The sequence below is a fragment of the Gastrolobium bilobum genome, unplaced genomic scaffold (assembly GCF_033153095.1).
Source record: "Gastrolobium bilobum isolate Gb01-03AN ecotype WA unplaced genomic scaffold, APGP_CSIRO_Gbil_v1 utg6105, whole genome shotgun sequence".
Lineage (NCBI taxonomy): Eukaryota > Viridiplantae > Streptophyta > Magnoliopsida > Fabales > Fabaceae > Gastrolobium > Gastrolobium bilobum.
The window spans coordinates 799,885-871,973 of NW_026899702.1; the positions used below are offsets into that span (position 1 = coordinate 799,885).

Sequence of the window (72,089 nt, forward strand, 5' to 3'; positions counted from 1 at the left end):
ATTACTCTTCCCCGGGGTTCTCCCGCACCCGCAGTACTCCCAGCCGGGCTGAGGAGAGGTGCTTTATGGGATTCAGGGATCACAGCTGAATTCTGGGGTGTCATCCGTCCTCCGCCCGCATACTACGGAACCGGGATTATTTCTAGAGCCGAGATGGAGGAACTCCAGAAGGCAGAGCTGTACACCCTTAAGACTGCTTCCATGGTAAAGTCATACTCCTTGCTCCTAGAGAAGCATTCCGAGGCCATTACCGAGCTGGACGAGCTTCGGGTGAGGTATGGAAAAGCTGTGCTTGTCAATGAAGAGCTAACAAACAGCTCTGCTGAACTAAAAGCTGTTGTGGAGACTGCCCAGTCTGAGCTGAAGTCTATTGCCGAAGCTGTTGGTGTCACCCCCGGCAAAGATAATATTTTGGAGTTTTTTAAAGATCAATCTGACGTGCTGGCTGAAAGGAATGCGAGTGTATCTGGCCTTACCGCCGAGGTTGAAAAATTAAAGTCAGATCTCCAAAATTTGCAACAAGCCTATGACTTTAGCCAGTCTGCTCTGCAAAAGGCCGCCATTAGTGCTTTTAAAAATGGGGTGAACCATGTGAGGTATTTTAACCCGGAATATTCTCTGCGGCTTGATCAGCTTGATTGCTTTGGCTATGTTCGCGGCGGGGTTTACTATCCTCCTCCTCCATCGATTTCCAGTCTGCCAGAAAGTAGCACAGCTCAAACAGAGGTTGCGCTAGGGGATGCAGAGACCGGAATAGATGCCGCCATGGAGGCCGCTGGTGCCGAGTTTGAGGCAGAGGTGAGGGGGATGATGCAGGTGGATGCTTCAGGGTGAAGAACTGGGATTCCGATTTATTTTGTAACTTCTTTTTTGCTTTCCAATCAATGTTGAGAACTCCGTTTGTCTATCCAAACATGCTTTATATGGCAATTTTGCCTTTATCCTTGTTAATATTTGTAATTTATGCATGCCGGTATTCGCTCAACGCAGCTTCTCCTTTAAGGATGTTAGGGAAGTAAGGGCGTCCCCTTAAGTCCCTCCTCAATTTGGTAGGTCGGCACGAATGTTTAAATCCAATTTCTCGTAGGCAAGTTGGCCAACTATCGCAACATTTTCGGCCGGGCCAGAACCTTCTGCCCATAGGCTAGATGGTTTCAATACCTAGACGTTTTTGGCCGGGCCAAAACCTTCTGCCCGTAGCCGTGAGGGTTCAAATACCTCGACAATTTGTCCGGGCTGGAACCTCTGCCCGTAGGCTAGATGGTTCCAATACCTCGACGTACTTGGCCGAGCTAGACATCTCTGCCCGTAGGCTAGATGGTTCTAATATCTCGACGTACTTGGCCGGGCTAGAACCATCTGCCCGTAGGCTAGATGGTTCCAATACCTCGACCTACTTAGCCGGGCTAGAACCATCTGCCCGTAGGCTAGATGGTTCTAATACCTCGACGTACTTAGCCGGGCTAGAACCCCGCCCGTAAGCCGGAATTCGTTCGCCTCGACGTTACAATCTGCGCCCATGGGCAATATGGTTCCAATACTTCAAATTTCTTCTTGGAAATAAGATTTTGCACAACTATTATGTCTTCAAATACTGCGGATTATTCCATTTATTGAACTCTGAATTGGAAAATTACAATTTATGAGAGAAAATTTTTTTAACTAAAATATTTCTTCAACTTGTCCGCGTTCCAAGTCCTTTTAACTTGCTTCCCCTTTGAAGTTTCCAGAACATAAGCTCCTTTTGAGAGTTTAACTTTGACTTTGTATGGGCCTTCCCATCTTGGGGCCAATTTCCCTTCAGCTGCATTTCGGCCTCCAATGTCTGACCTCCGAAGGACCAGGTCTCCTATATCAAATGATCGCAGCTTGACCTTTTTATTAAAGTGGTTCGTCACTAGTTGCTTTGCCGCGACATTCTTGCAATGTGCTTTAACCCGAGCTTCATCGATCAAATCTAACTCCACAACTAACTTGCTACTATTCTCCTTTTCTGTTTACGATAAAGCTTGAGCCCTTCGCCATGACGGTTCTCCCAGTTCCACCGGGATCATGGCCTCGGTTCCGTAGGTCATTTTGAACGGGGTCTTTCCAGTGGAGGATTGAATCGTGGTTCTGTATCCCCATAGTACGTACCATAGTTCCTCAACCCACTTCCCCTTAGCACACTGCTCCATCCTTTTACGCAACCCAGCTATAATAACCTGGTTTGCTGCTTCAGCTTGGCCATTGGACTGAGGATGTTCCACGGATGCAAAGCGATACCGGATGTGCAGATTCACCATTAGGGGGGAATAAATGCCTTTCCTATACAATTGTCCTTCAATCATTGCATACAACACAACATCCCTAACCAACTTCCGAGCTTCTTCCTTTTGGGATGAGAGCGTTTCGTTTTCTATGTAATTGATAATGGTTCTGCGCCAATCTCTGTTCTCAGATATCTGCATGATACATGTGGATTCCAGGATATTCTTCTCCACCACCGTCCTGTGGTTTCCCAATCCTTTGGTACTTGCTAGCTTCGACAATATGCCGGCCCTGCCATTTTCATTTCGTGGGATGTGGCGAACTTCTACCTCCTCAAACTCCGCCATTAACTGTCTTGCGGAATCTAGGTATTTTGCTAGCAATGGTCCTTTAGCTTGGTAGCTTCCTCTGACTTGCGACGTGACCAATTACGAGTCACTAAAGATTTGCAGCTTCTTCGCTCCAAGCTCTTTGGCCTGCTGCAACCCGGCGATGAATGCTTCATACTCCGCTTGGTTGTTGGACGTTTCAAATTTCATATGCAGAGAGTACTCAACCGAGATTCCATCCGGATTCTCAACAATTACCCCGGCTCCACTTCCTTTAGAGTTTGAGGACCTATCCACATAAATTTTCCATGTGTTCGGCTTTGCCGGGCTCTCCTTTTGGATTGAAGTAAGCTCCCTGACAAAGTCTGCCAATGCTTGAGACTTAATTGCTTTTCGGCTTTCAAAAGATATGTCAAACTCTGACAGCTCCACGGCCCAAGCCATCATTCTCCCTGCTAAGTCAGGTTTATGTAAGATCTGTCGTATTGGCAAGTCTGAACGAACTATAACCTGGTGCCCTTTAAAATACGCTCTAAGCCTTCGAGCCGAGATTAGAAGGGCAAAAGCCACCTTTTCTAACTTCTGATAGCGAAGTTCTGCCCCTTGTAAGAGCCGACTTACAAAGTAGATTGGTTGCTGCCCCTCCTCACTTTCTTGGACCAAAACCGAGCTAACGGTCATATCTCCCACCGAAAGACACATTATCAATGGTTCTCCTTCTCTGGGACTAGATAGGACTGGTGGTGATGCCAGTTGTTTTTTGATTTCTTGGAATGCTACTTCACATTCTGAAGTCCAACCATATTGCACCTCATTTCGTAACAGCTTAAAAAATGGTAACGCGGTTTCTGCAGACCGAGGTAAAAACCTCGTGAGTAAGGCTAACCTCCCAGTCAACTGCTGGATTTCCTTTTTATTCCCCGGGGCCTTCATTTCTAACACGGCTCTGCACTTGTCCGGGTTGGCTTCTATACCTCGGTGGGTCAGCATGAACCCTAGGAACTTCCCTGCAAGGACTCCAAAGGCACATTTAGCCGGGTTTAGCCGAATGTTGTGCTGCCGCAATTTTTCGAAGGTCTGCTCCAGGTCTTGGACATGCGTTGCCGAATCAATTGATTTGGCTATCATGTCATCTATATATACCTCCACGTTTTTGCCAAACTGGTCGGCAAATACCCGATTCATCATCCTTTGGTATGTGGCTCCTGAATTCTTCAACCCAAAGGGCATCACATTATAACAATAGTTTGCCTTTTCTCCAATGAAAACGGTCTTTTCCTGATCTTCTGGGTGCAACGGGATCTGATTGTGTCCCGAATATGCATCCATGAAGGACAGCATCTGGAACTCGGATGAGTTATCCACTAATTGATCAATGTTGGGTATGGGATATGCATCCTTGGGACATACCTTATTCAGGTCAGTATAATCTGTACACACCCTCCATTTCCCATTTGGCTTTTTCACCATGACCACATTTGACAGCCAGGTTGTATATTGTATCTCTCTGATGAATCCTGCTTCCAGTAACTCCTTCACATGATCTTCCAACACTTGACGACGCTCCGTACTGAGCTTCCTTTTCTTCTGGGCTACCGGTTTAGACCCTGGGTACACTGCAAGCTTATGACAGCAGAACTGAGGGTCCACCCCAAGTATCTCTGAGGACTTCCAAGCAAAAACATCTACATTCCTTCTTAAGCATTCAGTAATTCGAGATTTGTCCTCAACAATCAACCCTTTTCCGACCTTGGCTACTTGAGTTTCTCCTCCAATAACTACTTCCTCCAATTCCCCCTCTGGTTCCGGTCTTGGAATCTGAGTTTCATCCCTCATATCCAGCTCCACCATGTTTACCGGAGTAACTACCTTTTTGGAAGTTTCCGGTTTACCGTTGGCGCTCAAACCGGCTGATTCCTTGTGTTTGCTGCTTATTGTTTTGACTAACTTAAAATAACAGTCCTGTGACTCTTTTTGATCCCCCTGAATGATGATAACCGTATTCTGCTTACCTATCATTTTAATCTTCTGATGCTTAGTGGAGACCAGCATATCCCAACCGTGAATTGTTGGTCTTCCCAAAATTACTTTATACTCCGATGGGAAGTCGACGACAATGAATCTTACTCTCTCTGACTTATAAGACTCTTTTGTTCCCAGGGTGAGTCTCAGATCAATATACTGCTTGGGAATGGTGTCGCAGCCATTGAAAGCCATCAGAGCCGTGTTGTAGGGCTTCAGATCCTCCACATCCAAGTTCATTTTCTAGAATGCCTGCCAAAGAATTATATCGGCACAACTGCCGTTATCCACGAACATTTTCTTGACTTTACAATTAACCAGTGTCCCGGTGATGACTAACCCGTCAACGTGTCCTGGCATGACATCTTCCAATTCTGCTCTTGTAAAGAATAGTCGTGGTGTCTTCGGCTATTCTAACTTAAATTTAGGCCGCTCTCGAATCGAAAGCGCCTCTCTTAAGTATTTTCTTATGGCGTTCATCGTATCACCTCCACCACCAAATCCTCCACTAATAACATTGCACTCGAACTCGGGCTCCACAAATTCATCGTCTTCTTTAACCGGTTTCTTACCTCGAAATTCATCCTTAAACTTCTTCTCTCGATTCGGGCTCATCGGCCGTCCTCCTTTCCTCTTCTTATTGTTCTTCCATCCTTGAGTTCGGATGAGATACTGACGCAATTTTCCCTCCCTGATATACCTTTCGATTGCATCTCCGAGATCCCAACACTCCTCGGTTGTGTGACTAGGGCCATCATGAAACGCGCAATACCGTGGTTGATCAAGCCCAGCTTGATTCAGTAGTGGCCGAGGTCTGTCCACCCTTTTCATCTCGGTGGATGATACTTCCCTTCAGATTTGAGATCGAGAGGAATTTAAAGGCGTATACCTGTCAAATCTTTTAGATAAATTTTTTTCTTCGGGTTTTTTACCTCGGAAATCATTTTTCCTTCGGTTTCCAGGTTTTTCTACCTGGCTTTGGTGCGGCCTTGGATCCGCGTTTTCAACTTCCATCTATTCGAGCTCCAAGTATTTTTTGGAACGAGTGGTGAACTCAACTAGAGTTCATACAGGATCTTTGTAGACGGACTTGGCCAACTTGGATGATCCGTGAAGGCCGGCAATCACCAAATGAAGGTGAACATTTTCGGATAGCCCAGGAACCTGTAACGCGGCCATCTTGAAATGATCCAGATATTTCTACAAGGTTTCGCCGGGCTGCTGCTTTATTTTTCCCGACGCAAATTCAGATTTTGGCTGTTTTTTGCTTGTAGCAAAGTTCAGCAAAAACCTGCCTTCGAACTCTTCAAACGACCTGATGGATCCTACTGGCAGGGAGGAGAACCACGCCTGGGCTGCTCCTATCAGGGTGGTTGCAAATAACCGGGTTATCAGCGGTTCTTCGATCCCCTTAATATACATTGCCGTATCAAAGGCATCCAAATGCACCTGAGAGTCTTGCGTTCCGTCATACTTTGGAATTTCAGACAGATTTAGGTTTTTTGGGTATGGTGCATTCACAATTTCGTCCGCAAAGGGGCTGTCATTATATTCCTCCCTATGATACTTTCTCCTGTAGACCCCGGATACATCGTTCGGGTTCGGGTTAACATTGGTGGTGCTTCTTTGGAGCCGACTTCCGACATTTCCAACTCCTCTTCCCTGGTCCTGAGCCCCATTATGGTTCGCCTGGGTGCCTGCAATCCGTAGGTCATTCATAACTCGTGTTATTGCCTGCTCCGGGTTCGGGTTGGTAGCTCGACCTACTCGAGCCTCCAGCTCTCGCATTTGTCTAGCAACTTCCTCCCTTTCCATCTCGTGTCTCCTCTCCATCTCCTGCATTCTCCGAAGCACCGCGGCAACTGCCAGATCTGTTACCCGCGAATCAGCAATTGCACCAATCGGTGCCTGTGCAGTATCTGCTATTTGTTCCTCCATTGGCTGTAAACCCTGCACGTAAGGAGCGTCTTGGTTAACAGCTGGAGTCGATGCCGAATCAGAATGCACATCACTCACGTGCACGGCGTCAGCATCTATCTGCCGTCCATCCAGAGGATTCTCCCTGAGTGGAGAAATAGGCTGGATTCTGGAATTCGATCTTGACGGCTATCGAAATCCACTTCTTGTTGCTCTCACCATCATGGCTCTTGATCACGTGGTCGTGGGTTCTTTTCCCACAGACGGCGCCAATGTTCTGCCTGAAGCAGATATGTCCGACAGAAGGTCGGGTCTTTGATGTTGGATCTAGAGCTTTTTCTCTAGATACCTATGAATTAGGTATCTTGGGGACAGCTGATCACTACACACTATATGATGGCTTTAGCCAGAAAGGGTGTGTGTGTGCACTGTCGTGTCTTCAATCAAATAGGGTTAGAGAGATCAGTCATACCTGTGGTCTTTAGTCATATTTATAGAACTTACCTTTGGGCTGACGTTGGTTGGGCTTCATATTGCTGTGGGTCTTTCTCTGGTCCATAACAATTGGTATTTGTATAAAAGATTTCCAAGATTTGTATAAAACTACCCTAAAATTTTGTTGTCAAAACTTGATTTCCAACCTTTCTATTTTATACTCAAACCACAGACTCAACAATGTGAAATCCTCTTTTGATCACATGTCGGAGGAGCAACAAAAAGAACCATATAAAGGAGCCACACACAAAAAATAAAAGGAAAAATAAATAAATCTGACCTTTTTAAGTGAGTAAACAAACTCAAGATAAAAAATTTCAAATTGAATTGTCATCTCCATCAAACGGCACCAAGAAAAACTCACAAAACAGTGATACAAATAAAATATACCAAAAAAAATAATTTAACAAGAGTAACCTCGAAAAATTCCAACTTGAAAATAACCATTGATTCAACACATACACACAAAAAAAAATACCCAAAATTCAAAATAAGAATTGACCATGAAAAGGATCCAGTTCACTATAAAGGGTGAGTTATCTTGTATGAGAATTGGCGTTTTGAGGGAAAGAATGCAAAAAGGTCGTCAAAAACATAAACACAAAGGACAAAAATCACATAACCACAAGCTTCATATAAAGAGAGATAGATACGCACCCAAATCTACGAAATCCAACACAACAATGGTTACAAATTTTTCTCCTCCTCTTATTTGGATTTGATAAAGAAGAAGGCTACAACGCATAAGATGAAGACAAGCAATGCAAGTCACGACCACGAGACATCAAGGGTTCCTTTACATTATTTTTTCTGTTTTATTTTAATGGTAGCTAAGGTATTTTTAAAAAAAATTAACTCCATTAATTGTGTTTTTGGATGAAAAATTAAGTTAGGGATAAGTGATAAAGAAATTTTAAATAAGAGTGTAAATGATTCAAAATTTTGGGGGAATGGTAAGTGATTATAGAGGAAACTTACATGTAGGGGTTAGAGCATGCGTTTGATCCTCCACAATACCATCTTTGGGAGGATTTAAAGCCTTAATATCTAAAAGCAACAAATCGATTGGAATATCTAAAAAAAGAAAAGAGAGAAAACTTTCATGGATTTTTTAAGCTCTTATAAACTATATTATGTATTACAAATAATATATTCTACTTAAGCATATACTATTTGTCGTTATATATAATGTAATTTATAAGAGTAAATAAACAATTTATAAATGTAACCTATCTCTTTCCTAAAAGTCTAATTTGCTCCATTCAATTTAAAATCATATGTATATTAGTCTTACAAAACATGCTAATCGAGTATTAGATTTCTAAGAGTATATGTTTGGATCCTATCATTTGATTTGCTTTGCATCCATTTTTTAATAAAGAATGGCACACTCCACTAACGTAACAGGGGATTGTAAGTTATCAAATTTCACATGATGATCTCTTTTCCCCATGTATCATCATCTAAAATGATACCCAAGTCATTTTCAAGGAACCCTTACGCAATTGTTAAAGAGGGAGAGTGAGAGAGAGAGATGACTAAACAATGATTTACTAATTGCGAAATGCTTGGTTAGTTTCCGTGATAGTAATAATTCCTCGAACGCTAGTACTCTTTTCATATTCTTCGATTCGAACTTTCACTCACATACCAAAAAATAAAATAAAAAATGGAATGCACTTAGAATTTCGAAGATCGAATCTTCGCTCTGTTCATTCAGAATTTCAGATCTCAATCTCAGCTTGACGCCATCTTCCATCTTGTTGAGGAAAAAAAATTTGATATCGTCTTTTCCACGAACGTATGTTACGCATTCCGTGATCCTTGTCGTATCTTTCATGGCGTCCTCCACCTCCAGCAAGGTTGAATCTGATGCTGACGACGATGTCACAGAAGAAGTGGTTCGTTTCCCTTATATTCTGCATTGATTAATTGATTTTTGTTCCGTGATCTTTTGTTGAAATCGTGTGTGTTCAGGGAACTAGAGCTTAATGCTAACTTACTTCTTATACTTCAATGTTATGCAGCTTGAGCATTTTGATGATTTCACTATTGCTTCTTCATGGGAAAGGTTTGTGCACTCCTAATACAAATTATTTTCTCTTGATATGCATATCATGTAAATCGTGAGAGCAACCGTGTTATGATGATGCCATTAATTTTTTGTAGGTTTATTTCTGAAATAGAGGCCGTTTGTCGGCTATGGATGGCTGATGGTCCAAAGAATTTATTGGTAAGCTTGCTTACTTTCAACACTTTAATTTATCCATCAACACTTTTTTTTTTTTTTCTGTGTAAACTGTGAAGAAAATTTTCAGCGGTAGAAACTCTCTTAATAAAATTAGAAATGCAGGGGACTCATGTGTTATTAAAAAATAAAGAAGTGGATAGAGTAAATGTAGTTAGGTGAGTCTTATGTTTTTAATTTTAATAAGTGTAACACTGAGTCCTTACCACTGCTGGAGTACTGAGAATTTATCCGTGTTTGTGTTGTTGATTTTGTCATTTAGGAATGCACACATGGTAAATGGTTTTTACTTGCTCTTTGTATGAATGTTAATACTACTGGTGACTTTAAATTTAACTCTTTCTCAGTTCCTAGCTATTGTCAGTTTAGTACACTAAATGGGTTCTCCTCTTTTTCCAATTCAATTCAGAAGCTTTAGTTAGATTTGGCAGTAATATACTATGCTCGTCGATTGCCCTTAGTTGACGTGTTCTTGGTTCATTTGTATAAAATGGGAAGCAAAAGTCATCCTCTGCTCAGGTGTTCTTTCATAGATTGAAGAGTTGCTTTATGCTCATTGACGTGTAAAAGTGTAACTATCTTACTTTGGGTACCTTTTGAATTTTATACTTTTACTGACAGCACTTAGTTAAGTCATATTTTTGTAAGCTAATTCTGGGTTTAGATAATTTATAAATTATCTACACTTCTTCTAGCACAAGATCATTTTTTGTTTAAATCATCTTTACACCAAATGTTGGTAAGGTGAGTCTTTGAATTGACAGCTGAAGACAAGAAATTTTATTTATGGTACCTAGATTCATGTTTTCTTTCTCTTCTATTCAGTTCCTTATTTGTTTTCACACCAGATGACCTTATCATTGAAAGTGACTGAATCTGAATCTGTAATAAATGCTGCTGGTGTCAATTTTTACTCTACAAGTCTACATGTTTCTGTTACTTAGTCTAAATTGTGTTGTGCTAATTCCTTTCTGTATGATTTCTTCAGTAAACAATGTTATGTACGTGCCATTTTTCATTACACCTTTCTTGATGCACTTCCTTTTTTGACAAGTAAACGAGAAAAACACATTCCAAAACAAACATTCTTTATCTTTATTTTCCCAGTAAAAAAAGTGTATGCATGGTGTAACAATATTGGTATGCAAATAACAAAGCCCTTTCTTCAAATATGCTTACTACAGTGTCTTAACATACACTGTTGGTGGAAAGAGCGAGGTGTTGTCTTCGAAGTTACATTTTCCCTTTTCAAAATTTTATGCCTTTTTTTTTATCTGAGTAAACTTTCTCTTTTCTTTGGTTCTAGGAAAAAGGTGCAGTTCTCTTGGAGTATTCCAAAAATTCATACAAGGTCAAATCTGAAATGAAATATGCCATGAAAAGTTACTGCATGGAGTACTATTTTGAGACTAAAACTGATGGTAATTTGGAATTTTTTTTGTTTATAAATGTTTTGTCGATTTTGGTTTGGGCTGAGGAACTTGTTATTCAATATATCTTGACTTCTAGGTGATGCAGGCAAACCTGCAGACTGGAATTCTACTCTTCATTATCTGCAGTTATGTTTTGGTGTGAAGGAATTTTTGGTATGGTTTAATGTTGTACCTAGCTTTTTATTGGAAATTTAATACTTTCCACTGAGGAAACACTTCTTGTCTTGCATTGCATATAACTAGGTGATTGCTCCTCAAAGTGCAAGCGGTGTGGTTATTGATGCTCCAGAGGCAAGCAAGCTGTTGAGTGCTGTTGCAATTGCTTTGTCAAATTGTTCAAGGTAACTATTGTTCCTTGTTCTACAATGTTTAGTGAATGTGGAAATTTATAATAACTTATATGCACTGGCACTTTGATATCACATTTCATGTCTGATTGGAAATGGTAACTAAATGCTACTACTTGTTAAATTTAAATCTTTAATATTTGGGTTTTATATCATGTCTCTTTTATTTTTAGTGGAGAGGTTACTGTATTATTGGGTAAAATATATTATGGTTTACTGATGTTTAAATTAAAAGATGTTGAATTATCTGGTTTATTGAAATCTGGGTAATTAAAGCAGAGATGTAATTTCTTATAACATCAGTTTTGTAGTTTATGGCCAGCCTTTGTTCCAGTTCATGATCCTTCACGGAAAGCATATATTGGAATTCAGAACATGGGTACTGTATTTACTAGAAGGTTTGAAGCAGATCGAATTGGTAGTCAGGTTCCAGTAAAACTCATGCATTTGGAGGGCCTGTACGAGTTGTTTGTATCTAAGTTTGTGAGTTCCTGTCCCAAGTTGTATAATTTAATATTTATTTGATTTTTACTCAATTTTTATGATGTTGCAATAAAATGTCAATCAGATATACCCTTCATGCATTGTTATTCTATAATTCGCACTCTCTGAAACTGATGCAGATGTATTTAAACAAGTGGTCGGAGGCCTTTGTGTGTGTGGGGGTGGGGGTGGGGGGGGGGGGGGGGGGGGGTTATGTTGAGATAAAATATAATGAATGGATATATAAATGAATAAAGAATTATTCATTAACCACGAGTTGACATTTATAGGTGGTAATGCTACAATTTTTAAAAATGAATGTTTTATTTACATCTATATTTGCATGAAAGAATTGACAGTTTGATGTTAGTTTTTTAAGAAAGTTATTTGTGTGATATATTCTTTTTTCCTTTCTATTTTCTGGCTTCTTTTACCTCAATATGTTGATTGGACTCGTAGCACACATAATCACTTTCTCCCAGCAATATATGTTTAGAGTCAGAAATTCTGTGCAGAACTGACTCCTAGTCAGCACTGTCCTCTAAACTTTCCGCTATAGTAATTAATTTCCATTTGATACTGAAGGTCTACTCCGCATTGGATCTTTCTACTCATCTATTCAAAGTCCAATTTGCAATGAAGCTAACATACAGAACGCTTCCTTATGATGATGACAATATCAAAGGCATTGATGCTCAAAATACAAAATCTGGTGAAAATCTTACTGGTGAAATCTCCAATGAGACACTGTGGGATGATGATTGTTCTTGGAGTGAGTGGTATTCTGCAGAAGATCCTGTTAAAGGTAAATCCTATGAATTAGGAACTTGTTGATAGATCAAGTTTTAAGGCTGATATGTTTGTGCCACTCAGCATGTAGAAGCCAAGATCGTTAAAGGTGAAAAGTTCCCTTAAGCGTCTTTGATTTTTAACACCTTGAGCTGAGAGGTGTCAAAAAGCGCATGCCTTACTAAAGAAATGCATTAACATTTGAAAAAGAAAAGAGTAAAATGTTTGACATTTATACTATTTTGCATTGATTTTCCATATAAATTAACTACTCAAACATCACATTTGTAGTAAAAATAAAAGATTATGTTGTTTTGAATAAAAAAAATATTATGATGTTTAATTTACAAAGCACTAATCTGCTAGCTGCTGAGTCTCAAAGACTGACAACCATGTATTCTTCCAGCACTCTGACTATTTTACCCCATTCAGCATTAGATTTAGCAAGTTCGATGACTATTCTTTCAGAAATTTTTGTTACCGTTATGCACAAAGGCTCTCCTACAGCGCCAAGACCCCTTCCATCGGCTTGCTTCAGTGCCTTGGGCGCACCTTTTGGTGTATTTGACTAAACTGGTGGAAGCCCAGGTGTGATGGGTTATGATTTGCAAATGATGGGCAATGGCAAATAGGGGGTTATTTGCATGCTTGGTAAAAAAATTTCAGATAGATAAACTGTTTTTAGCTCTTTCCAATATAATAGCCATCCTGACAATGTGCTTTGGCAAGCGTTATATGAAAATAACACCACTGACATAAGCTTGTCATGATTCTTCTTGCCGTTATCACTGATAGTTTGGTGATTTCAAATTTTGGTTTTTAATTAGTAAATGCTCACCAAGCTTCATTTTTTCCATGATGCTCTCTATTATGAGTGCCACTTCCATTTATTTATGCATAGGCTGCATGCAGGTTTTGAATTGATTGCAATATGTTCAGAGAGGATGGTTGAAAGTTCTATGGAAATGGCTGAACTGGAAAATGCTTCTCCTCTTGAAGCTGAGAAGTGGTTGATCTCTCCAAGCTATGCTCCAAATCTGTAAGAATTTTCTTGGAATTTGGACAACAAAAACTCTCATGACTAGTAGTTACTATAGGTACTGCTTATGCTAGTAACACTGATGCCATGAAAAGTATATACTAAACAAAATCAGATTCAGTGTGTTCTTCATACCATTGAACAACCTCAAAGTTAGTTAATTTACAAATACAACTGCCCAGAATTTTCATTTTCCTGCATATCAAACTTGATATTTTTGATACGAACCTTGGGAGAATCTCACCCCAAAAGCTAGCTTAAGAGGTAGGAGAGTCCAAAGTTCATATGAATCCCACATTAGTCACCCATATAACCAATATGGGACTCAAGTCCCATACCTTGCAAGTAGATCGTAACTGTAAAGAACCAATTCAACCCAAAAGCTTAAGCTGTTGGGTGAGGCTACATTATTAGTTTTATATAACTCAACACGCCCCCTCACACGAGAGCCCACTGGGCTTGTAGGGTGGACAATGCACAGGCCCACCTACCTGTGCGAACAAAGAAATTCCACTTGAATGAAAGTGGGGGGCGGCGAGGATCGAACCCGAGACACGAGGCTCTGATACCATGTAAAGAACCAATTCAACCCTAAAGCTTAAGCTGTTGGGTGAGGCTACATTATTAGTTTTATATAACTCAACAGTAACATTCCACCACGCTCCGCAGCCCCGGCGACGCGGGCTGGCTTTGTGCTAGTCTTTTACTAGCCTCGGGCGAATACTGCAATGCCCGCGTCACCACCCGCGCCGTTTGATTGCAACCGGGAGACATAGTGGAAGGCTCTGATATCAATTGATACGAACTTTGAGAGAACCTCACTCCAAAACCTAGCTCAAGAGGTAAGAGAGTCCAAAGTCCATATAAACCCCATATTAGTCACCCATATAACCAACATGGGACTCAAGTCCTATACCTTGGAAGTAGATCGTAACGGTTTCCTACACTTACAATGAGTAGGTAGGTTCTAGTTCATTGTAAGTCATTATGTTTTTGTGATATTTAAGGGTTTATGCAAGTCACCATTATTTGATTATATTTTCCTTTTTTTAGAGTATTTGCTTTGGTTCCTTATATAATTGCATGATTTAACAAAAGCATCCAAAATTTTATGGTAGTGGCAAAACATAAATATCTTTCACTATTGCTTTTTCATGCAATTACTACCGAAATTCATAATTGAAGTTTGAACAGTTTCTCATGCTCCTTAAATAGGTTTTGGAAGTTAATTTTCTATTTATTATTATATTTTGTTTATACATATAGAGTTGAAGGTTCCAAAGGTAATCAGTTTGGATTTGCATCTCAATTGCATCTTCTAGTTGATGCATTGAAAATGTCATTTGAGGCCCAATTTTTGGAAGATTTTGTTTCAGGTTTGGATTTATTTTGGTGTATATTTTAGTTTGTAATGCTATTAAATTTTGGTATAATGGTTCAACATTTTCCCCTCTTCTGGATTGTAACAGACGAAAACTCGGGTTCTGAGAATTTGAAATCCTCAATGGTTATACCTCCCCAGACAGTTAGAGATGGCATGCTGAAAAAACTGTTTCATGAAGGTACTTAGCTCTGCTCCCTCCTCCTATATTTTGTCTTCCATATTGGGCTGGTGAATATTCCAGTACTCCAACATCTTGCTCTGTTGGCTATTTATCAATTCTGCATCTACATCTAATTGATGGTCAAAAAATCTGCCGACGAGGCAAGGTACCAATGCCTTGGGAGCACTGTAAAAGTGGCCTCCATTTTGATGTTTTATATCAAGTTCAAGCTCAAACTATACTTCAAGAATGAATAAATAGTAGGTTGCGTTAGGCATGTGAAATTCTCCAATGATTACTTCAGTTGTTAAGGCTTATGTTATGATTTGTCTTGAACAATAAAGGACTGAATATTTACTGTAATCTCATTTACTAGAGTTAATTACAGTTCACTTCTCTTGTGTTTAGAGTGATGATTGAGAAGGTAAGAGTGTTTTCTCAGAAACAAAAAGGAGACGCGTTGAATAATATTGGATAGGTTTACAAAAAATTCATGTACGGATAGGTAAATGTAGTATGTAGATTGTTAATGTATGAGCTTGAAATTGGCTGTTTTGTTCTGGATCTGGTTTACTAACTTACTTTATTGTTGGATAGGTTTCTGCTTGGTTTGTTTAGTCCAAGTTATAGCCACGTAGACATATAATAAAGGATGATATAAATACACTATCAAGCAATATAGAACAATCACAAGCACTATATTTCAAGTTCTTGAAAAGAAACCTTGCCTTGTCTCACTTGCAAATCACAAGCACTATCTGTTGAACACATTTTTAGGTTCGTTTTTTCCTCATTTTTTATTTTCTTTTTGATTTTCCGCATCTGAAATTTATTGTCTGCATTATAATTTATACCTGATAATTGCATATTCCAAGTATCCTTGGGATGCCTAACAACGAATGCTGGAATATTTACATGTTAAAATTCAAAGTGGTTTCTTTACATTATATTGCTATAATTGCTTTACATAATGTCTACAGGAGTACAGCCCACAGATTTTGATTATTCTGGACATAAGACTTCTCGGGCTATAAAAGGCGCACCTCTTGAATCTCTTTTTGCACAATTTTGTTTACATTCTCTTTGGTTTGGCAACTGCAATATATGTGGTATGTACCTGAGTACAGGAGTTTATTTGCTGCATAGCCTAGCAGAGTTAGTAACATTGATCACCTATGTGGAACTGATTTTCTGTCCTATCTTGTATATACTATATATTTTCAATTGTATGACTCGCTTTTGGTCTGTAAATTAGCTATCGCTGTCCTATGGATAGAGTTTGTTCGAGAAGTTAGGTGGTATTGGGAAAAGTCACAACTATGCCCTCGGATGCCGGCAAATGGTTCAATTGACCTTTCCACTTGTTTGATTAACCAGAAACTTCAAATGGTATTTTTTTTTATAATCTTTAAAAGATAATTATTGAAGTATATTCCACACATTCTTGTTTACATTATGTATTTTATATGAAACTTTATGTTAAACTTTGATTGTTGTTTTCTAGAAAATTCTTAACTTACTGTTTCCTTCAATTTGTAGTGAGTTGTTCTCTTAAATTGTACTGTATTTTTCTTTATCTTAATAGAATATATATTTACTCATTGTGCGCTTGTGGGCTCTTTTTCTTTGACTTTTTCTCTTATTGTCATTGGTTATAGTGTATTATTATCATTTATTACAGTATTAAGTACAGAAAATTTTAGATGTTGACAATTTTGATACTTCCCTGCTTCACACTTCCATCGGATATGGCCAGATTGAAGTCCTAGTTTTGCCATTGATGATGTTCTAAGATGAAAGTAGAAATGTTTCAGTGAGCTTGGATGTTTTGGTGTTTATATGAGACAGAATATATAGTGATATTTCTTAAGATGGTGATCCTGGTTTCCGCTTTGCCATTCAGCTTGCAGTATGCATTGAGAAGAAATGTGAACTGAATGAAGTTTTTCAAGATTGTATTGGAAGTGAAGATCCAATAGACTCTATGACTGAGGTCACAAACTTTTCTTCTTGTCTTGTTTGTAGTTGTTAGATTGAGTATCGTGTTACTTTAGTAACTCTTTTTTTTATTATTTTGCATTGTGAACTTAAATAGATAGCGATTGTAATTGCAGGAGGAAATTGTAGTCGCGGATGACTCATTCAATATGCAGACACCCAGTGGGGACTTTTCTGGGAAAGTTGACAGGTGAACTTACCAAGGAGAGCCTGCTTGGTTATTAGTATCCAAATCTGGCTTGCTAGCTGCTAGCACATGTCTACTTTTATTGTTAAGATTTTTGTCTGTCTTAAGATACTTTTATGCATATTTTTAGTTTTAATAGATTTTAATTTTCCATTTTGTCAAAGATCCGTTCAGGACTCTAATCTGTAACGATGGTATATTTAGTACATGTTAGTATGTTACCACATGAACCAGTATATGAAGAGGTTGGAGAGCTTTACATTTCTGATGTAGATTTTACCTCTCTCTTTTTAATGTGGTCATAGGAGAATACATATACTAGCTCTTCTATCCGTCGCCTTTTTCATGTGGCTTTTGCTTTTCAAACGTCTTAAGACTAATTATGGATTTGTTTGTACCTCGAGTTACAACTTTTACTTATCTATCCTTGCAATAGTTAAAAGTATTTTCTAGCATACATGGTGAATGGACCGAGAGATTAGTTAGAGTAGTTATAGAATTGGTTGGACAGTTAAAGTTGTTCAGAGTAGGGACATAGGTTAAATGGTAGGAGAGAGCCAGAGGAGGGGGATTCATATTTTTTAGTTTTGGAAAACCAAGCGAGCAGTGGATCAGTTATGAAAACGGAAACCCCTTGTTGAAGGGGAAACTCTTGGAAGGAGGATTCTCTCCTTTGGTTTGTGTGATTCAGTAAACCATTGCAGAAGTGTTTTTTCTCTTTCTCTCTTCATTGTCTTTCAGCTCTCTTTCTAAAATCTAATTATTTTTTCTTGGGTCTGTAACACATGGTGTGTAACTTTTTTTTTCGCGCTGCAGCTTTCCAACTACTGGTGATTTACATTATTCTGGTAGAACAGTATCCATAGTTAGTGGAAAGCCTGAAGATGTAGACCTGTTTAGTGATAAAATTCCTTCAGACTGCACGAGGAGAGGTTCAGCTGGTATTGTCGATTCTATGATGCTTCTCAAGTCATACCAAAGCATGCATGCTCCATACACCCAGGTTTCTCTAACATCCATGCACCATTTGGCACTGTCATTTTGTTGTGTGCTACTTCTATAATTTTGAATATAATGCTTCGGATCTTGTTTGCTATCTTACAGGAAGCACCCCTTATGACAGAAGACATGCATGAAGAGCGCCTTCAGGCTGTTGAAGCCTTTGGTGATTCATATGTAATCTTAAACTGTTATGCAATGCCTATAATAATAATTGACTATAATAGCTTTGACCATATAGACCTATCGTTAGTTTCACAGGGGGAACATTGACTGAAATCAAGATACATCCAAAAGTCAAATGAGGCTAAATGTAATGATTTGAACAGTGTTACACGGGAATGGGTTCAGGAATATGTTTACTGATTTGTTTGAACTAGTCTGTTCACACAGGCATTTTGACGTTTAAGAGAAGTAAGAATCATCTATGATTGTGTGACATCAGCCTCAAGATATCCATGGAATAATTGTTTAACTGACTTGATGGGTACTGCCTGACATGAACACAAATTAATATTTTACGGTAGATAAAGCAATAACTACAATGAAAATTGTTGTAAAAGTGGATTGCACATTGCTTGAAGAAGGATGAAGTCTATCATTCGCTATCATTGACCCTGATTTGTTCATTTTTCCCCTTTTATTCAACCAACTTTAGAATGTTCATATACCTACATGTATATTTGATATCTTAATTAACCAGCCTTACCAGTGATGGTTGGAATTGTTAATTGTTATGATTGATGTTTTAGATGTTAACTATAGGCAGATAGTATGCATACATTACCTTGGATTAAAAATTGTGCCATATGCTATGTGACATTAGAATTCTTCGACAACTCAGACCTCTTAAGGAAGTGTAAAATAAAAGGGAAAATGCTCAGAAATTTCTTATGCTGAGTTAAAAATGCTATCACCTCATTTAAAAAAATATTATTATTTCTTTATCAGGTTCCCTTTGTTTCGTTACATATTACTTTTGACTAAAAATATCAATACTATAGGCAATAACCGAGCTTGATGACAGTAGAAGGACTTAACAAGTATGCATAAATTTGAAGTATGAGTTATAGAAATAATGTTGTGAGTTGTAACAGTGAATACCCATCTCCTTCCTTGAACTTTTTGAAGCTTTATTCAAATTCAAATTTGGTTAAATAAATACCATGCTTGCAATTTTAGAGTTCAAAGAAAACACTCTGTAGAATTAAAAGTATATGCCATTTCATATATTACATTGTTAGTAACCTTTGCCTGTTATCTTTTGCAGAATTTCTCTGCCCAGCTGGAAAGGGATATATTAACTTCAGGTAATAGCAACAAGGGTTAGACTTGGGTGTATCCATTAGTGGCTTGAGTTAAATGACTTGTGACGACTTTTATTGTCATGTAAGCCACTTGCATCTAGGAGTTAAGTTACAAGGGCAGGCTTGCTCCATTCCATAATTTTTTTTTTTTTTTTTCTTTCACAAGTTTCTTTTCCTTGAGAAAACTTTGTTAAATCTGGAAGCAGAGGTATGAGATGTCAAAAAAATCTAAATGCACAATAAACTATCAAAATGGGTCATAATGCTTTGACATTTCTGTAAGATTTGATGTACCTTCACCAATAAATAACTTAATGGATTGAGATTTTCATCAATCTAATTGTTGAATCACAAGTATTATGTTGCCATACCCAATCAAATTTTAGAAAAATTAAACATTTAAAAGTATTGAACCCAATAATACTTGTGATTCAACAACTAGATTGATGAAAATCTCAATCCATGAAGTTTTTTATTGGTAGAAGGTACATCAAATCTTACAAAAATGTTATTTTCAAAAGTATGTTGTGTGTTAATTTTTATAAGATAAACTGATGAACTGCAAATTGGTTATCAAATATTATATAGTTTATAGGCATCTACATAATCAAACTTTTAATCCAAACATACCATTTTATGAGAGATTTCTTCAAAAAACTTGTTCAATGGTGTGAAGTTTTGTCTTTGACTTAAATGGTGTGAAGTTATATTAGTGACAGTGGATCCTGATCCACATGAAATATTTGATACTACTCTCTCTCCCCTGTCCCCCCTTTTTGGTTGTAAATGGACTGGAAAATTTTGCTCTATAGTTAATAATGCATGCCAAGATTCTACAATATAAGTATATAAGACACGTGATTTACCAATAATTTGCTTTGATGATATTAGACATGTCAGCATTTAAAGCAGCGAATCCAGATTCTGTTTTTGAAGATTTTATTCGCTGGCATTCACCTGGGGATTGGGTTGATGATGATCTGGAGGTTGAGAAGTCAAAAGATAATTGGCCTCCAAGAGGACGGCTTTCAAAGAGAATGTCTGAGAATGGAAACTTATGGAGAAATATTTGGAGCAGCACACCTGCTCTTCCTACTTCTGAACAGAAGCTTCTTCTCGATCCAGATATAGAGGGAGAAAAAGTAAGTTTATATTTCTAGAAATGTGCATTATGCTTCTTATTTTTGCTGCTGGGAAACAGATTGTTATGGACTAGTGGGAAATCGATACTATAGGGTTCATTTGCTATAAGCTACTGTTGAGATATATAAAACCATTAATGTAGTCTCACCCAATAGCTTAAGCTTTCTTTACATGGTATCAGAGCCTCAGTGTACAGTGTTCGATCCTCGCCGCCCCGCACTTTCTTTTTAGTGTAATTTCTTTCTTCGCACAGGTAGGTGGGCCTGTGCATTGTCCACCTTTCAAGCCCAGTGGGCTCTCGTGTGAGGGAGCGTGTTGAGATATATAAAACCATTAATGTAGCCTCACCCAATAGCTTAAGCTTTTGGGTTGAATTGGTTCTTTACAGCTACTGTGTCTTTATTATAATACTATATCAACTTAGAATAGCATTGGTTTTGGTACTTGGTTCTCATATTGATTGGACGGTCTAACCATTGAAAATTTGTAGCTGTTTCTTCATTTTTATCCAACATGGATTTGAGGATTGGATCTTTAACGATACTGGGAGGCCATGTCCCATTCATCTTTCAGAGTGTCTCTTGGTTTTGCTGAATTCATCTTCTCTTTCTGTGGGTGATATGAGCTTGACTAACGTTAGTAAATAACTAGGAGATTAGGAGAATGATATTAAATAGGACTAAATGCATTCACATGAAGTCAAATTAGATTTGATCAAGAAGTAGTAGATGTGGAATCCAATGGTATTCGGGTTTATGGCATCTTGCTGCTCATGTTGAAAGCAATGTCCTATTAAGGGGAAAAAGGGGTACTATCCACTGTGAATATCACTAGTATCTTGCTACTATATATTGGTGTGAAAAAGAAAAAGGCTACTTGTATAAGGTACTTGGATAGCTTAAGATTTGCTCTTCCAGTCTCTATATAACTCTATTATCTGCTATAGTTTTTATATGGTTAAAATGTTTTTTTGGTACTTACATGTGGCACTCATTTTCAATTTGGTCTTTTTACAAAAAAAAGTTTCCAATTTAGTCCTTATAAACTGTTTTTTAATTTGGTGCTCGTCCTCTATTGTTATAACATCATCTGATGGAGTAATAGTAAAGTGAAGTGTGGAACCGAAATAAAAATGAGTGTTGCATATAGGGATCAACAATACTATATTTTTGGTTCCTATATATCAACATTTGGTCCCAATACTTTACTGTTAACTCCATACCAATCTCACGTATTATAAAGGTAACAAATGGAAGGAATGAATTTGATTGGAAATGATTGCACGTATAGAGACTAAATCGGAACCTCTTTTTATTTTATTTATTTATTTATTTTTTGGGGGGGAGGGGGGCGCGTTAAACCTTGAACAGTAAGAGTGGGATAAGGGTAGTTCTTGTACACAACATTACTCTTTGCATATAACATGGGTGTTACATATATCGACCAAAAATTAAATTTAAACTTTTTTACATTATCCTTAAATTTACAGGTTCTTCATTATCTGGAAAATTTGCAACCGCATCAATTGCTTGAACAAATGGTGTGTACTGCCTTCAGAGCAGCAGCCGACACATTAAATCAAACCAGTTATGGAGAGCTGAAACAGATGGCGACTAAGATGCAGCAACTTTACCTTACCATGGCACCTGCTTTGAAGCCCTTGCAAGGTATCTATTCATTAGTTTGACTCTTCTCTGTAAAAGAATAATATTAACTCAGTTCCATTTTGTTGCAGTAAATCCTTTGTCTGTAGATAGTGAGACTATTGAAGACCTAAGACGATTGTGCGTTGTTTTAGAACATGTTGAGAAATTACTGACTCTCGCAGCTTCTCTTCATCGCAAGCTTTTACGAGCACCACGCCTTGCCAGAGAAATATTCAGTGATTTCTACGACTTCTATGTTCCAAGAATGGGAACAGGCTTGATAGAAGACGCTCCTAAAAAGGTGAAATGTCTTTATGCCCTGAAATACCTTATTGATTTGGGTAATAAAATGCAAAAATGTTCCTTAGCATGGACTGAAATGTATTCCTCTTTCCATTTTGCTTAGGAGTTTGACAAGAAACAAGAAGTAAGGAATCATGAGAGAGAAGTCGTGTCAAATATGTTTGTTCCACCCACTACACACCAGTCTTGGAGAAAGGCCTTGAGTATGGGCAATCTTCTCAATGGTCATGAACCAATCCTCAGGGAGATTATTTTTTCACTGCACGATGGAGTGTACGGTAATCACTATGCAGCTCGTACTGCTAGTGTTTCTCAACAAGAAATTGAAACTTATCGGATGTATATATACGGAACATATAATGACCTCCGGGTAGCACTTTCTGTTGTCTCAGGTGATTAATTTTATGGTGTTCATTGGTTACAATGTTACTTGAAAAAGGGTATTATGATATATTATAAAATTGTGTAAATAATTTGTAAAGGTTCTCTATTTATAGAGAATACAAGACCTAAAATACTTGATCTAATGGGCTAAGTCTAATACAACAAATAATTAAATAAATAATATTAATATTTACAACATTTTCCCTCAAACTGAGGAATATATATTTATCATTTCCAGCTTGCTAGTAAGCTCTTGAAATCTATCTGAAGGAAGTCCCTTTGTCAATGCATCAGCTAATTGACGCCCGGTGGGAATGTAGGGTGTGGTAATCAACCCGCTATCAAGTTTCTCTTTGATGAAATGGCGGTCGACCTCGATATGTTTAGTCCGATCATGTTGAACCGGATTATGAGCTATACAAATAGCTGACTTATTATCACATAGCAGCTTCATTGGTCCCTCACATTTTATTTTGAGATCATCAAGTATAATTTTCAGCCATAGTAACTCACAAATGCCTTGAGTCATGGCTCGAAATTCAGCCTCTGCACTTGATCTGACAATCACATCTTGTTTCTTACTTCTCCATGTCGCCAAGTTACCACAAAGAAACATACAATAACCAGTGGTAGAACGACGGTCCGTCACAGATCCAGCATAATCAGCATCAGTGTAGACTTCTAAAGAGAGATTGCCATCTCGCCGGAATAACAGTCCTTTACCAGGAGTAGCTTTAAGATACTGAAGAATTCTCTCCACTGCCTGCATGTGTTTCTCCTTTGGATCATGCATAAACTGACTGACAACACTAACAACATAAGCTAAGTCTGGTTTAGTATGAGCCAGATATATCAATTTCCTAACTAGCCGTTAATATTGTCCTTTATCAACTGGAGGACTCTCGTCTTCAAAGCCTATCTTGTGATTCTGCTCAATAGGAGTATTAGAGGGTTTACACCCGAGCTTTCCTGCTTCTTTGAGAAGATCCAAAACATATTTCCTCTGACTGATAAAAATTTCTTTGCTTGAATGAGCTACTTATATCCCTAGGAAATATATCAGTTTCCCAAGGTCTTTGACTTCGAACTCAAAGGCAAGCCGTGTCTGCAGAATCTGTCTCTCCACAAAATCATCACCTGTGATAATAATATCATCAACATATACAAGGAGCACAATAAGCTTCCCATTTTGGGAGTGCTTGAAGAAAAGAGTGTGATCTCCTTAACTCTGTCTGTATCCTAAGGTCATCATAACCTTAGTAAACCTTCCAAACCAAACACGAGGTGACTGCTTCAATCCATATAAGGCCTTTTTTAATCTATAAACTTTATTTTCCCCCTTCACAAAATCAAAACCAGGCGGGATTTCCATGTAGACTTCTTCTTCTAACTCACCATTGAGGAAAGCATTTTTCACATCAAATTGATTTATATCCCAATTGTAATGGGCGGCAAGTGATAATAAGATTTTCACCGTATTCATCTTTGCAACTGGAGCAAAGGTTTCTTCATAATCAATGTCATAGGTTTGAGTGTAACCTTTGGCGACTAATCGAGCCTTGTATCTCTCAAAAGTGCCATAAGAATTATATTTCAGGGCATAAACCCATCTGCACCCTACTGCTTTCTTTCCGTTGGGTCTATCAATAACCTCCTATGTTTTATTTTTCTCCAACGCATTCATCTCCTCTTGCATGGCTTGAGCCCAATTCCCATCTTTCAAGGCTTCATGTACTGATTTTGGGATTGCAATAGAATCTAGTGCTGAAACAAAGCTTTTATGCTGCACAGAAAGATTAGCAGAGGAAACAAGTGGGAGATATGGTATTCAGTACAAGAGGGACAGGAGGAACAAGTTTTCTTGTGACAAGATCTTTTTCCTTTTCTAAGAGCAATGGGCAAATCATCAGAATCAACATTAATGGGTAACTCATTAGAAGTATTAACATCATGATCAGAAATATGAGATTCAGGAGAAACAGGAGACTCAGAAGAAACATGAGATTCAGGACTTACCAGTGGTTCAGACGATTGAGGTTGCTGGTGAGACAGTATGGGTTGTTTCCTCCTCTGATATACCAATTTAGGTGTCAAAATTTTTCGTATCTTAGGTGTATTTGAAGGTTCTGACACATCAGGAGCAGATACACTAGGTAGAGAGAAGACTGATCCAGGCTCAAAGAAGAAAGGGGACGAGTCTTCTGAAGAACTGTTCTCCCCCTGACGATGAGGACCCAGGAAATAAGATTCAGATTCTTGAAAGGTGACATCCATAGAAACAAATTTTTTTTGACTTGGTGGATGATAACACTTGTACCCTTTTTTTTATAAGGGGTATAACCAAGGAAGACACACTTAAGAGCCCTAGGATCCAACTTACTCCGATGTTGTTTATGAACATGAACAAAGGCAACACATCCAAACACTCTTGGTGGAAGGCTCTGCAATATGGGAACAGAAGGAAAGAAGGAAGTCATGGAATGAATAAGACTGATGTTGTTAAGGACCCGTGAAGGTAAACGGTTGATCAAAAAAGTTGCAGCTAACACTGCTTCTCCCCAATAAGAACTAGGAACAGATGTCTGGAAAAGTAGTGCTCTAGCAACTTCAAGAAGGTGACGATTTTTCCTTTCAGCAACCCCGTTTTGTTGAGGGGTATCAACACATGTGAGCTCATGAATCATACCTCTGTCTGAAATGAATTGTGACAAGCATTGATTGACGTACTCAGTACCATTATCAGATCTGAGTCTTTTAATACCCTTACCAAACTGAGTCTCAACCATGTGATGAAACCGAATAAATATCTTTGGTACTTCAGACTTGTCTTTCATCAAGTATATCCATGTTACCCGAGTACAATCATCAATAAAAGAAACAAACCACCTTGCACCTGAAACACTGTGCACTTTAGAAGGGCCCCAAACATCAGAATGGATAAGAGAAAAAGGTTCCCTGCTTTTAATAGTGCTAGAAGGAAATGACACTCGATGGTGTTTTGCAAATTCACAAACATCACAATGAAAGTGTCAACCGACTTATTGAGAAATAGAGAGGGGAACATAGAATTCAAAAGACTAAATGGTGAATGCCCCAGACGCTTGTGATGGAGCCAAATCATAGACTCTGCAGTAGAAGGATGACGTGTCATTAATAACTGATTTTTGCTAGCATGGTCTGGAAGGAGATGATACAACCCATCCTGTTCATTAGCAACTCCAATTGTCTTCTTCGTGGTAAGATCCTAATAACACAATAAGAAGGAAAAAATGTGACAGAACAATTCAAATCAGTTGTAAGTTTTTGAGTGGAGATAAGATTAGTAGAAAGCTGAGGAACATAAAGAACATTTTTAAGAAACAAGGAAGGTTGAATTTGAATGTTACCAGAACCAATAACTGATTTATGGGATCCATCAGCTACGGATATAGTATGACTACCAACAGTAGGATGATAAGAACAAAACAACTCAGTACGACAAGCCATATGATCAGTTGCACAAGAATCCAAAATCCATGAGGTTTTAAAATCAGTGCAAGAAGCAAGAAGAGATATAGAACGTGTGCTCTTACCAGATAAGATCAAAGAACTATCATGCTCGGCCATTCTTCAATAAAAAAATTTAACAACCAGCGATAAAATCAACCAAACAAAATATCAAATGACCTCCGATCAGAAAAATAATCACAGATCCAGACAGAAGACAAGGAGACGAGAAGAATGGTGGTGGTCCGGTCCAAAAACACGGCCGTACGCGCCGGAGAAAGGAGATGCGTGTGGGCTTCACTTGCCGGGAAAGGGGTGGCGCGTGAGAGCGCGTGGAGGGGCTTCTCCGGCTGAGATTTTTCTGGCGTAGTCGTGCGGTGAGCGCGCACCTGTCTGTGGGTGGTCGCGGTTGAAAAGTCGCCGGAAAGTGGTCCAAACGGTGAAGACAAATCTGATTGGAGGCGGTCGGAGGTGTTGGGGGTCATTTGTGGCGGAGGAACAGTGCGTAGAATGATAGAACGGAGAAAAATAAGGTCAACAATAGTCTCCTTGGTCCAAAATGTCCTCAGAAAAAATTTCCGGTGGCGGCTGATGACAGCAAGAGGCAAATAAATTAGGGTTTTGTTAAAAAAAAGAGACAATATGCGCGGAAGCAAAGCCCTCAGATCGAGAGCTCTGATACCAACTTGAAAAAGGGTATTCTTATATATTATAGAATTGTGTAAATAATTTGTACAAAAGTTCTCTATTTATAGAGAATACAATACCTAGAATACTTGACCTAATAGGCTAAGCCCAATACAAATAAATAAATAATATTAATATTTACAACAATGTTTATTGGGTTTCACCCTTATTGTAAAGCATCTTTCATCTGGTCTTCCAATTGAAGTGCACCTCCTTCACCCCCAAAAAAGCGAACCCAACCCAAAATAGGGTTTGTATGATTTTGAAAAAGAGGGATCAAAATATAATATTTATAGTAGCTGTCTTTTAATACTTAAGATTGCCTTGGATAACCAACAAAGATTAGGCCTAGTGGTGAGTGAGCTACCTTTTCATGATTTGGACCAAAGTCTAAGTGAATAAGAAATGGTTGGAAGGTTTGGTTTTATTTTATTTTCTTACTAACAAATTGTGACTATGCTTGCAAGATTAGTTTTACATGCCTGTGAAAATTTTCTTATTAAAGATCGAAGAAAGATTGCCTTGGGTTTTTTGAGATCTCCATCGAATTATAAAAACATCATTAATGATATCTATATAATATTTATTAGTAACTTAGTGCCTTGTAATCATTTCACAACTTGATTAATATTTATATTAACTTCAAATATTGAAAAGAAGAGGACAGCTTTGTTGCCCATTGCCCACGGTGTTCATACCTAATTCGAATGCTAAAGTTTCTTATACACTCAATAAGAAATCAACAATCCATTATTTGTGCAGCATTAATGTAGGTATTCGCTTGTCTCGTTAGGGTATGGTAGTTATAATCTCAATTTATCACTACCATATTATGTTTTTATGATTTTTTTTAATCAAAATAATTTTACCAATGTTCCAAATGCTTTTAAGTTTTTATAATATTTTTGATTTTTTTACCTTACGATTTTATGTTTTACGATTTTTTTATTTTTCTTTTAATTTTACGTAAAATCTCGAATTGGGCAAGCGCTGTCTGATTGTCATATACGCCAGATTAATGAAGGAAAGGCGAGCAAAGCACAGCAAGTCAGCAACAAAGCTTATATTCAGGAACCAGGAAGCTATGGAGTTATGGAAAAACTGGATGAGTATATATATATATAATTTTCTTAAAACTCTGTGGAATCTCAATTCTATATTTACGGCAAGGATATCCTCGGCCTATATAGGCTTAGGTATCATTTTCTTATCCTTATATTGGTTGCTTTCCATTTTGAATGATTAGAAGGAATCTGTCTGCTGTGGTGGGGACATCGTACATGTGAAAGTTCATGGGTTTTGAAAATAAAATATAGAGCAAATGGTGGTAGCTCAGTTGCCTTATGGGAGCTAAGCAGGTGGGGATGAGAGCATATATTTGAATCTCTCTAATATCATCTTTGGGAGGGGTTTAAAGCCTTAATCATGTACCCGTTCTGAATCGGATTAGTTGTGAAGCAATGAACCGATTGTAATATTTTCAAAAAAATAAATATATAAAAATTAAAAGAGGGGAAAATTTTGTTTTTGTGGGTTTGAAATTTACATCAACTTTATCTTAAATTTGTACGCTATATAAGAAGTGGGTATTTTTATTGGGGAAGGATATTGTAACAACCAATTTGTGTTACTACCATGTTACTACTAATCAATCTCACCGTTAAATCGATTATGTTAATCTAACGGTTATATTTATTTTCATCTTTGTATGGTTATGATTCTCCATATTTGAAGTGAAAGCAATAAATATAGGAAATCATAACCATACAAAGGTGTAAATAAATATAAAGTATTAAATTTGAAAAATCATGACCATACAAAGATGAAAATAAATATAATCGTTGGATCAACATAATCGATCTAACGGTGAGATTAATTGATAGTAACTTGGTAGTGACTCAACTTGGTTGTTACAATATCCTTCCTCATTTTTATTAGAGTTTTTAAAATTAATTTTGAATGAATTTGATTTTACAAATTCAACTTTTTTAAACATGAACTTTGAATAAAACAATTTATGTTTAATTTTTTTTTATCTTAAAAGGTAGATTTTTAGTTGAATTTGTAATGAAATTTTTAACAGAACAAAAAAGTTACATTTTTTTTCATTTCTAGTCTAACAGAAATTTAGGGATAAAAGCAATTTTGATAAAAAAAAACAACTAATATAAATTTTTTCTTTAATAGCTCTAGGATAGATATAAGTGGTGATGGATGTCATATTTTGATATAAGAACAACATGAGATAGTTATCTCATGTAAAATGAGATAATGATTTCCCTTTAACAATACAATAACTTAGAAAAAATAGAAGCCGTATATTTCCAAACTTTTTTAGTTATAAAATTACAAATTACACTATATATTACGGGTAATATATAGTGTATAGTTTGTAAACAAAAAACTTGTAAATATAACTTATCTTACAAAAATTTGTAGAAATTATAGGTTTGTAAAAAGTAGACATAAAGCTCACACACTTATATTTACATGTGTCTAAAAAATTAAATTAGAGAAAACTTATGATGAGAAAGAAAAATTGGAATGTTTGATTTGTATGCATTGATGTGCGTGTTTTAGGGTATTAATTGAAATTTTATAGTTTCCCAAATTAACAATTTAAGAGGAAAGAAAAAAAGGAATAAATTAAAATGAGGAGTATAGAAAATTATAATATTTAAAATATGGTCTAAATTAAGGATTATTAAATAATTTTAAAACAAGTTCACATGATATGGAAATGGATTATCTTATATTTTATTTAACATGACATGATCTTGTGGAGGAATTATAACCTTAAAAGGTAAATCAAGGATGATAATTTTGTAACTATCTATTCCAATATTTTCTCTCTCTTCCCTTTATTATTATTATTATTCACTTTTCTAATTGTGAGTAAACTAACATGCCATTTAGCAATGATAATTTTTTTTCCAATTTGCATAGTAAATTTAATTTCTTATATGTCTTTTGTCTTTATATATACATATATATATATATATATATATATATATATATATATATATATGGCATATCGTTTCTCAAGTTATTTGAGATAACTTTATCTCCGGCTATTAAATCATAACCGTACAAAGATGGATCAATGGTGATAAGGGAAGAGAGAGAAAAAGAAAATCACAATCATTCAAATGTGAATCAATTAATATAAATAAATAAATAAAATTAAACAACGTAATTTTGGGTGGACAAAGATAAATATATCTCAAGCTGCTTGAGAAATATTTTTCTTATATATATATGAGTTCGGTTTTTTTGCAGTCAATATAGATAAGTTATCTACATTGAGTCTAAAACGACATCGTTAAGGATGAAAATCAATGAATTTTTGTAATTATAATTTATTTCAGGGTTATAATAATCTTTTTTATTATAATTTTTTAATTTTTCAACTCAAAATGACAACGTTTTGGAAGTGAATGTAGATAACTTATCTACATTTATTGTAGAAACATTAAAACATATATATATATATATATATATATATATATATATATATATATATATATATATTTGAGGGATATTTTGATCCACTCATTATCTCAATCGTTGATTTTCATCCATATAATACTTATAATTTATTTCAAATTAATAATTAAATAATTTATATAACTTAATAAACTATAACCATTATATACATTGGAGTCAAAAAATCCCTTCCTATATATATACATCGACGGACCTGTTTACGTGCAAGTGTGTGCAAGTGCACACACAAATATTTTGAAAATAAATAAATAAATATATTTTAGGTCATCAACAAAAATTATGGGACCCAGATTAATCTCTTAAAAAAGTCATCTCGTGATTTCTCTAAATTTCAAAATAGACCCATGTTAGTCCTTTTGAGGGACTCATGTGGGTCTTTTTGAATTTCAAAGGGACCATGATTTTGATTATCTGGATCTATTTTTGAATTCTGATGGGCCACGAGTCGATTTTTTTCTAAGAGATTAAATTAGAGCTCATAATTTTTGTTGAGAATCCAAAATGTTCTATTGTAATAGTTTGATTGACTATTGATTATTTTTGTGTGTGTTAAGTTAAAGTTTTCTTTTCTTTTTTTGTTTATATTCTTTTGTATTTTAATATATATATAAAAAAATCCCTTTATTCTTTTATTCTAAGTGTGCAGACATAAATAAAATTTTCTAAGTTCGCTATTATATATATACATATATATTATTGAATTCTATAGAACTTTCTTTGCCAAACAAGATACAACTTATTTATATTACTAATATATGTAGTTGTGGTTATAATCTGTAATGTAAAAAAATGTATATTTTTGGCGCAATCCGAAGTGGGATTATGCTTATGCATGTAAGAATTTGAGAATGCAACAGGACACACCTCTAAAATGTATTCCCAATATTCCCGTTTGGCAGAAAGCTACCTGTAATTTGCTTCGCTTCTCACGTAATGATATTCTTCAGTTTTAGCTTCATTCTCTCTTTGACCCCTAAATTAGGAGGCGTTTAGTAGAGCTAAAAAAAAAATTATTCGGAAATTACAACTTTTATAAATACGGTGGGAAATTGACTTTTTCGTGTATATTATTTAAAAATTGTTTGATATGCCAAAATATCTTCGAAAATATTGGATCAATTTTCTTGATATTATGTTTGATTGATTGAAAATATTATTAGAAATGTTTTAAATTTTTCATTTTCCTGGGAATCTAATAATATCACTCAGAGGATTGTATTGTTGGATGATATTCATGGTTAAATTTTGCTCATAAAACAAAATCTGGAAAAAATTATATTGTCCGAAAAATTTACAGAAATCTTTTATCAAACATGAGTAACTTAAATTACAACCTTCAATTTCCCATAAATCTAAACAAAAACCCTCTACCAATTCCTAATATTCCCGTTTGGGAGAAAACTATTTGTAATTTGCTTCGCTTCTCACCTAATGATATTTTTTAGTTTTAGCTTCATTCTCTCTTTGACTCCCCTCCTTTTTTTAATATTTTTTTTCTCTACATCTCTCTTACATTTCCTTCAATTTAGGGTAGATTTGCTCTGACTTTTGGGTTGGAAATATTTTTTATAGACCATAGCATCCAAAACTTGGCACTTTCTCTTATAAGACCAATCTTTTCTTTCTCTTTTTATTTATGCTATTTTCTCTTTTTTTTTTTTTTTTTTACCCTTCCGTTTGCACAAAGAACCACCCTACTATTGATGGTCACGGAGCATAAAAAATGCACTCGACTTTTGGAACCTCGCTGTCAAAATCCCATTCATAATTGGTTCATTGTCACTCGAAGATTTCGATATCAAAGGAAGACTCTCTGATATGTCAGCGCATGAGCAAGATTCAGATGGTTTTTTTTTTTTTTGTGTGTCCTCCCTCTTTCCTTTTGTTTTCTTTTGGGCCGCCAATTATTCTTATAATTTTTTTGGAAAACATTCTTATAAAATTGTTATATATATAAAAATCATTTCATACTTCAAACATAGATGGGTTATGGATAGTAACAACGCTGGCCATATTTCAAGTTTTTATCTTTGTTGAGGACGATAAAAATGGCGTTTAAAGAGTCACATCATGGTATTTTCCTTTATTTTAAAAACCCAAAAGTAGTTATGCCATGAAGAAAAACTATTAGATCTGATATTATATAAAAAGGACGTACAAATTATATATAGATATAATGTATAAAATCTTGTTCATTAAAAATATGGTAAGGACCAAAGGCAATGAAAATGTAAAGAACCGTGGGATACACCACACTAAAAGCTAGCTCAAAGGGTAAGAGTGCCCAAGACCTTATAAATTCCACATTAGTTGTTCGTACAACCAATGTGGGACTATATATCTCAACGCGCCCCCTCACACGAGAGCCCATTGAGCTTTAAGAGTAGATGATGCAACAGGCCCAGCCTACCTGTGCTAAGATATTCCACAAGAGAAAGTGGGGGGCGACAAGGTTTGAACCCGGGACACGAGGCTCTGATACCATGTTGAATATCAAGAACAAAGATTTATAAGTAATCCGTGTGTCTCAACTACACAACAGAGAGTCTATTATATAACTTAAAAGAAAGAAACCGCTATGAGTTGTTCTCCATATTTCAGAAGTTTTATGATGAAATTCTTACTCAATTTGGTATTCTTATCCGCACTTTTCGTAGTGATAATGCTCGTGAGTATCTGTCTCAACCATTTCAATTATTCATGGCTTCTCACGGCATTCTTCACCACACATCATGTGCTCACACCCCCCAACAAAACGGGGTTGCTGAAAGAAAAATCGTCATCTTATTGAAACAGCTCAGACACTCTTACTTCATAGGAATGTTCCTACCAGTTTTTGGGGTGATGTTGTTCTCACCGCATGCTATCTCATTAATCGCATGCCTTCCTTTGTCCTGGGTAACTAGGTATCGTACTCTATTTTGTTTCCTCATCAGCCTTTACATTCCTTACCCTTTCGTATTTTTTGTTCTACTTGTTTTGTCCATGAACTCGGTCCCAATCCTGACAAGTTGTATGCCAAATCCCACAAATGTGTGTTCCTCGGTTACACTCGGACACAAAAAGGTTATCGGTGTTACTCTCCGAGTCTCCGTCGCTCTTTTGTTTCGATGGATGTTACTTTCTTTGAGTCTGTGCCATTTTTTGGCTCCACCTTTGTTCCTGATGAGTCTGTTGATACTAAGTTACCTTTACTCTCCGTTCCAATTCAATATGTTCCGGCACCAGATTTCACACCACCACCGCCTACTGTCACTTCTCCATATGTCCCAGCACCAGATCTTCCTCTCCAAGTTTATCACCGTCGGTCTCATCCACCCATACCCCAAGACATTGACGAGGTTCCTATGGACTCAGATCTGCCGTCATCAACTCCTGCGGCTTCGGTCCCGCCCTCCGACATTGACCTACCCATTGCTCTCTGAAAAGGTACTCGTAATATCCGTCCTCCACGCAGGTATTCAGTAAATATGAGTTATCATCGCCTTTCTCCATCACATTTTTCTTGTCTTTCTTCTTTGTCTTCTGTATATGTTCCTAAGACTACAGGTGAGGCATTATCCCATCCCAGATGGCTACAGGCTATGATTGACGAGATGTGTGCACTTCATGGCAGTGGTACTTGGAATCTGGTTCCTCTTCCCTCTGAAAAATCTGTTGTGGGATGTAGATGGATATTTACTGTCAAGGTTGGTCCTAACGGACACGTGGATCGTCTCAAAGCACGTTTGGTGGCTAAGGGATACACACAGGTGTTTGGTGAAAATTATGGGGATACATTTTCCCCTGTTGCAAAAATGGCGTATGTTCGCCTCTTTATTACTATGGCTGCTATCTGTCACTGGCCCCTTTATCAATTGGATGTCAAAATGTTTTCCTTAATGGTGATCTTGCTGAAGAAGTTTATATGGAGCAACCTCTTGGATTTGTTGCTCATGGGGAGTCCAGTCTAGTTTGTCGACTCCGCAAATCTTTGTATGGTCTCAAACAGTCTCCACGAGCTTGGTTTGAGAGGTTTAGCACCATTTGTCCAGCAGTTTGGTATGACTCGGAGTGCGGCTGATCACTCAGTCTTTTATCGCCACTCAGACTCTAGATCCATTTATTTGGTGGTATATGTTGATGACATTGTCATTACAGGTGATGACCATCAAGGCATTACTCAGTTAAAACAACATCTCAGTCATCATTTTCAAACAAAGGATCTCGGAAGACTACGATATTTCTTGGGAATTGAAGTGGCTCAATCCAAGGAAGGTATTGTGATATCCCAGAGGAAATATGCTATGGACATTCTAGAGGAGACAACTTTGTTGAATGCTAAGCTCGTCGATACCCCCATGGATCCAAATGTCAAGCTTATGCCAAATCAGGGGGAGCTATTTTTAGATCCAGAAAGGTATACAAGATTGGTTGGGAAGCTGAACTATCTTACAATTACTCGACCAGACATCTCATTTGCAGTCAGTGTAGTAAGTCAGTTCTTGAATTCTCCTTGTGAAGATCATTGGAATACAGTGATCCACATCCTCAAGTACATCAAGAATGCTCCAGGTAAAGGTCTCTTCTATAAAAACAAAGGTCATACCAGAGTTGAGGGAAACTCAGATGCTGATTGGGCAGGTTTCCCCAGTGATAGAAGATCCACATCTAGATATTGTGTATTCCTTGGAGGTAACTTGATTTCTTGGAAAAGCAAGAAGCAAAGTGTAGTTGTCAGATCAAGTGCTGAAGCAGAATATCGCTCCATGGCCACAACCACCTGTGAACTTATCTGGTTAAAACAACTATTGAAGTAACTCAAATTTGGAGACATTGGCACAACATCTCTCATTTGCAATAATCAAGCTGCTTTACATATTGCTTCCAATCCAGTGTTTCATGAAAGGACCAAGCACGTTGAGATAGACTGTCATTTTGTTAGGGAAAAAGTCCTCTCTGGAGATATAGTCACTAATTTTGTTAACTCAACTAATCAATTAGCTGATGTTTTCACTAAGTCTTTGAGAGGGCCTAGGATAGATCACTTATGTAACATGCTTGGTGCATATGATCTATATGCTCCAGCTTGAGGGGGAATGTTGTAAATGATAGTTTAGAATAGTAGTATAGAAGTCTCACATCATGTATATCTCTTTATATTTTCTTTCTTTTAAGTTATATAATAGACTCTCCGCTGTGTAGTTGAGACACACAAATTATTTATAAATCTCTTTGTTCTTGATATTCAACAGAAAACACTGCAAGGACAGTTAGAGTTCACAACTTCATGGTCATATCACGAAGCTTCTCGAGAAAAATTGAAATGTTAATGTTGTACGTATCCACACCTATTAGGGGCAAACTTGGCTGTAGATGGGATTGCAAATACGATCGACCACCCAACAAAATGAAGAGTCATCCTCCTTGTAACACAATGTTGAAAATAGATTCTCTCATGTTTAAAGATATTATGATATGGTCATGTGAGATAATTATAATTATTCAAAGGTAAATTAACGGTTATGATTTAGTAAATATTTATTTTAATATTTTTTATCTTTTCTCCTTTAAAATCATTGATTCACCTTTGCATAGTCATGAATCATAAGTGTCCACATAACTATGTCATGTCTTTTTCAACATGAGAGGATTCACCCCACCCCCATCCCACAATGTTAGGTTAGGCTTTAAAGGTGAAAAAATTTATGTAATAATGGGTGTTATGTAGAAATCACTTGGGCGAGAAGTATGGGTACCAGGATTCGAGTGAATTTATTAAAGGTTGAAGTTTATATTTTTGTTAAAATGAAAATAAGTGTCGATGAATGTATGTTGTTTCAAATAGATTAATCTCTTGTAACTTAATTGCGTTATCTTTTTATACAGTTGAAAAAACTAACGTGCCAAGTCCATCACAATTCCGTTGCAGGCAAGCAACTTTTTTTTTTTTTGGACACAGGCAACTTTCTTATTATGGAAAGACGTAGGTAATTAAAATGTTTGTTTTTAAAAGACTTAATGGTTGACCTTTCAAAATTACAAAGTAAAAAAAAGGAGAAAATGCATTCCATAACGGCATTATCCATTACGTATAAAATCCTAATATTTGGTAGCGTTTCATATTCCACCAAATTAATCCACCCTATATCCGCCCGTTTCCTCTCATTAAATGATGTATTAATATGTGAGAAGCAAAGAAGAGGTGGCGAGAACGAGAGTAAGATTGAATTTTTTACTTCCTCAAAAGCAAATAACAATAAATTAAAATGCTCATTTATATATAAATTGATTTTTGTTTTGAAACTATATCAATATAAATAGAAATGAAAAAATAAAATAAAGGAATGGAATGGTGGAAGAAATTGAATTCGTCCGGATTAGTCTCATAGCCGGCTCAAAGAGTCGAAGCTCGTAGGGATACCGAAGGGAGCCAACTCGTCTCAAAGAGATAATTAGGGTTGAGTAACTCCAAAAAGAAATTGAATTCGTGATATCAAACATATCATGATAGCTACTACAGCGCTACGTGAACTATTCTCTATCAACTCATCCAAAAAAAATGTTTTAAAGGTTAAGATAACAATATAATTATTTGAGAGATCTTATATTTACAACCTTTTTTTACTTACAATTTTTTATAACTAAACTTTAACCGTTGATATATCTGTCAATCTGTCGGTTATAATTTATTAGAAATTAATAATTAATTAATCAGTAAGTCCCAATAAATTATAACTGTTATATTGACGAAAATCAACGGTTAAGATTTTATCGTAAAAGTTTGTAAGCGAAAAGAGGTTGTAAATATAACTTCACCCTAATTATTTAGCATAATATATAATTGCTTAATGTAACAAATCCATCTATATTTTTTGAAAATCTCAAATAATGTTGATATTTTTCTGAGTAAAAAAGGAAAGAAGGGATTTTCAATTAGTTATGTTGTGAACTTGTGATTATATATCCGCTTTCTATTATTTCTTTTTCATGTCTTTTGCAATGTGTCTTGAAAGAAAATCCAGATGCATGTATACGCTTCTTTGAATAATTACTTTTTTTAGATAAAGTTTTTTTTTTTTTGAGATATGAGATAAAGCTTTTGACTTTGTGCAACAGGATCAAGTTACTTGTGAATTTGGTCAGAAATTTTCTTTTTTTAAAGTACCCAACTAATTGGCTAGGCAAACACGAAGTCGAGATGGATATATATATCATGTTTGGCGTGGAATCTTTCGGGGTTTTCTTTACTCGTTTTTTTTTTTTTTTTTTTGGATACATAGTTTTCTTTACTCGTTAGTCTACATTGATTCCAAAAAAGATTTTTATATATCTCTGATTTGGAGATATGATAAACTGGTAAAATGTACCATTGATTTTATTCTTGACAGTGCATCACGGGAATGAGGCATCGATCAAAGGTCCACTACCGTGGATAAATATTAATATAATAATTGGAATAGAATAACAGCTCGATTTATGAAGTTATTGCGAGTAATACAGGCTGCGAAATTAGATTTGAAGAATAATGCTTCCTAAGCAAGTAGGCGCTAACCAATTAATTGACTAAACCTTAGTTATATTCCTATTATTTGGTTAATGTAGAAGATTTAGAATATGATCTAATAACCATAACCATACAAACCCAAGATGCTATAAGAATCCTTTAACGCATCATTAGATGGGTGTTAAGACGCTCAAATTTAGATAAAATGCAGTCTGATGATTTATATAGATTCGGATTTGCCAAATCTTAGACTGTATTCTGATTAAGTTATTCTGAATTCATTTGGCATGTTGTATTTCATGCCAATGGAAGATAAGTAAAAGATAGCATTCGAGATATGTTTTGTGACTTTTCTAAATCGATTATTATCGGCCCAGACCATAAATCATAAAAAATAATTACTAATAATTAATTAACTATCTAAAAAAATGAGTTTGAAATTTTGCCAATGAGTTAGTTCTCTGATATATGTTTTATGTCATGGGTTAGACTAAAATCGAATAAAGAATTTGTAACTCTTTTCGACCATTTTTTTGTGCCTCGTCAATTGGTGTGTTCTCACGTCTCATAGCCCAAGCAAAATGAATCATATGATGGAAAAGAATTCAGAAAAAAAAAATGATGAATTGAATCGACTTGTCAGAATTATCGTCCTAATATATATATATATATATATATATATATATCAGTTGCTCAAGTTAGGACTTTGTAAGCCACCAAGTAGCAGCTATGCCAACCGTCCCAAATGTGAGATATTAACACTGAATTTAAATTGTGTAACAAAAGCTCAAATGAAATTGAACAAAGAGAAAAAAAAACTGATGTTTATATTCATGCATGGGTCTTACTTGAAAAATAGTTGTCTTATGTTGTACATTTATGAAATTTTGTGTCCATATTTTTTTTTTAAATTATGGGTCACACAACTCTGTTTCACCCACATAATATATTTATTTTATCTGACATAAGATTAATAACTCATTATTTTGAATCTTTCACCGCAAGTGAGGAATTCTTTTTTTTGGAAATAAAAATGATGACAAAGTGTGCAATTACTCCGGGGCTGATGTTGTTAACGGTATTTATCCCTCCCCAAATGGATAACTCCAGATATCAAACATTTTCCACTTCATTGGCAGGAGTTCGTCCTAGGACCTAGCCAACCCCCGCTAAGCCAACCCATGTTGGATACAGGTGAGGAATTGAAGCTGAATTGATAAACACAAATATATGCAAACCAAAATAGGTGCAATAGATTCATCAAGTATATCTTGAGCAATTGTTGTAAATAATATTGATTTAATTATTATTTAGTTTATTGTTGTATTGGGCCAAGCCCTTTGTTGTATTGGGCCAAGGCCTTTAGGTTAAAAGTAGGTCACATATTCTCTATAAATAGAGAATCCCTTGTACACATTATTTACAATTCTAAGATATATCAGAATACCCTTTTTCAAGTTGGTATCAGAGCTCTCGATCTTGAGGGCTCTGCTTCCGCGCCTACGAAACCCTTGCTGCCATCAGCCGCCACCGGAAAAATTTTCCGGGGACCTCTTGGACCGAGAGATCACTGCTTCTCTTTGTTTTTCTCCCATATTCCTCAATAACAAGACCCCAAACTGAACCGTTCAACGTCACCTCCAAACAGAAGCGTTTTTCACTAACCAAGAACACTGTTCATCGCGATTGACCTTCTTTTTGGCGGCCATTCAACTCCGATCAGCCCCAGATAGGTTCGCAATCCTTGGACGACCTTCGCCTGAAAAGCCCAGCCCGATCGGACGTCAGACGCGCCTCCACGCGCCGCTTCTTTCCCTGCGCGTGAATCTCACGCGCCGCCAGCTTCACCGGCGCATGACAGCGCGTGACGGTTGCTTTTGGCTGCGGACCGGTGCAGTCTTGACCGACTCTCCAAGCTCGTTCTGGATCTGTGCTCACCTCTTTGATCGGACCTCGTTTGGTAATTTTTCGTGATTTTTTGGCTTCTTGGTACTATTCCTTGAGTTGTTTTGCAGTATGGCCGCTTCCGACGGTGATTCAACTCTAAACTTATCTGAAAAAAATTCTACCTCATCTATGGTGACCCCTCTTGGTCACAATGATCTTCCAAATCTACATCAGAGTTATCGATTTGACGGATCAAATTATTTGTCATGGTCTCAGTTCATTCGTACTACCATCAAGAGTCGCAATAAGATTGCTCATCTTGATGGCCCTGCTCCTGCTGCCACGGATCCCGATTTTGCTGTTTGGGATAATGAGGATTCTCTTATCATGACTTGGTTGTGGAATTCGATGACTCCTGAAGTGGGTCGTCATTGTATGTTCTTGTCTTCTGCTATGGAGATTTGGGAAACTGTCCGCTCCACTTATTCCTTGAAACAGGATATGGCTGCGCGCTATGAATTGCGCAATAAAATATTCACTACAAAACAAGATTCTTTATCCGTGACTGAGTACTATGGCACCTTGAAGGAATTATGGACTGAACTTGATCAATTTAAGAGTTTGAAGATGAAATGTACTGCAGATGCTACTGCTTTAGCCAAGGAGGTAGAAAATGAGCGTATTTTTGATTTTCTTGCTGGTTTGAATTCCGAGTATGATCCTATTCGGGTTCAGATACTTGGCAAAGAAACTTTTCCATCCCTTTCTGCTGTTTTCAATACTGTTCGGGGAGAGGAGAATCGTCGGGGTGTTATGATGAACCCTGATAAATCTGTCATGTTATCATCAAAAGATGGTGCTGCTTCTAAACCCACTGATGGGTCTGCTATGATTTCAACAAAAAAAGATGGTTCTACTTACAGGAGTTCCTTTCCAAAATATTCTGATGGAGCATCTTCTAGACCTAAGAAAGATGATCGCTGGTGTTCTTATTGTAAAAGAACAGGTCATATCAAGGATCTATGCTATCGCCTCCATGGAAAACAAACTGTCTTAGAAAAGATGGCAAGGATGCGTGGTCAAGCGCATTTTACTTCTTCTGATATAGCTCCTACACCTAATGAGACCCAATTTCGTCCAGATGAGTTGGAACGACTTCGAACCATACTTGATTCTCTGAGTAAGCCATCTGGTACTAGTGATTTGGCTATGACTGGTATGAGCTCCAAAATTTCTTCTTTTCTTACTTCATGTATTGATTTTAAACATTCTTGGGTTGTTGATTCTGGTGCCACTGATCATATGGCTTGTTGTGCTGACCCCTTTGTCTCTTATAACCCTACCATTGGCACTCATACGATAGCCGTAGCTGATGGCTCCCATACATCAGTTGCGGGTTCTGGTAACATAAAATTACAGCCTTCCTTACATCTCAAAGATGCTCTTCATGTCCCTAAACTTTCTACTAATCTTCTTTCTATTCATAAAATTACAAAAGATTTAAATTGCACTGTAACCTTCTTTCCTACTCACTGTGTTTTTCAGGATCTCGCCACAGGGAAGACGATTGGGGGTGCTAAAGAGCAAGGTGGGCTGTATTATCTGGTGTCACAATCTCCTGCAACTCATGTTAAGGATCACATCTTACTGTCACATGGCCAGTCAACTGCTGATTCTCTGATTTGGCTTCATCATAAGCGCTTGGGACATCCTCCATTTAGTTTACTCAAGTCTTTATTTCCGTCTTTGTTTTTGTCTAAGTCTGTTGAGTCTTATCATTGTGATGTTTGTGAGTTTGCTAAGCATCATCGTGTGTCTTTCCCTTCTAGTATTACTAAAAGTGTTGAACCTTTTGATCTTATTCATTCTGATGTTTGGGGTCCTTCTAAGGTCCCTCATTCTTCTGGAAATAAATGGTTTGTTTCTTTTATTGATGATTGCACTCGTGTAACTTGGGTTTACTTAATGCATGAAAAGTCTGAGGTACCAAAACTGTTCTTTCAATTTTATAAAATGATTGAGACTCAATTTTGTAAAAAAATCAAAAGAATAAGGACAGATAATGGTACTGAATATGTCAATCACTCTTTTTCTCAATTTATACAAAATCAAGGTATGATTCATGAACTTACATGTGTAGACACCCCCCAACAAAATGGGGTTGCTGAAAGGAAAAATCGTCACCTTCTTGAAGTTGCTCGTGCCTTATTGTTTCAAACACATGTACCCAAATGCTATTGGGGAGATGCCATTCTTACTGCAGCATTCTTGATCAATCGTCTACCCACTCGGGTTCTCGATCATGTAAGTCCTATTCATTCCATGACTTCCTTTTTTTCTTCTATTCCAACTTTGCAAAGTCTTCCTCCTCGAGTGTTTGGATGTGTTGTCTTTGTTCATATTCATAAACAGCATCGCAGTAAGTTGGATCCTAGGGCTCTTAAATGTGTCTTCCTTGGATATGCTCCTGATAAGAAGGGCTACAAGTGTTATCACCCTGGAAGTCGGAAATTTTTTGTTTCTATGGATGTTACATTTCAGGAATCTGAGTCCTTTTTCCAAGGTCCTCATCTTCAGGGGGAGAATGATTCACCAGAAGACTCATCACCTTCCTTCTTTGAAACTTCAGTGTCTACTCCTTCACATGTGTCAGTGTCTCTTCCTCTTGTTCCTGTTCCTAATGTGTCTGTGACTGATCCTCCTATGACTGATACATCAAGAACACAAGAGATACGGAAGATTGTAACACCTGAATTGGTATATCAAAGAAGGAAACAGCCCACATTGCCTCAACAGCAACCTCAATCGTCTGAACCACTGGTAAGTCCTGAATCTCATATTTCTGATCATGATACTTCTGATGACTTACCCATTACTACTGCTTCTGATGATTTACCCATTGCTTTAAGAAAAGGAAAAAGATCTTGTTCCAAGAAATCTTGTTCTTCCTGTCCCTCTTGTACTCAATACCCTATCTCCCATTTTGTTTCCTCTGCTAATCTTTCTGTGCAGCACAAAAGCTTTGTTTCAGCACTAGATTCTACTTCAATCCCAAAATCAGTACATGAAGCTTTGAGAGATGGGAATTGGGCTCAAGCCATGCAAGAGGAGATGAATGCATTAGAGAAAAATAAAACATGGGAGGTTATTGATAGACCCAACGGAAAGAAGGCAGTAGGGTGCAGATGGGTTTATACCCTAAAATATAATTCTGATGGCACTCTTGAGAGATACAAGGCTCGATTAGTCGCCAAAGGTTACACTCAAACCTATGGCATTGATTATGAAGAAACCTTTGCTCCAGTTGCAAAAATGAATACAGTGAGAATCTTGTTGTCCCTTGCTGCCCATTACAATTGGGATATAAATCAATTTGATGTGAAAAATGCTTTCCTCAATGGTGAGTTAGAAGAAGAAGTCTACATGGAAATCCCGCCTGGTTTTGATTCTGTGAAGGGGGAAAATAAAATTTGTCGATTAAAAAAGGCCTTGTATGGATTGAAGCAATCACCTCGTGCTTGGTTTGGGAGGTTTACTAAGGTTATGATGACCTTAGGATATAGACAGAGTCAAGGAGATCACACTCTTTTCTTCAAGCACTCCCAAAACGGGAAGCTTACTGTGCTCCTTGTATATGTTGATGATATTATTATCACAGGTAATGATTTTGTGGAGAGACAGATTCTGCAGACACGGCTTGCCTCTGAGTTCGAAGTCAAAGACCTTGGAAAACTGAGATATTTCCTAGGGATAGAAGTAGCTCATTCAAGCAAAGGAATTTTTATCAGCCAAAGGAAATATGTTCTTGATCTTCTCAAAGAAGCAGGAAAGCTCGGGTGTAAACCCTCTAATACTCCTATTGAGCAGAATCACAAGATGGGCTATGAAGAAGAGAGTCCTCCAGTTGATAAAGGACAATATCAACGGCTAGTTGGGAAATTGATATATCTGGCCCATACTAGACCAGACCTAGCTTATGCTGTTAGTGTTGTCAGTCAGTTTATGCACAATCCAAAGGAAAAACACATGCAGGCTGTAGAGAGAATTCTTCAGTATCTTAAAGGTACTCCTGGTAAAGGATTGTTATTCCGACGTGATGGCAATCTATCTTTAGAAGTCTACACAGATGCTGATTATGCTGGATCCATGACTGACCGTCGTTCTACCACTGGTTATTGCATGTTTCTTTGCGGTAACTTGGTGACATGGAGAAGTAAGAAACAAGATGTGGTTGCCAGATCAAGTGCAGAAGCTGAATTTCGAGCTATGGCTCAAGGCATTTGTGAGTTACTGTGGCTGAAAATTGTACTTGATGATCTCAAAATAAAATGTGAGGGACCTATGAAGCTGCTATGTGATAATAAGTCCGCTATTTGTATAGCTCATAATCCAGTTCAACATGATCGGACTAAACATATTGAGGTCGACCGCCATTTCATCAAAGAGAAACTTGATAGCGGGTTGATTACCACTCCATACATTCCCACTGGGCGTCAATTAGCTGATCTATTAACAAAGGGGCTTCCTACAGACAGATTTCAAGAACTTACTAGCAAGCTGGGAATGATAAATATCTATTCCTCAACTTGAGGGGGAGTGTTGTAAATAATATTGATTTAATTATAATTTAGTTTATTGTTGTATTGGGCCAAGCCCTTTGTTGTATTGGGCCAAGGCCTTTAGGTTAAAAGTAGGTCACATATTTTCTATAAATAGAGAATCCCTTGTACACATTATTTACAATTCTAAGATATATCAGAATACCCTTTTTCAAGTGCAATTCACTTACCATTCACACTTATTCATCTCATAATTCACCTCTTCCCTTATACGTCCAGAAATTAATCACAATTCCTCTCACATTGCAAGTGACCACACATTCATTATCGATACTGAATTATATATTGGCCTAGGATTTTAATAATCTCCATATTAAAATATCATCTGCATTATAAAGTTGATAAATATGATAAGCGTAAAAAAGAAATTATAGGAAAAAAACTTAAAATTTTATCAAATGATACAAAATTGATTTGTAATATACTTAAGTTTTATATATAAAAAATATATTCAATTAATAATTAGTCACTGACTTAGCAAGTAATTATTGACTAGGACTCACCAAAGTAACTATTACAAAAGATAAAAACAAAATCTGAATCTGAATAATTCTTTCATTGATTCTGTACTACTGGAAACGTCATGTACAGTGTGTCATATATAAGGCAATGCCAAAAATCAGCAAAGCAAAGGAAAGGCAAAAACAGAATGCCGTTACAACAAACTTGATGAGCTGGCAAAACAGAAAAGAATCTATTATTACTTAAACTAAAAAACTATTATTTATAAAAGAAATAAATGTATATTGTAATACTCCCCCTCAAGATGGAGAGTGTATATTGAGAATTCCCATCTTGGACAAAAGCTGATGAAAAGGAGCAGGATGCAGAGGTTTAGTGAGCAAGTCTGCAAGCTGTTGAGAACTTGGGATTGGAAAAGTGAGGAGACGACCTTGAGTGAGCTGATCACGAACTATATGGCAATCAATATCAATATGCTTCGTTCTTTCGTGAAAGACAGGATTGGCTGCAATATGGAGAGCAGCATGGTTGTCACAAAATAGATGAGCTGGAGATGAGGTAGGAACCTGAAAGGCAGTCAGCAAAGAAAAAAGCCATAAAAGTTCACATGTAGCATTAGCCATCGATCTATATTCAGCCTCAGCGGAGGAGCGAGCGACAGTGGTTTGCTTCTTAGACTTCCAAGAGATCAAGGATTGACCAAGAAAGACACAAAGACCAGATACTGAACGACGGCTATCAGGACATGAAGCCCAATCCGAATCACAAAAAACATGCAATTGAAGAGAAGATTTAGCAGAAAAGAATATGCCTTGGCCAATTGTAGACTTAAGATAACCAAGAATGCGATATACTGCCTGAAGATGAGGCTGCCGAGGAGCTGAAAGAAATTGACTCAAATGATTCACAGCAAAACAAATATCCGGGCGTGTGATGGTGAGATAAAGTAAACGACCGATTAGCCTACGATAAACAGTAGGATCTTCCAGTAGAGAACCATCATTAGCAGACAAATGGATGTTCGGTTCCATGGGAGTGGAACGAGGCTTGCATCCAATGTACCCAGAATCCTGAAGCAGAGAGAGTGCATACTGCCTTTGACAAAGAGCGATACCAGTAGGGGATCGAGCAACTTCAAGTCCTAGAAAATACTTCAAAGAACCCAAGTTTTTGAGCTTAAAAATACTGTCCAAAGTAACAGTCAGTTGCTGAACCTGATTCATGTTATTAGAAGCAACCAAAATATCATCCACATAGACCAAAATAGCTATAAAAAAATCAGAAGAGCCACGGGTAAATAGAGAATGATCCGCATGAGATTGGGAAAAACCAAGATCAAGAAGAGTAGAAGAAAATTTAGAAAACCACTGACGAGAAGCCTGTTTTAAACCATAAAGGGATTTGGTCAATCGACACACTGCATCAGAAGGTAGAGATTCTCCTTTTGGTGTATATCCGAGTGGAAGACGCATGTACACTTCCTCATTCAGTTCTCCGTGAAGGAAAGCGTTGTTGACATCCAATTGGATCAAATGCCAATTATAGATGGCGGCAAGAGCAAGCAATAAACGAACAGTCGTGATTTTTGCCACAGGAGAAAAAGTTTCAGTGAAATCAATGCCCTCTTGTTGGTTATACCCTTGAGCAACCAGCCTTGCTTTGTAACGTTCAAGGGATCCATCAGAGCGAAGTTTAACACGGTACACCCACTTACAACCAATTGGACGCTTACCTGCCGGCAAGGAAACAATAACCCATGTGTGATTCTGCTCCAGCGCAAGGAGTTCAGCAGCCATGGCATCACGCCATTCAGGTAGTTGAGAGGCCTCACTGTATGAAGGAGGTTCATAATGTGTAGAGATGGCATTTATAAAAGCTTTGTGAGAATGGGAAAGCCGAGCAGAAGAAATGTGAGAAGATAATGGGTGTTGAGTAGAAGTAAGGCAGACGTAGTCTTGCAGGTGAGGAGGTGGTTTACGGGTACGATGGGAAGGCTGTGGTTGTGATGCCGAAGGAGTTGTAGTGGTGAGAGAAGGACTAGGAATGGAAGTAAGAGGAGAAGTAGAAGAAGAGGAAGTAGCAAAAGGGAATACAGTCTCATGGAATGTTACATCACGAGAAATAAAAATTTGATTGGAATCAATAGCAAGAAGCTTGTAAGCTTTGTGACCAGGAGGGTAACCGAGGAAGACACAAGGGGTAGCACGAGAAGAAAATTTGTGACGAGACTTGGGAAGTGTAGAGCTGAAACAGAGACAACCAAAGACACGAAGATGAGAGTAATTAGGAGCTCTGTGTGAAAGAAGCTCAAATGGAGTCTTACCCTGTAAAAGTGGAGAGGGTGTTCTGTTAATTAAATAGACAGCAGTGAGCACACACTCGGACCAGTATGCAAGGGGAAGATGAGACTGAAAATGAAGAGCACGAGCAACGTTCAAAATATGTTGATGCTTTCGCTCAACGACTGAATTTTGTTGTGGACGATCCACACAAGAGTGGAAAACTTGGACTCCCTTTTCTGAAAAATAAGAACTCAAATGCAGTTCCGGTGCATTATCACAACGGAGTGCCTTGATTGAAAATTGGTATTGATTGAGCATCAGATTAAAAAAATGAGGGAAAACAGTTGCAAAATCAGATTTCTGAGTGAGGAAATAAACCCAGGTGAAGCGTGTAGCATCATCCACAAGGGTTAAAAAATATTTGGACCCAGAAACATCAGTGGGGTTAAAAGGACCCCATATATCACAATGAATGAGGTCAAATGCATGAGAAGACATATGAGGATGCAAAATGAAAGGTAAACGTTTTTGTTTAGCCAAAGGACAAATCATACAAGGAGAATAAGAAAGAGAGGAATCAGTAAAATGCAAAGCAGGTTGCATTGATTTCAAAACAGAAAAAGATAAATGTCCTAAACGTGAGTGCCATAAAGTAAAATCACCAACAGAAGCGGTGAAACAGGGGGGTGGGGGAACAAGTTCAGGGGGAAAGGGAACAACAGAATTAAAGACATAAAGATTTCCCAAGCGATTAGCAATCCCAATCAGCTTGCCCGTGAGACGATCTTGTAGATGACAAGAAAATTGTGAGAAGTGAGCAACAATTGGAGAATCACGGGTCATGGCACCAATAGAAAGGAGATTAAAAGAAAAAGTAGGAACATGCAGGACATTGATCAAAGTAATAGAAGAAAGAAGAGGTACAGAACCCATAAAAGAAACAGAAATAGAAACACCATTAGGAAGACAAATCGAAGGAGAAGTGGATTTGGAAGTAGAAGAAAAAATTGAAGAAAAACAAGAAATATGGTGCGTAGCACCTGTATCAAGAACCCAGCAAGAAGATGGAAGAGAAGAAGGAGAAGCCTCACCACTAAAACTCGCGACGGAAGGCGGTGTAAATGTTGAAGATGAAGCTGATGGTGACGGTGGTGTCGGTGAAGGAGAAAAATTAGGTGGGTTGGTGTGTAGAAGGCTGATGAGCTGGGAATATTGAGTGTGGGTCAAAGGGGGTGGGTTGGACTGATCTGGGAGTGGGGAAAAGGAAAGGGCCGCATGGGATTGGGCCTGGTGCATAGAAGGGTTGGGCCTAGGGGATCTGGGCTTATATCCAGGTGGAAAGCCATGGAGCTTAAAACAGCGCTCCTTAATATGGCCATGGATCTGGCAATGGGTGCAAAATGGGCGTGATCGTCGAGGAGCAACGGCGGCGACCATGGAGGCTGAAGACGGCGGCGCTGAAACAGAATCAACAAAAGTCGTGACCGAGCCCAACAAGGGAGTGTCAGGTGTAGCAGGAAAACCATGAGAAATCTGACGTTGGCGTTCCTCCTGGAGAACCAAGGAAAAGACGCGCGATAGTGCCGGAAGAGGAGCCATCAACAAGATCTGAGCTCTGATGGAAGCAAAGGATTCATTGAGACCCATGAGAAATTGCATGGTTTGATCTTGTTGCACAGTGTCAAGTACAGTGCGAAGAGCACCACACGTACAGGCTGCCGGCGGGGAAAAATCAGTCAGTTCATCCCATAGGATCTTCATTTTCGTATAGTAAGAATTCACATCCATGGATCCCTGATGAAGAGAGGAGATCTGAAGCTTCAATTGGAAGAGACGAGGGCCATTAGCCTGGAGAAACCGATTGCGTAAATCAGACCAAATTTCATATGCATTAGAGAAATACATAAGACTATCTGCAATTTCCTTGGAAATGGAGTTGAGGATCCATGAGATAACCATTGAATTACAACGGTTCCAGGAACAAAAAAGAAGAGCAGTAGAGATGGGTCGAAGGATCGATGAATCCACGAAGCAAAGCTTGTTTTTGGCTGTGAGAGCAATAGTCATGGCACGACTCCAGGAATTGAAGTTCGCGCCGGTGAGAGGGTGGGCAACAAGAATGAGACCGGGATGATCACCGGTGGTGAGGAAATAGGGAGAGGAAGAATCCTCCATGGGAGAAGGAGTGACATTAGTAGAAGAGCCTGAGGTATTAGTAGAACCTCTAGCCATTAAAAATCATCTGATACCATATTACAAAAGATAAAAACAAAATCTGAATCTGAATAATTCTTTCATTGATTCTGTACTACTGGAAACGTCATGTACAGTGTGTCATATATAAGGCAATGCCAAAAATCAGCAAAGCAAAGGAAAGGCAAAAACAGAATGCCGTTACAACAAACTTGATGAGCTGGCAAAACAGAAAAGAATCTATTATTACTTAAACTAAAAAACTATTATTTATAAAAGAAATAAATGTATATTGTAATAGTAACAACGTAACAACGTAAATATCAACGGTTAGAGAAGGTTATCTGTCTAATTCATATGGAGGAAATGTTTGGCACGCTAGAAAAAAAGGGCAACCTAAAAGGAGGAATCTCATTCAATCATTATGGAACGTCCACGAAAGAATGTGTAGAGTTAAATATATCTTTGTTAGGGTTCCCATAATTGGATAGACAAATACAATCAGTAATTAGATTGCTGATGCAATTCCCTCTCTCTCATAACTTATATAATTTGTTTGTTTTATACAATGTAATTGCATTTTCTGTTTCTTTAGTCTTTGCGTCATTTTCAAATTTGAGCAGGCTACAGGATCATGACTCATTTCGTATGGCCCTATCTGTCAATCACACTATTGGAGCTGTAAGGAATATTAAATCCCAAGCAAGGCCTACCTGATTTAGTACCCTGCAGAATGTTACTTTTATAGGGCATTTCGCTGCAGTAAAGGGTTATTGTAGGTTTTCCTTAGACAATGATGTTATTTATATATTTTTTGTAAATGACAAAAAAATATATACATTTTAACTTTTTCAAACAATGAAAGTATAATAACAGTTGTGATATCCAAATAACAAAATTATTTTATCAATTGGTTGAGTACAGAGAGTTCAAGCCAAGCAAAAAATAAATAAATAATAATAATTGATTTTTGTTTCTTCTAGAAATTATTTTCAGTTCATTATGAAATTGTTGATATAAAGATATATTCCATTTATATATATATATGGCAAAAATAATTTGTAAAGCGACTATATATAAGTAGGGGTAAAACTGGGCCGGGCTGGCCTACAGGGGCCCACGGCTCGGCCTATATCAGGCCATACTTGACCTAGTATAATTTGTATAATAGGCCGGGCTTGAGCCATAGAAAAGCCTGTTTAATAAAAGATCGTAGGCCCACTTTCAAAAGGTCGGGCCTATAAGCCTATAGGTCGGCCTATATTGTACTATTTATTTTAAATAAAACAAAATAGAATAAGTATGTCTTGAAGAAAAAACAAAAGATATAAATTTAATCAATTGCAATTATTTATAACTTAATTATATTCGATTATATTTTAATAGAAATCTTACTTTATTTCTTATATAAGAGGAATCAACATCTCAACATGTTTGATTGTGTATATGAATATATTAAAAGATTTTTGGGAAATGTTATACTTACTACAAGCATCATGATGTGTTTATTGAATTCATGTAGTTATTTTAATTTACATAGTATGGATTTATTTTTTGGATCTGATGAAATATATATTATTTAGTTTGAGCATTTTGTTTTTGAAAATGAATTAAATGCATATTGTATGAGTTTTGTTATGATTCATGATTCTGTTTGGACGTTGAAATTATTATTTTTGGTGTAGCAACAGAATTTGAGTACTTTGTAAAGTTGATTCACGGATCTGCATGGAAGTTAAAAATTAACAGGCTAACGGGCCAAGCCAGACCATTTATTTTTTTATATACGGACCAAGCCAGGCTAACAGTTAGACTCATACTAGGCTTGGGCCAGGCCAAATTGAAATTTTTTTGACGTAGGCTTGGGCTTTTCGGGACAAAGCTTGGCCCAGCCCAGCCCACTTTCACCCCTATATATAAGGTTGGTGCGGTAAAAAATGTATAACTATATATTCCAAAAAATACATAATTATAAAATTTTAACCGTACCAAACCTTGTATACAATAACTATACATCTGACAAACTCATATATATACGGAAAAATATTTTTCATGTTGCATGATAAGTGTTTTCTCATGTTGTGATCATTTGATTTTTGTGTAAAACAATTCTCATTCTCATGTAACACAAGAAAATCAAAGCAATATATATATATAGGATCCGTTTTTTCTGCCGTTACTGCATATAAGTTATCTGCAGAAAGCCCAATACGACGTCGTTTTGAGACGAAAATCATGGTGTTTTTATAATTTAAATTTATTTCAGGGTTATAATAGTCTTTATATTTATAATTTTTTAAGATTTCAATACCAAAACGACGTCGTTTTAGGAATAAATGCAGATAACTTATCTGCATTAACTACAGAAATATTTTTCCCATATATATATATATATATATAAAGGCTTTAATGTTTATACAATGAATGTAGATTAGTTATTTACATTCATTCCCAAAATGACGTCGTTTTGAGTTGAAAAACTAAAAAATTATAATAAAAAAGACTATTATAACCCTGAAATAAATTATAATTATAAAAATACCTTAATTTTTGCTTCAAAATAATATCATTTTGAATTCAATATAAATAACTTATTTACATTGAACCCCAGAAAAAACAAAGGTTGAGTGTAGTGATAAAGTGATTCATAGTCTTAAGGATCAAAACTAAAGTATAAATTTTTGAAAAAGTAAGGATGCATTTGGTTTGCAATTTTTTATTTTATTTTTACAAACAACTAAAAAAATAATAACTTGTTGTCCCTTTATTTTTTATTTTGATCAAATATTTATACAGGTTTCCTTATTATTTCTTGTACAAATATTTAAAAAATAAAATTAAAAATAAGGTGGTATTTTTGTATTTATTTGTAAAAATAAATATATTTTTTGCAAACTAAACATACTTCTAATTAGTGGGAGGACGTCTTAATTATGATAATGCTCAATTTTACAACAATGTGTGTGCACATATATAATCTATTTCGTTGCATGCTTTTAATAGCTTGTTGGTGTTCCCTAAAGATGAGTTTAATTAAAAAGAAAAAAAATTAAGCCGGTCGAATTCTACAATAGGTATAGCGTTATTCATTCAACTATACAAAAGTAGCATTATTTTTGTTAGTAAGCTACACACACACATGAGAGAATTTTCCTTACTCAAGTTTCAGGGTTTAAATATTGTTAGCCCTCAAGAGGAATTATTGTGGCAAATGCACTAAATTAATGCGGAGTTGCATGCCATTAACATCATGAGAGAAGGACTTAGTCTTAATTAAATTAAAGCTAACCTGATTATATACTCTAACATTGTAACCAAAATAAAATAAAATAAAGCTAACCTGATTATATACTCTTACCATATAATAACAAATGTACACACTTTTTTGAAATGTGTATGATATTATAAATTTAAGTTTTACCCTTTTTTTGATGTCTCAATTTTTAGTTTAATAAATCTCCGTTACAAAAAAATATCATTACTTTTGTCAAAAACTTATTTCAGTATCCCCAACGCTTTGAAAACAATTTTTTGAGTCTATTGTAAATAACTAGACAAGTAATTAGTTACACCTGATTTTTTTTTAAAAAAAAAAACCGGCAAACCTAGTTAGATTCATATATATAGAGATAATCAGGAATGTACATGTGTATTGTATACAATTGCTCGCTAAAATTCATGCAATGTTATCAACTCGATCAATAGTTTTTTCTTTCTTTCTTTTTTAGTGTAAAGGAGCAGTTTATTACCCTCTATAACTAAATTTTCTCCAGCCAAAACTAAATATGATTTGGATACAACTTTATTAGAGAAAGTATGGTTCCCTGAATTTTAAGCCTTTTCTTTGGAAAAAAGAGAGGCTATTTTAATACCTTAAATTTAAGGTTGATCTCGTTAATTAGGGCTCAAAATTAGTTTAGCTTGAGACACAAAAGGTGCGTGGATGACATCCCTTTAACTGAATTACTGAGATTAATTAATCAATAAATTATTTAAATATAATTAAATTGGCTGGGATACTACCTGTTTTTTATTTCCCCCTTTTTTTCTTGAAGTTGACTTGAGCTGAGGTTAGCTCAAAACTTGATCATACTTAATTCAATTTATAATTTGTCATTTTTAAAAATTTATGATCAGTTCGAATCAGACTCACAAACTACTTTAACCAACGCTATACACTCATTTGAAATAAATGGACCAGTATATAACCTATACAGTGATCCATCAATGAAACATTATTTTTTAAGAAAATTTAAATTCAACACGTTATCATTTATTTCGTAACAAGTAATGTTGCACTATAGTAAATAAAAGTGTTAGAGAATAAGAAATTTTGTTATCAGAATTTTCGACCAAATGATTTGACACATATACTGTTTGAGTTTTTAATAGGTGAGTAATTCTTTCTATTTTATCTCATCCACTAATTATCCTTAAATTATTTTTAAAATCTTTATTTCTAATTACATAACGTTACTCTATCTAGTTACTTTGTACCACTCGGTCTAAATTATTGTATTTAATTACACGAAAAGAATACTGTATTTCATGATATATTAATTTAACTTTCTAAAAAAAAAAAGAATACTATCGGCAGGATTGCCTATTGGCACGAGCAATTGGAAATGTGGAAGAGAATCTTTTCTGTCTCTTTTTTTTTTTTAATTATATGGGGTATACTTTTCTCTTGTTTCATAATCATTTAAAAACAACAATCAATGTGTTAATAAAAAATAAATCAATAAGAACAAATAAACTACAACCAAAGGGCATGATTGGAGACAAAAGCAGGGCAAACAACAATTAATGAATATTCCATATGCCATTTAAGAAAAGAAGAAAGCATTTGTAACAATAATTAAAAACTATTTAACTCGCCCAGTTTGGCGCTCCGCCAACAGTATTGTATTATGGTAAGAGCTTTGAGAAATAAATAAATAAATAAAAGAGGGAAGGAGAGGGCGCGTAATTTTGTTTTTTTCTTTCTTACGAGGGAGAAGTCACGGACCCAAACCAAAACAACATGAATTCATTTCTTCATAAGTTAAAAAAAATTTACCAAAAGAGAAAAATGAGGGTGCTCTTATTAACTCTTAAGACTCCATTATTAATGGCTGATCCCATCCCATCCACAAAACAGACCGAACCCACACGCAAGAAACACCCGCGTTCACAACACCAAAATACTTGCAAGTTGAAATAAATCGAAAAGATTTATGATAGCAGAGATTTTCTCTTATTATACAATAACAAATGCATATAAGGCAAAGTATTATAATATCAATAACTATTTTATAGGTACGATATTTGTGATTTTAAATGACATAAGTTATGTCATTTTAAGATAAAGATAAATATAAAAAAATAGAAATCATGAGAGAAAGAAAGTGGATGATTTTTTTTAATTTAAAATTTAAATAAAAAAAAATTATGTGTCTGTCTCTTTCTTTTAATGACATAACCTTATATCATTTAAAATGAGAAACACTTCTCCCTTATTTTATATATATATAATTGTAACAAAAGGGGTGACGTGTGGTTTTTATAAATAAGTGATAAAAGAAAAGGAAGAAGGCGAATAAGCACAAGGAATGAATGAGAATGCGTAGTGAATAGTAAAGAAGTCACGTCAAGAGGGGCCACCATGTGAAAATGTGAATACTGTACAATAATACTCTCTTCCTCTTAAGTTGCCCCCACCAACATAACACTAATAACCCCTCTTTTCTCATTTCTCCCTCTCCTTCCATTCAATTCATTCATCTATGCTTTTTACGTCCCATCACCCCCAATATCTCTCTCTCTCATCTTTTCTCTTTCTTCCTCTTCCTCTCTCTCTCTCTCTCCAAAAAATAAATAAAAACTAACTTAAAATAAACCCTCTTCTCTCCTTCTCAACAAAAAGGATAAAAAAGAAAAGAAAAAAAAGACCATTTTCATTTTTCCCAATCCAACAGCAAGAGATATTAGTGAAAAACTGAACTCGGTTACTTCTGTTGATCATGGACGCTGCATCGGGTGGAGCGGCACCGGCACCCGCACCGGCGAGTGCATCGGAGGCGGAGGGATCTTCAGCTGCGGCGGCGGCTGCTGCAGCTTCGACGGCGCCGCCTAGCCGTTACGAGTCGCAGAAGCGGCGTGACTGGAACACGTTCTTGCAGTACCTTAGGAACCACAAGCCGCCATTGACGTTGGCGCGGTGCAGTGGCGCGCACGTGATCGAGTTCTTGAAGTACCTCGACCAGTTCGGGAAGACTAAGGTTCACATAACAGGGTGCCCTTACTTCGGGCACCCGAACCCGCCATCTCCGTGCGCGTGTCCGCTGAAGCAGGCGTGGGGCAGCCTCGACGCGCTCATCGGAAGGCTGAGAGCGGCGTTCGAGGAAAACGGCGGAAGACCCGACTCGAACCCGTTTGGTGCTCGGGCGGTTAGGATTTACCTGAGAGAAGTTAGGGAAGGACAAGCCAAGGCTCGAGGGATTCCTTATGAGAAGAAGAAGCGGAAGAGAACCGCCGTTACCTCCGCCATGGTGTCAGCTGGGAGTGGTAGTAGTAGTGGAGCTGCTGCTGCTGCTGCCGCCGCTGGCGGTAGTGGTGGCGGTAATAACAGCGGAACTGGTGTTAGTGTAGCTTCTGCCGCTCCTGCTGCACCTGGTGTTACTGTTACTGCTACTACTACTACCGTATAGTATAATTTTAATATTTTGATTTTATTTTATTTTTTTCTTTTTAATGTTATTAACTATCTTTATTTTTAAGGAAATTAATTGTGATTACATATTTATGGCGATTTTTCTTAGATTAAATCGAAACCCTTATTAACCTATAGTCTGACTAGTGTTATGTGTCATTATTCCTGACTAACAGTGAACTCGTAATTCTATTCCTCGATGTGGTGTTTCATTAATTACTAGGTTTCTCTTCTGACATGAAATGCTTGCTTCTCTTTTGTTTTGTGTTTTTTTTTTGGATTATTTTATGCTAAGAACTCGATGCAGCTAGTACTGGTAGAGGCATAAATTATAATCCCTTGTTTAATTTGCTTAACTTCCAGGAACTAACTTGAAGAACAGAAGACTCCAAACAAAGCCTTTCGTTTTCATGTTAATTTCATATATCTGTTTTCTTTATGGGGGTTTGCTTTTGGAGGGAGAGTGAGAGCTCAAACCCTCCTCTCTCTTTTTTTGTTAGATTATATATTCTCACTAGCTAGCTAGCTATAGGTAGCATATTTGTATGATGCCACTAAGGAAACTAGCAAGCACATCGTTCATTTGCTTTCATTATGACATTTCGTTTTTGTCTTGACCTGGTAAAGCTCCAATCACTGGTGGGTGTAGTTGGAAAACAATTCGGTGAAAGTTAGAAAGATAGGAAAATATAAATCACAACTATATCATAATATTATCCTCTCTCTCTCTCTCTGTTGTTTGTCACCCTGCAAAACAGTGTAATTTAAGGAAGGAAATCAAGGAATTGACCTTTCCATTATATTTACAATCATTTTAGTGTGGTGGATAAATCAAATATAATTAAATTGTTTTCTTACTTTTTTAACTTCTCATCCTTGTCTTGTTTTGGATCTGCTGTTTGTAAGAAGGGCAACAACAACACAGAAGGAGTCAATATATAAGGTCTAATCCTTCTTTATATAAAGACTACTACTCTCAGCAACACTGTTCATCTGGTCCCCGGGGCTCAATCTATATATACAAAATATGGTGCACACGTGCGCTTATCATTTACAGCATGTTTTGCGCTTCTGTTTCAGGTGCTCCCTCTTTGCAAGTCCATCTAAGATTTTGTTCTGAAGTTTCAGGACTTTGGCTTAATTTTCTCTTCGTGTTTTGTTTGCTGAGGTAGGTTTTCAGCTTTTTACTCTTTTTTCATCGGCTTCTTCCCTCTTTCTATGCCTTTGCCCTTTTTTTTCTCTCTCTCTCCTAACATACCTATAATTGACATTTCTTTCTGTGATGACAACACCTACAAAAAGATATAGGCTGCAAGCATCAATGAAAAGAAAACTGATCCCTTGTGATTGCTGCTTGTATTTTATTTGGGTAACCACCACCTATGTGCGAAAACGACGGCTAGCCAACCCTTCCTCACATTCGATATATTAATTTATAATTATTCATTTGTACTATCATATATATAACCAAGCTACAATTTAATATGTTTTATTTGTTAATTATTATAGCATAGACCCACCAGCCACTCCTAAACAAAACCACATTTCTGAATTTTAATTTGAAACTTTGGACCCATATCTACTTAAATCATGATTCATCTATAGTACTCATGATAATGTACTGAGAATATTTCTTTGTATTGCTTTTTTGTTTGTTTCTTTTTCTTGCATTAATTTTTTTTCCTTCTCTCCTTGAAGTAAATGTTCATACTTTTGCATAGAAGAGGAACTTTCGCTTTCTGGCCTTTTGTAGAACCACGTAATTTCGTATAGGGCACTTTATTTCTCACTTTCTTTTGTTTTTTTTCTTTATTTTGTACGGTGACCAGCGACCACTTTAACCATTTCGATTTCTAAAAAGTCATAAAGAAAAAAAAAATCATTTATCCCAGCTTTTATTAAAAATAAAAATTAAGATCCGTTTTCTTTCTTACCTCTTTATTCTGCGCTTTTTCTTTCTTCATCTGGAATACTATTTTACTTCTACCGTGTGTGTGTGTGTTTATATGCATTGTCCTTTTTACATAGTTTCTTCTCACATGCTACAGAACGTGGGTCAGGGAGTTCTGAGCACAGTTAAGTGCGAAAGGAGTAAACTCACAAGGTAGATGAGGATGAAGAGTATCCCACTTAGCTTTTGAATTTCTTCCATCTTTTGTCGCCACATAGAATGGCATTCATATCTCCTGTAGTATTTATTCTTTGTCTATCGTATACTTCGTTTATATTAAGATAGTGAGTTAACGGGGTTTTCTGATGAGTGGGAACGGTTTTAGGGTGGGGCTAGTTTTTAACTTTTTATAATTTTCTCAAGGCACCTGCACCTATATCAGTCTTGTTCTTGTCAGAGACAGAGAGTATCTGACACCATATATATATATACATTTATGAGAGAAAGAGAGAGGGTTGGGAGAAGGGCGTTTTCTGGTGTGGGGGGGAACGGTTTTAGTCTTTTTTCACTTGCATCTATATTAATGTTACTCTTGTTTTTGCGTGAGACAATGACCATTTGAACAGCGTATTGACGTATGATTATATATAAATATTGTGTGAGACAATGACCACTTGCATCTGTATATATAATGTTACTTAGGGCGATTATTGACGTATGATTATATATATAAAGTTTATATTTCTCCGGCCGCTTGATATCCATCAATTAATTATTTATCATATATATAGGTGACGACATTAAACGTGAAGAATCATAACCATACAAAAGGTAAAAGTATTAAATGTGGAGAATCATAAGGTTTATATTTCTCCAGCCGCTTGACATCCATCAATCAATTATTTACCATATATATAGGTGACGACATTAAATGTGAAGAATTATAACCATACAAAAGGTAAAAGTATTAAATGTGGATAATCATAATCAGGTAAAAGCAATATTGCTGGACATCATGCAGCTGGAGAAATGATTTTACCTATATATATATATATATATATATATATATATATATATATATATATATATATATATATATATATATATCATGATATGGGTCATGATACAAGTGGATCAATAGTCAAGATTGTGTGTAAGACTTCTAACTCTTACATCGGTGTAAGAATATCCTGCCCCTATACGGGTCAGGATCATTTTACACCAGTGTAAGTTACACTCTTAATCTTGTCCGTTGATCCCACTTATATCTAAGGGCTCTAATTTTTTAGTAATGTGAGTCATTAGATACAAGTGGATCAGTGGTCAAGATTGGGTGTAAGACTTCTAACTCTTACACCAGTGTAAGAATACCCTGCCCCTATATGGGTCAGGATCATTTTACGTCAATGTAAGTTACACTCTTAATCTTGTCTGTTGATCCCATTTATATCTACGGGCTCTAATTTTTTAGTAGTGTAAGTCATTAGATACAAATGGATCAATGGTCAAGATTGAGTGTAAGACTTCTAACTGTTACACCGGTGTAAGAATATCATGCCCATATATGGGTCAGGATCATTTTACACCAGTGTAAGTTACACTATTAATCTTGTCCGTTGATCCTACTTATATCTAAGGGCTCTAATTTTTTAGTAATGTGAGCCATTGGATACAAGTGGATCAATGATCAAAATTGGGTGTAAGACTTCTAACTCTTACATCAGTGTAAGAATATCATGCCCCTATATATATATATATAAAGCAGATGAACAGTGACTGCACCTAAGGATTGATGCAATCACACACTTTAACTATGTCTTACCGGTAAGACATAGTTATAATATTAAAGTTACTTTTTTTTTCTCGTCATAAATTTAATTATGTCTTACCGGTAAGACATAGTTATAATATTAAAGTTATTTTTTTTCTCTTTTCTTAGTAACTTTTCAAAGACTTATCAGCTAATGTATAAGAGAAAAAAAACTACTTTAATATTATAATTGTGTCTTATTGGTAAGACATAGTTAAACTTATGAAGAGAGAAAAAAAATAACTTTAATAATATAACTATGTCTTACCGATAAGACATAATTAAAGTGTGTGACTGTACCAATCCTTAGGTGAAGTCACATTAAAAATCATGCCTATATATATAGAAAGAGAGAGAAATATTTCTCAAGCAGCTTGAGATATATCTTAAATTACGTCATTTTGTTTATTTATTTTCTTATATTAATTGATTCACCTTTGAATGATTATGATTCCATTTTTCTCTCTTTTTTATCACCATTGATCCATCTTTATACGGTTATGATTTAGTAGTCGGAGATAAAGTTATCTCAGACAGCTTGAGAAACGATAAGTCTATATATATATATATATAATATATATATATATATATATATAATTTCAAAACTATAAGTCCAAAGAAATGTATTTTTTTGCCGTAAAAATAAAGTTATCTAATATAATTTCAAAACTATTTTATTTTGAAAGTTAGGAGAATTAATGAAGGGTACTTTGATAATTTTATTTATTTTTTATTATATAAAATTTTTTTACCCTCAAAACAATATAATTTTAGAATTGTAGAAAATAATTTTATGTTGAGAAATGATAAATCCAATATATATATATGGTCCCTCTTTTCTCATGTTGTAGGAGAATATTTTCTCCTACTATAGACACAAGATGTGATGGGTCTCACCTCCCATTAAAAACAAAAATAAAAAATATTGTTACACATATTTCAATGTATCACTAGTAGGAGAAAAAAACTCCTATAACATAAAAATTCTTTACCTATATATATATACCTAAAATTTATTAAGCTTTATTTAACCCTCTCAATATGGAGCCCATGGAGGTCACCCACATGACCTTGGTTATAGGCACATAAATAAACGGACGATATAGTAACACGTGGAAAAATGTCCCCCATAATGATTCATTCTGAACCGCATATGTACGTGCATATTTTGCGAACAATTTGGACCATTGCTCCATTTATTGACAATTCACTGCGGTACCAAAATTAAAGGAGGGACATTTTTTAGCTTTTAATGATTTAATACATAATTTGTTAAATATTTAAATTACTACTTAACATATATAAATTTTTTAATATTATATATTAATTTATCTTGATTTATATATATATATGCATTGAATAATAATTAAAAACTTATAATGGATAATATTTGAATAAAAATTACTTATAAGATAGGTGCTAGCTCATTGCTAAGAAATTTCATTTAAATTCGCCTAGGGGTCCTAATTACAGCAAGCGTACCTCGTTGTCAACTTGTTGCCAATTGCATTAATTTGATTTTTGTGATGATTTGTAGTATATTTTTGGCAGAGTGGTGGCAGATCTTATGCGCCTGTTTAAATATGGGGAATGAATTTCTTTATGATCAAATTTTACATGATTTGATAATGTAAAAATTTGTATTTTTTTTATTAATGATAATTAAATAAACCCCACTTATTTAATATATATAAAAATAAAAATAAAAATTTTATATCATCAAATCATGTAAAAATTTTATATTAAAGGATTTACTCCTATATATTCGAGCCTGCTGAGCTAATAGATTTTTTCAGGTCAAATTTTGGTGCTTCACTTCGAAATTTGCATGGTGCAGTATAGTGGAATGCTTTGATGTGAGTGTCAGCAGCAAAAAATAGACTTTAGGGTGTAAAGAGGCTAAAACAATGGGCGACAAATGAGGGGAACGCTTGTAACAGCTCAATAATGGAACAGATCCAATAATTGAGTTGTTGGAAAAAGTGCCGCATTTGGGGGCGGTGTTAATAATTTAAATTGAATTTCTTACTATTTGATCATAAAATTACCACGATTTAAATGCATATTCAGCCGGGATTAAATTTAAGGAAAATCACCTTTTTATTGAAAAGTTTCAATGAAATTTAAATTTTAAATTATATGTTATTTAGAAGGAAAAATTATTTAATTAAAGCATTCATTTAATATTAGAACATATACTTTGTTAAATAAGGAACCGATCAACTTAGGTGTTATATTATTGAGTTTTATGTTTATCATATAACATGATATAACATCATTTTTTTACACACATTAAAGAGGTAGGGTCCATATGTTTTTCTTTCTCTTTCTTTATTTCACTTTCTCTCTTCATTTTTTTGTGTGAGTTGAAAACAACACTTAAATCATGTAACATAACACTAATAAAACCCTATATTATTTATTACTTGTTGATCTCATTTGTGTTTAATAATTTATTTATTGATTGCATGTACTACTAAATGCAAGAGATATCAATTATGATTGAATGTATTTTTCTTACATCCATATAAATTTTTTTTACTATTAAATAATGTTTAACTTGAATATGAATTGCATTTTATTATTTTAAAAATTGGCACGTGTTGCTAATAAAATGCAATGTAATTACTGTTTTTTTCATCGAAAATGATAAAAATTATTATGTAACTAACTGTTCTAAAAATTTAAACGGTTAGATTAATGTACACGAATTTTTTTATGGTTTATGTTATATTTCTAGCAAAATTAATTGTATATTTTTGGTTCTATTAGATCTACTGATATGTTATTGCATGTGCACAAGTATTATAATAGGGGTAAATTCTCTTATCCTCATGCGTAGCTTAGAGGTCAGATTTATCACTTGTAAAAGTGACTTTAACGTCTGGCTGCTTTTGCCTTAGAACAAATTAAAACCATCAACCTAATTTCGTTAAGCGTGTACCCGTGACTGAATTATTTTTGTTTAGTATATGTTAAATTCCTACTCAAAGTAATTAAAAGCTACATTACTAACTTTTCTATTGTAAAATAGATATCTAAAATTATAAACAATGGTTTTGTTTTTTGTTTTAAACAATATTATATTCCTCTGTCTTAACGCTTATATAGAAGTAAATTTTTAGCAATAAATATATTTCCTGAACAGCCTATATCACGATTCAATATGCACGAGTTGCCATTTTTATTCATTAAAACAAATTTCCCGGTGTAAGTTGTGGCTTATTTTCCTCATTTTTTGATATAAGATAATCCTAGCTAATAATACCGTAAATTATTTATAAAAAAAAAAATCCATAATGAACGTTTCTATATTTTGAAAAATCTTAAGAAAGTCTCCAACCTTTAAGTCGCTGGTTCATTTAATCCTTGTAACCGAATTTGTATTCAAATATCAATTTATTTATTTTTTGTATAGTACGATAATATTATATTTGTGGATCGTTTAACTATGAGTAAAACATGAATTTTACATATTGTTAAGAACCTTGGGATACATCACTCCAAAAGTTAATTCAATACATCACCTGAAAAGCTAGCTCAAAGGGTGGGAGTGTCCAAGGCCTTATAAAGGCCACATTAGTTGCCCACACAATCAATGTGAGACTATATATCTCAACACGCCCCCTCACACGAGAGCCCTTTGGGCTTGAAGCGTGGATTATGCACAGTCCCAATTTTGATTTACCTTTTGTGCTTTTTTATTTTAATTCCACTTTAAAGTGGGAGCGGTAAGAATCGAACTTGTGACCTTATAGTCACTCAAGCTCTGATACCATGTTAAGAACCCTGAGATACACCACCCCAAAAGCTAGCTCAAAAGTTAGGAGTGTCCAAGGCCTTATAAAGGCCACATTAGTTGCCCACACAATCAATGTGGGACTATATATCTTAATAGATATTAGGCTTTAATTTAAGACAAAGAAAATTACATATTAGTTTATTGGAGAATGTAGAATTAATTCAATCTTTAACAATTTGACTGAATTGATCGGTATGAACGGTTCAATTGTAGCGTTTTTTTTTTCCAGGAGCAATCGTTCATTAGTTTAAATTTTATTAATTATTTCATAAAAAAATTTAGTGATTCGTGACTCCCAAAACTTACATTGAGTCAAAACATGGTCAATAATATAGGGTTAAATAGGAAATACAAAATAAAACAATTTTTAAAGATAAACTGTAGACATCAATTTGCAATTATACATAAATAAGTTTTGTTAAGGTGTACGAGGTTAATTAATTAAAATTAAAATTATTAAATAAAAGTATAATAATTTAATATTAAAAAAAATCAATCTTTTTTGTTTAAGTAACAATTAGGATAAATTAATAAAAAGTAATAAATGTTGTTAACATGTTCTTTTAAAGGTACACCTTATTACTATGCTAAAATACACATTAAGGAAACTACCAAAAAAATTAAAAATTAAACATTAAATATAAAATACACGTTAAGGCTGTTCAAATTATGTGCATCGGATAAAATGTGTTAAGTTTACAAAAAAACAAAAAGTGTTAAAAATGAAATTATTAATTCGATTTTGACAAGAAAGAAAATTATTATTTTTTTTTTAGATTAATAATTAAAAAAAAATAGATCAGTAATTCGCGATCCTATCAGTATATAGGCTATTTTATACCAATTGAATTGTTAGAAATAATCAAGTAGCAATGAAATTTCATATTGATTAGAAATGTTCCATGTGAATATCATATAAGTACAAAAAAGACCCGTACAACTTAGTCTTAAAGTTTTGGATTGAGATGTGGTATCGTGACTCCAACACTTGAAAAAAAAAAGACTTTTGCAAAAGTTACCCACAAAAAAAAAATGATGTTGAACCTTACACTTGAGGGGAGGATGTTAGAAATAATTAAGTGTGTCATTTGACTCATTGATAAATAAATCATTTGCAAAAGATTTTGAGTTCCCTAATACCATTCTCAACATGAATAGGCTGCTACAAGAAATACTAATTAAAAAATTATATGAAGCATTCCCTAATGATTCCAATTTCTTACCCGTCTGTCTGGTAGTTTAATATTAGACACTCGTTGGAAGAAATTAATCACTGCAGAATGCAGAATAATAGATATATAACGTGCATTTCCTTAATGTGGATTTTTTGGAGATACAGTAATATTAGAAATATTTAAGTGTAATTAGTAATGTAAAATCTCATATTGATTAGATATAAATCAAGTGCGGATCAAATATATATGAAAAGATCCATTAACATATAATTTTAAAATTTTGGATTGAAATGTGATATTAATCTACTTATTGTGATTTGTTATGTACTCTATTGGTAGAGGTATCTTTATGTTACGAGCTCCCCCTCCTATTTTAACAATTGCACTAAAGTGGAAAGAGTCAAATGTGAATAGTGAGTGATAAAGTCTTATTAGATATAAATCAAATGAGGACTATATAAATGTAAAAATTTATTGTGATCAGTCCAACTATTGCGCAAAACAATGAAGATTGGACATTTATAGTTTCGTGACTGATTGATACACAACATGCATGTTCTCAGAATCAATAATTCTCATATGACCTAATTTAAACTAACATCAAGTTAGTTTTTCGTACACGTGAACTAGAAGAAATATGCGGTGCAAATTTTTACTTAGGTAACAGTTGTTCTTTACCAACAATCCTTTGTTCAAATAACGATAAATTTATTTTCCTTAACAAAAAGTCTTGAGTCCAAATTCTTTAAAAGAAAAAAAAATAATATTGTGAGAGTCGTTCCCTATATAGTTTGAGACTGGTTGAATCAGATTATTTAAATTTTAAATAAATGGATTGAAAAAAGAAAAAAAACTTAGGGAAGGGAATGTCTTTATATCGAAAGAAGAAACAACAGGGGAGGGTAGGGATTTTTTACTTTAACAGCAATATTACATAGAGCAGGGGTCGGCCCTATTTGCGGGCAGGAAGCAAAGTTAATTGGTGTTGAAACAATTTTTGCTCCAAAGGAAGGCAATATAAATTCAAAGACATTAATAGATAGGTAAATGGATATGACGTGTGGTAGTGAAATGGGTCCAAACTCCTTTGACTAACTGCTGCTTGAGTCACCGACACGGATATCTAATATGTAGATTTTTTTGCTGACACACCTTTGTGTATGTTCCTAGCGCTTTTTTGGTGCTAACGTGCGTTGTATTTCTGTCAAAAAAATAAAAATAAAAAGTAAAAATTCAAAGGAAAATTAAAAAAAAAATTGAATTCGGAATAAAAATTAGCTTATATAAAAAAAATAATACTTTTTTTTGTTACATAAAAAAAATACTATCTCATGTATAAAAAAAATATTACCCCTAAAAAAAAAGGAAAAGTATTTCAATTTGTGTCATTTTACTCTTACAAAGAGGTGAAATCCACATCTTTCTCTCACTTAACAGTTAACATGACACAACTTTAAAATGATACACATTTTCCAAAAAAAAAATATCGAGTTGTATATGATGGTAGCACCTAAGAAAAATCCCTCTGCCCCATATTCACACATAGAGCCGGCAAAACGGGCTCGGGTCGGCGGGCCAACTCGCCAAACGGGGCAGGGCGGGCTGAGTTTTTCAACCTATCTCAAAAGCCGGGCGGGGCGGGCTCATTTTTTGGCGGGTTGATGGCGGGCATAGGCGGGCCGAGGCAGGTCAGTGTAAAATAGATTCGGGCTGGTGAGCCAACCCGCCCAACCCGCCAAACGGGGCGGGGCGGGCTGAGTTTTTCAGCCCACTTTCAAAAGCGGGACGAGGCAGGCTGATTCATTTTTTGACGGGTTGGGACGAGCCGCTTACTTTGCCACCTCTACTCACACAGTTGTGGTTAACAAAAATATTTTCAGTATTAATCGGTATATATTTTATTAAATATATTTTAATAAAAAAATAATATATTTATATTTATATTTCATTTATTTTTATAGTTATTTTCTTTTATATTTCTATTTTTTTTTAATAAGAGAGTATCTATCTCCATTATACCAAAAATACACTCCTGATTAAGGTACTCACAGTTAAAGTATAGAGTAACCCCAACACCATCTTCGTCTTAATTTCACAGTATGATCTATTCATGCAACTGTAACTCTGTAATGTTATATAGCTAAAAGGGACATGGAGTTAAAGTGAACTGCTTTTTTGGGATAATTTTTTTGATATTATTATAGTACCTACATCTATTTTAAAAGGGAAAAATTATTGAGACTTAAAAGAGAAATATAAATAAAATTGGGATTCAAATGTAAGAAAAATGTTCCTATTTAGAAAAAAAAAAAAAGGAATACTGTGTTCAGTACTCCTGATATATTGAAAAAAAAATCCGGATCATAATTTCCTCTTTTGTTTATGATTTTTTGTTTTTTTAATTCTTTTAACTCGAAGTCTACCACATTCGACTATCGGTGGCTTCGTCGAGCAAAACATGGTTGTATACAAGCTCTTAAATTGCAATCATGGCCGGATTTAGTTGCGAAGACCCTGCAACTTAAGATGTTGGGACCGCATCACGATAGCGTGATACACTCTACAATTTAAAACCTCTTGATTTATATGACTTAAGTTTAAATTTAGAATTTTTTAGTATATAATTTGTAATTTCTTAGTTCGCTCGTTTGATCTTGAAATGGGAGATCGCCTTTTCTTAATTATGAAATTAAGAAAAACTAGTCCTCGTAAACATTGTATTTATTGCTGACAATTTGCTTAAAATTTTGAAATTGATCTATATAAAATCATGGTCATTTACAAGAATTGACTCTTACCTCACCAGCGGCAACAAAGCGCCCATCTCGTGGAGCTCATCTTTAGTATAACAATTGTATGTACTACTGTCATTGAAAATTAAGCACTTATCTTTAATATATTGTTTTTTCTTTTCTATGTCATCAATCAATATAGGTATTTAATTTTTATTGAAAAGATATATAGAAAAATAGATAAGACAGTAGTAATACTGTAGAAATTTCCCATCTCGTGACAAAGCTACACAGCTCCAAAGGCTTTGGCAATTTATTAGACACCATGAGGTGCAATTCTGTACCCAAATTCACATTATAAATCACCACTACAGAACCCGCCAAATAAGCACATTTGAAACTCGAGGTATGCACACAAGAAAATTTTTGTGTATGTGGCAGACACTTTTTCTTTGCCTCTGTAGAAATGTAAAGCTCTTATTTTTAAATTTTTATGACAATATTTAACACAAAAAGTATATATATTATATAGTTTGTAACCAATAAACAAAGGGTTTATAATTCTCATTTTACATGAAAATGGAAATCTCATGTCATATAGATAAAAAGCACGTGAGATTCATATGTTAGAAAAAATTATATGTGAAATTCATATCAGCACGAAAATCAAAAGATGTATAGAAAAATTCCAACTCTAATGTTACGTGAGAATTATAAAACCCATAAACAAAAACACAAAATATCTCACCACGGTATAGTAAAATGGAAACAAAATAAGTTAAAACAAGTAATAATAAGAACTTTAAAAAGCTAGATTCAGTTCGATGGTTGGGCAAAAAATTCTATTTAAGTTCAGTTTCTATAACTCGAGGGGCCACTAAATGCGAGTTAATTTAATGGTTTTGTCTAACATATACCCTGTTAAGTTAAGATGCATCGGTACACGTACACCTTATATTTTAACCATTGACTAGTTTGATATTAAAACAAAGGAGGGATCAATGGATATCAAACATGACAACCAACGTGCTCAACGTTTAAAATGTGTTAAAGTTGTTATCAAAAAAAAAAAAAAAAAAAAATGTGTTAAAGTTTAAAATGAAAAAAATCAACTATCAAATACGTAAATTAAGTGATAATGGAGTTGTTTCATATTGATCAGTAATTTCGAATTCAAGCTTTTGAGATTGCAACTATACTTTGTCGTTCACGTGATCTTATCCAGCTCAAATCGCAATAGTCAAGTAATTAATGTACTAATGAATAATATATAAAAAAATTATAAAAAAATCACCCATTTTACCTTAAAATAATAGAAATTGAAATTATTGGTATGCAAACAAAAATGCTACCATTTCTTTGTTACCCATCCTTTCTTATACGTACTCCCAATCTTTCTTTCTTTTTTTATGTTTTTTGATATGCTCCAATCTTTTTTTATTGGGATTTACATTTATCATTTCACATGACACAAGAAAGTTTCTTATACATACAATATTTTGCGGGCCCCACACTTTTTGAAGCAAAAAAACAAAAACAAAAACTTCGGCACGTAAAACGAATTTCTATAACATTACACAATCACTTTTTTTACAACATAACTCTTATAAAACCTTTTTTTAATTATTATATGTTCTGTCCGGCTTCATAGCTTATTATTTGGTTTATTTTTTGATTATAAGTTTCTGTTTTTTTTTTTCATTGTCTTATTCATCATTCCGTTGGGTTGTGATTTTTTTTAAATAATATTTACAAGTTTGTAATTATTGAATGAGAAAATTTCAAAAATTCCCATATGATTTTGCCATGAATCACTTACAATATTCTTATATATATTTTTTAATCATTTACCCCCTATAGTTTCTTTCATCCAAACTCATCTTTAACACCATTAGAAATTAAGTTAATTTGTCTATTTTATCCTTCTTAGAATAAGAAAATATATTGAGAATAAAAAATAAAAAGAAAAAGAAAAATAAGACCAAATATGTTGAAAAATTATAACACTTATAGAAAATACTAAAAAAAGATCAAATATATCTAAATAAAAAAGAAAAAAATAGATTGGGAAAAAAAGACCAAATATATTAAAAACATACAACATTAATTGTTTAAAAAATAAAAATAATCTAAATAAAAAAGTTGAAGAAAAAATAAGATCAAATATGTTAAAAATTCGTAACACTGAATTCTTTTTCTTTTATTTATTTTTTCTTTCATTTCTTTTAACAGTAATAGAAAAGACTAAAATGCAGATAAACTAAGATGGAATATCAAAGGTTCTAATGGAATTTCGGTTAAGCACTTATATAGTGCTTTAACTAATCAGGTGGATGATGTTTGTTCTGAAAATGATAATTGGCAGATCATTTGGAAGTTAAATATCCCTAAACGGATCTGTGTTTTTCTTTGGAAGTTGGCTCACCAACGGCTGCCTATTAGAAGCATGCTGGCAAAATTTAATATGTCAGATCCTAGTTGTCCTCTTTGTCAAATTGAGGAAGAGACTATTATCCATATGGTTAGGGATTGTAATAAAATGAAGAGTTTATGGCTGCAATTAATTAACCCAAATATGTATATTGTGTTTTTTAATGCAGATTTACAAAGCTGGATATAGATGAATCTGAAGGATGCAAATTTGAAGCGATTAAATACCTCCTGGCCTATTGTGTTTGCTGTTACAGTTCATTATGCTTGGATTTGGAGAAATGAAGTGGTTCATGGTGCTGAGGACAACCATAAGGCTTACAGAATGCAGCTGATAGAACATAAAGTTATTGAAATATCCAATGCTTGATGCATAGTCTTGTTGGTAAAGTTAGGAAGAACCCGGTTTATATTCCTGTTGGGTGGCATCCTCCTGAAGTTGGTTGGGTTAAAATCAACACAGATGGGGCAGCTAAAATTTCTAGAGGAGATGCTGCTTGAGGGAGATTAGAGATGAAACTGGTACATGGCTTCAAGGATTTGCGTATCATATAGGGCACTGTTCAGCGTTGAAGCAGAGTTTTGGGGAATTCTCAAAGGTTTGGAATGGCTTGGAATGGGGGTTGAAGGCGTTGTCTGTTAGAAAGTGATCACTCTGCTCACCAAAAGTGGAGGAGCAGCTCGAGAGTCCTGACTGGTGGCTCATATTCGAGCATGGTTACAAAGGGATTGGGAGATTCATCTGGTTCATGTGCACAGGGAGAGTAATGCTTGTGCAGATGGGCTCTCCAAATATCCGTTGAATAATGGAGTAGATAATAAGTTTAGTACTTTTCATTCTCCTCCTCCTAGTATTCTGCCATTGTATTTGACTGATTTCTCTTTGGCTAGTAGTGTTTGTAGGGTGTTTCTGAATTGAGCTGTTTTTGGGGGTTGTTTTAACCCCTCCATGTTACCAAAAAAAGAAAGAATAAAATGTTTAAAAAATAAAGATTAGCAGGAAAAAAAGACCAAACATAGTTAAAAAAAAAAAATAGACTGAGCACAAAAAAATTAAAAGAAAAATATTAGTGATTTATTTTTTTCTATTTTTTTGTCTTGTTTTTGTTTTATTTCTTTTTTGTCCTCAATCTATTTTCTTTTCTTTTTATTTAGTCTATTTGTATTTTTCATGCTTTAATGTTTTTTTTTTTGGTAAATACTTTAATGTTTTTCTATCACTATCGTAAGTTTTCAATATATTTGATCTTACGTTTTCTTCTATGTATTTTTGTTCTTAATTTATTTATTTTTATTTAAATTCTTTTTTTATTATTATTTTACTTTTTGTCTTTTCTGTAAGTGTTTTTTAAGTTTTCAATATTTTTTGTCTTATTATTATTTATTTTTTTGTCATTAGTCTATTCTTTTCTTTTAAGAAGGGTAAAACGGATAAATTACTTACGTTTCTAATGGTGTTAGGGATAATTTGGATAGAAGAAATCATAAGAGGGTAAATGATTAAAAAAAAGCATATGGGTATAAGTGATTCAAAGCAAAAGCATAGGTAATTTTTGAACTTTTCCCTTATCAAATTTAGCTGGTCTGATCTGGAAAAAATTGTCATAATGTTAAATTTTTTATTCATTATAATCTTAATCAATAAATAAGAAGAAATGATAGATAGGTTAGGATGTGCATGGGTCGAACCGAATCAATTTTTTTGAAAAACTGATTCGAATTGGTTTAAATAGTTCAGTTCGGAAGTGGTTTGGTTCGGTGGAAAACATTTCGGTTCGGAACTGGTTCAGAAACGGTTCGGTTCGAAACCGATTCGGGTCGACCCTCTTTTGAAAAGAAAAAAATTAAAATTTTAAAAAATAAAGTTATAGAAATCAATTTGGTTCGGTTTAAAAACGGTTCGGTTCAGTTCGGTTCGAAAACGGTTTAGTTCAAAATAGTTTGGTTCTTAAACTGGTTCTAAAAATCGGTTCAGTTCATGAACTGATTCTTTAAAAATCGGTTCGGTTCATGAACTGATTTTTAAAAATCAGTTATTTTAAGGAGCAGTTCAGTTCATGATTCGGTTTAGTTTTTTGGTTATTTT

The 72,089-nt window shown here is 35.4% G+C and overlaps 3 protein-coding genes across 3 annotated transcripts; all 3 read left to right on the forward strand.

The window, feature by feature from the left end:
• The first annotated feature begins 8,678 nt into the window (after positions 1-8,678).
• On the forward strand, positions 8,679-28,115 carry LOC133292750 (uncharacterized). The gene is made up of 23 exons (XM_061491200.1): positions 8,679-8,914; positions 9,041-9,084; positions 9,183-9,246; positions 10,568-10,682; positions 10,780-10,847; positions 10,938-11,035; positions 11,353-11,524; positions 12,110-12,329; positions 13,226-13,352; positions 14,619-14,728; positions 14,822-14,914; positions 15,877-16,005; positions 16,152-16,285; positions 16,800-16,889; positions 17,011-17,084; positions 17,898-18,084; positions 18,186-18,257; positions 19,351-19,390; positions 20,279-20,529; positions 22,020-22,197; positions 22,266-22,477; positions 22,583-22,871; positions 28,051-28,115. Exons 1-23 carry the CDS (start codon positions 8,852-8,854, stop codon positions 28,053-28,055), a joined length of 2,835 nt encoding a protein of 944 aa, XP_061347184.1. The 5' UTR covers positions 8,679-8,851; the 3' UTR covers positions 28,056-28,115.
• A 5,898-nt stretch (positions 28,116-34,013) lies between these two features.
• Positions 34,014-34,496, forward strand: LOC133292721 (uncharacterized mitochondrial protein AtMg00820-like). Its single transcript, XM_061491155.1, has one exon. The coding sequence runs from the start codon at positions 34,014-34,016 to the stop codon at positions 34,494-34,496; it is 483 nt and encodes a 160-aa protein (XP_061347139.1).
• Positions 34,497-55,406: 20,910 nt separating this feature from the next.
• LOC133292744 (protein LIGHT-DEPENDENT SHORT HYPOCOTYLS 5-like) lies at positions 55,407-56,256 on the forward strand. The gene has a single exon (XM_061491191.1). The coding sequence runs from the start codon at positions 55,475-55,477 to the stop codon at positions 56,159-56,161; it is 687 nt and encodes a 228-aa protein (XP_061347175.1). The 5' UTR covers positions 55,407-55,474; the 3' UTR covers positions 56,162-56,256.
• Positions 56,257-72,089: the final 15,833 nt, after the last annotated feature.

What these genes read in the sequence shown, in the direction of transcription:
- LOC133292750 (XM_061491200.1), top strand. Translation starts at nt 8,852, where the DNA reads ATGGCGTCCTCCACCTCCAGCAAGGTTGAATCTGATGCTGACGACGAT. An exon ending in GCTTTGTCAAATTGTTCAAG is followed by an intron (nt 11,036 to 11,352) that starts GTAACTATTGTT and finishes TCAGTTTTGTAG; the next exon opens with TTTATGGCCAGCCTTTGTTC. An exon ending in GAAAAAACTGTTTCATGAAG is followed by an intron (nt 14,915 to 15,876) that starts GTACTTAGCTCT and finishes TAATGTCTACAG; the next exon opens with GAGTACAGCCCACAGATTTT.
- LOC133292721 (XM_061491155.1), top strand. Translation starts at nt 34,014, where the DNA reads ATGAGTTATCATCGCCTTTCTCCATCACATTTTTCTTGTCTTTCTTCT.
- LOC133292744 (XM_061491191.1), top strand. Translation starts at nt 55,475, where the DNA reads ATGGACGCTGCATCGGGTGGAGCGGCACCGGCACCCGCACCGGCGAGT.